The sequence below is a fragment of the Diceros bicornis genome, chromosome 14, assembly GCF_020826845.1.
Source record: "Diceros bicornis minor isolate mBicDic1 chromosome 14, mDicBic1.mat.cur, whole genome shotgun sequence".
Lineage (NCBI taxonomy): Eukaryota > Metazoa > Chordata > Mammalia > Perissodactyla > Rhinocerotidae > Diceros > Diceros bicornis.
The window spans coordinates 36,963,933-37,014,787 of NC_080753.1; the positions used below are offsets into that span (position 1 = coordinate 36,963,933).

The following is a 50,855-nucleotide window of genomic DNA, read 5'->3' on the forward strand; positions in this document are numbered from 1 at the left end:
TCTGTGTTTCTGATTGTCATAAGCCCAGGCTGAGAGATTCTGGAGGGAAAAAATGGTAAACACTGCCAATTTGGTGGTTCTTTGAATTCTAGTACTCTCCATTAATCCACCTGCTAATATTTACTTTTCAGAGTGTTCCAATAGCTTCTCCTTGCATTCTGTTCAGGTTTTATTGCTGCACTTATTGGGAGAGATAGAGTGAGTGTATTTATGGTATCATACTGGCAACTAGAACTTATATTTTGAAATTTGGTTAAATTAAGTGAAACAAAATAACCTAGGGGAAGAAAAACTATTCTTCTACCCTCTAGGTTCTTCTGGCTAGTCTAACAATTAGATTGATGTGAGACAGAATAACAGGAGAAAATCAAACAAGGTTTATTTACATGTATACGTGGGAGAAACCCAGGAAAACTGAGTAACTGTCCAAAATAACCAAAGCCACCACCTTAAATACCATCTTCAGCAAAGGACAAAAAAGGACGTTGGGGGTAGTGATTTGGGACTTCAAAGGGGAGGAAGGCAATTCATACGGAAATAGAAAAGCAAATATTTGGTAAACAAATGTTTGCCATACCTTGCAAAAGCAATGGGACATGGGGAGGACTTTGATTAAATGGGCCTTGCTAGGTTCCTCTCTGTCTACCACACCTAGTTTTTATTATACTATAGTTATCTATTGCCATAGCTCCTTCCTAGAACAGGACTTCTATTTTAAATTCTTTTAGGCATGTAGGGGGAAGGGCAAAGTTTCTTTCTGAGTCTTGTGTTGTTAAAAATAATCAAGCCAAAGAGACACATTTTGGGGTGGCAAATTCTGATCGCCCACAATAGTCAGTGCTTATTTCTTCCAGATGCAGTTTTCTATCTTGCTTTCTACCCTGTCAGTACTGGAAAGAACTGACTATAACAGCAATTGTAGGTAGGTGTAGAAAAGGCTGGGAAGTGGTAGAAGCACCACCAGATTTGCAATCAGAAACCTGAGTTTGAAGTTGTGTCACGGCACAGGTCAGATGGGTGCAGTGAGGTTCCAGGTTCTTGGTCCACAGACACAAAATTTGAGAGCAGACACATAGCGGAAGTTGTAACAGAGGAGGATTTATTAGCAAAGTGAAAGTACACCCCAAGGGGAGGGGTGGGCAGGCTTGAGGGGAGCAACTGCACTAAAGTCGTGGTGGTCGCTGGCTAAGGAACGTCGGTCCCTGGGAAGGGGAGGGTCTTGGAACGTATGCCAATCAGGGCATTGTCTCCACCCCCACGTCAGGAAAGGGAGATTTTTTTCCTTACATAGGCAGAGCTGAAACTGTCATGGCTATGATGCCCCCGCGAGGTGGGGGGTGTGGGGGAGTCAAAACCGCAATGCAAATGAGGGTATAATGAGGCTTGGGGCTACTCTCGGACAAGGTTCAGGGAAGTGCTGCAGTCCGAAGACCTGCTGCCGGGTAATTAGGTTGCTACACCTGGTGGAGGGACCTTGCTCCCAGCTCATATCTAGCTTCCTGCCTATCTCAATCAGACATTACTGTTGAATACCAGTGCAATCTTAGTTAAGTCCATTATGGTTTCCTTAATTTCAATTTTCTTTTCTGTAAAATGAACATGATTTCTAAGAACATAAATGCAAAAGTAATTCTTAAAATAAGTAACTGTAAAAAACAAGACATTGTTATTTGGGCGGTAGAATGATGAGACCTAACATTTTTTGTGTGCTTACTATGTGTGACACCATTTAATATGATTAGTATATATTAACATATTTGATATTCACAACAGCCACACGAGAGAGGTTCTATTACTATTTTTTTTTTTACAGATAAACAATTGAGCCACTGAATTGCTAACTAGCTTTCCTAAGGTCACATATCTAACAATTGGTGGACCTTTGTTCGTACTCAAACTATCTGATTCTAAGAACTGTATTCTTAACTGCTGCATATACTACATTGAGAATTAGCAGCATGATTTATTGCTTTCATGGAAGAGTTAAAAAGAATGAGGGATTGAATCAGTCTATTTGGAGTGAGGGAGATCAAGATTTGGCCTCCCTGAAATCTATCTCTTTACCTTGATTGTTTTCTCTGAAGGACATTTGACCTCCCCCACTAACTGCCTAAAGAATTTGACATAGTAACTCCTTCCTGGATCAGATCTTCCATCTGATAGCTGTAATATAATGTAAAATTGATGTTACAATAAGAAAGGCACCAACAAGCCCATCTTATCGCAAGTTCTGTCTCTCTGGCCACATTCTCTGGATGGCCCTGCAAGGAGCTGCCAGACAAACATTTACATTTATAAGGGAAATCTCCATTTGTAAAGGTATCTCCCTCTCTGTATTAGAAAGAGGGGGGATGGCCTCATTTCTAGAGACTTATCAACGTGGAAGCTGAGGCCTTAAAACTGCATAATAACCTTACTCTTGTTTACTGTGCTTTAGTGGTAATCTCCCGCAGCTGGCTCCCCCCCAACATCCTCCTTTGTCTTCAGCTGACCATGGTATTTATGACGAGAATTTCTGCTATTGTGTTGAGAAACGCAGTGTCCCTGCTTTCTCCCATGTATACATGTTATTAAACTTGGTATTATTTTCTCCTGCTAACATGTCTTGTTAATTATTTGGCCATCCGTAAGAACCTTAAGAGAAGGGACAGAGGGGGCTTCTCCCTCTTCCCCCACAGGAGCATTTCATTAGATTATTTCAGCTCATTTAACCACAAAATAAAGAATTTGAAATCTTGGAGTTGGAGAGAGTAGGTAACTAAAATAACTTTGGAGGCCCCTATAGAATTTACTTTCACTCCGAGACTCCAGATTATGGCAATCTTTAATCTGTACTAAAGACATGTGCTCATGTAGACCTGTACCAGGAAACAGTTCATTCATTTTACACAGAGCAAGCAGCAGCTGCTTAGAGTCATCATTTTGCAGTTTCCAGGCAATTAAGAATGGTCTCCTTGGAAATTGTTAAGTAAGGTCTTATTCTACCAGTAGGTCACTTGAGCACTCATTAGATAGCTTACAGATAATTGTATTATTAAAACATTATAAATGTTTTCACAAAGTCAGTAAGTACATAATTGTTTAAGTGCCTGAAAACTGTTGTCTCTGAGGAGCAAGATGATTCATCAGGGCACACATGCTAAATACTTTCACGGTTGTCTCCAGAGATGCCAGCTTTATTAGGCCGTCACTGGTGCTTCTGTCTCAATTTGACTCATGGTTTTAACAATTTCACAATTTAACTCCTAGAAGAGGCCTCTGGGGCAGGCCACTTAACAAATAACATGGAGATAAACTTTCTTCAAAGGTTAAGGCTTCCTCAGGGAAAAAGAGATAGGTAAATACACACAGAACACCACTCAACTGTAAAGTAGAGTCATTATATTGAAAAAAGAAAACACTTTAAGAAACCTCAAGAGTGTTTACTTTTTCTCTAAGAGCTGAGAACTGGATCCTTGTTAATATCAACTGTCTACATATTCATGCAACTATTCATTCGCTTGTTCACTTATTTCATTCAGTTAATTATTCTGATATATTGGATCATTGTTATAATGGCCTTCCATATTCAAAGTTCTAATTAAACCACAAATTGAATAATAATTTAGGTAACATATAAATGTTAAAAATGTGTGTCATCTTGTAACATGGAAGCTTTTTTCCACTTGATATTTATATTGCAGCATTTTAAATAGTTTTGTTCAGTTTTATAATGTAACCTCATGCTTTTCTACAGTTTACTGCTATTCATGAATCATGGTATAGATTTTTCATATCTGAATACAATTTACTATTGGGTATACAGTCTTAGGTCTGATATTTTTTACTAGATTGTCCATAAATTCTTTTCATCTAGCTTTGAAAGCTATATGCATATTATATAGCTAGATTATATATTATATGCATATATATATATAGAATGCTATACATAGATTACAAACATATATACATATAGACACATTTAATAAAATTGTGTATTTGGAATACTTCATTAGATTATTCCAGCTCATGTAATATGTACATTTAAGAACCGATAAAAAGTGAGATTCTGAGCTAGAGAAGACTAGTTTAAGATAAGAACAGGACAGTGATAATCATCTGTGAGAAATCATGTTCTACCTCTACAGCTGCATGTTTTCATTCTAAACTCGTAATTAAGTTGACTTGCTCTAGAATTTCTTCTATGATTACATTTGGAATAGTTAAATTAACCAACATTATTCCCTACCCCCTCATCCTCTGTTTTTTGTATACCAAGAAACTAATAACAATGTTTATTTGGAAGAAATGAATGGATGGGGTAAAGGGATAAGAGGAAGATATTTCATTGTATATCTTTCATATATTTCATTTTCTAAAATATGTGAAAGTATCATTTATTCATTGATACTAAACTACATCTGTAATTAAACGAATGATTGTGATACTGAACCTCTTAATCTCAAGTTCGTGAGCCCAATGCACAATAAGCCAATCACTGAGACATCTGGTGCTGGGAGACGGAGAATGCTTTATTCGAAATGGCCAAAATGAGAAGGCAAGAAGATAGATTCTCTCACATCCACCCTAACAAGAAAAGAAAGCAGGGGGTTTTGTAGAGCTAAAGGGCTTGGCAGGAGGAGTTTTGGAGAAACAAAGGGGTAATCAGGGCTTCTTTCACTTCAGAAAAGCCCTTGGACAGTCTGACTTTTGGGCGTCAACAGCAGCTGGGGCTGGTTATCTAGTGATGGTAACTTCCTTGAAGGCATTCTTTTTCTTCTGTAAAACAAGCTCACAAATCCTTGTGATCCTTGAGTCACCCCTCAGCTTAAATAAGAAAACAGCAAATTCACAGGATAAACTTCTTTTCATAACAAGTGGTATTAAAATCATTCATTTAATTCAAACTGAAATTATGTTTTCTTAATTTTTATATGGTTTAATTTAAAAACTCATAAATCAAATTCTTTATTATCTAACTCACCATTGCCTTTCCCCATTAGTCTCCTGGGGTGTACGTCAAGATATAAATAAATTTAGTATTAGTTGAAACAAAGCAGTAAAGTAGATATCTTACTGATTTTTATTAGTTTATTTGAGTAAGTTTTTATATACAAACACAAAAATGATATGACCAGAGTTAAATCCTGTTTTAAGTCTAATTGGGAAACTGATTTTTTAGGGTAAAGAAAAAGTTTTCTTTAGACTCACATCTCAGAAACATTCCTACGATCATCCCATTCCAGCCTTTCTCAAATGCAACTACAAATTCATAACAGATGAGAATCCATATCAGATAAAAACATAGGATCATGAGTACGGTGACCATGATCCTGGATCCATGTATCTTATGCATTTGCAAACAACATCTAGGGTGTAATATTACAATTTTTAGTTTGAAAATATGATCAAATGAAATCTGAGACATTCAAAATACCAGTTCATGCAGCCATAATGTTTCTTTCTTATCTGCGCAAAGGTTGCCTCTTCCAGAAAACCTCAGAGTAACTCTCATTTTGGAATAATTATATTAATATGCAATATAAGTTCTAGGACCTAAGTTAATTTGATCCTACCAGAAATCATCCCACGGTACTTCTGATGTGAAAGTTATTTTTATGATTACATCAAACATTTTACAATTTTTCCTTTTTATTATCTGCAGGAAGCACCTAACACAAACATGTTTTCCTTTTTCATCTTATGAAATGATTTACAAAGGAGTTGTTTTAAATAAATAATATTACTGTAGTGTTTGGTAACCATAACTTGGCATATAAGTAATTTATACAATGCTTTCCAAAGGCTATTATGTAAACCAAGGTGAAATTTTATGTTTCTCTTGCTTACCAAAATAATTATGAAATTTGTCATGTCTTTTCAGTCACTTACCTTCATGAATAAATAGTAATTTTTACATATTAAACCCAAAAGATTAATGCACTTTTGAAAAAATATTCTTCTCTCTTTTCTAAGGCCAAAATGTAAATATTTGGATGGCAAGCAAGTGTTTTCTTTTGTGAAAGTTCTATATGGAGAAAAATAAAAACAGGCAACATAAAATATTTTTATTCACCTTCAGGCATCTCACCTTTCCTAGGCAACACTATTCTTGTTATTTTGCTTTGAGATGCTTTCCTTTGAATCATTTCTTCACTAATACAATTCCTCAGAACCCTAGTAATATTATGAAAAACTTCTCTATTACCACTACCTTTTTATGATGATTTTTATGTGCATTAATGGACAATTTTTATCCCAAATATTGTTTCCCTTATCACTCTTCAATTCAAAGCTGCTCCTCCTTTCACAGTTTGGGTGGGTGGGAGGGGTGATGTCAAGGTATGCATTCTCCAATTTCCTTATTTTTCTTCCAGACTGTTATTTCTTCCCTATCATATAAAATTATCTTGCCCTTTGAAGCCTACATCCTTTTGTAGCAAAGTTGTCTACATCTTCTTGTTTTCCTCATCTACTTATTTTCCAGGCATGTTCCTACTCTCACTGAGTACATCAGGATATCTATGTGCATAATCTAGCCTTTACAATGGCCATCGTGCTGGAACAATCAATATCCAGGTGGATGATCCAGCCTCTGCATTAACCTCAGACCTCCTGGACCTCATTTATTTATGATTCCCTTCAAAATTACTGTTGATCACCAACTTGGTATGAGGGATTGTAGTATCTGCTGGAAATCATAAAATACAAATGTGTATGAGGTCAAGTCTTAATTCTTCACCGTCAAATAATTCACTATATAAAGAGGGAAAGAGATACATCTACCATATAATTAGAATACAATGTAGTAAGTGCAACAGTTGATATGAAAAGGTGTCACAAAAACAATAAAAGTGTTCTGGAAAGATTTTCCTGTTTCAACCAACCAACCAAAATTGATTAATATTTACTAAGTACATATGATGTGCTGTGTGCTTGAGACAAATGTAGGAGGACTACCATTACCTGTGATTACTTGCTCCTTATGCCTTGATATGTATTCTGAAATGCTCATTTTTTAACGGAAAACAGGAAATGCTTTTAAACATTTATTTGCAATTAACGAAGGTATAGAAGAAAAATTTTTCTCAAACAAAATAGATTTAAACCATTGAGAGGAGACAGTATGAACTTTGGCCTCAAAATAAATATGTGTTTAAAGGTTGGCTTCATTCATCACTAGGTTTGTGACTATTTGGATGTTACCTGATCTCTCAGAGTATCAGTTTCCTATTTCAAAAAATGGGAAGTGAATGTTACTTGTAAAGTATGTCAAGAACTTGAAAGAGATTAGATCTTAAATGTTCTCACAACAAAAAAGAAATGATAATTATGTGACCTGATAGAAGTGGTAGCTAATATTACAGTGGTAATCATATTGCAATATATAAATGTATCAAATCAACAGGTTGTGCACCTTAAATTCACGCAGTGTTATATGTCAATTATAGCTCAATATACATAGAACTTGATACATAATAATAAGAAACCTTTCATTTTTACTGTGTTTGATGTGTGATAGGCACTGTTATAAGTGCTTTATACATATTTATATATATGAAAGATGGTAAGTGCTTTATATATATATGAAAGATGATATATATATATAAAACCTCACAATATTTGAGGTAGATATTAGTGTTATCCCACTTTACATATGATGAAACTGAGCCACGGAGAGATTAAAGAACTTGTGCTAACCTCTGGCAACCCCTGGTCACCCATTACTAAGTGGTGGGATGGTGATTTAAACCCATGACTTTTTATGTGTACAGTAAATACAAACAGCAGTTGTTATGAATCCTCCTCCTTATCCTCCTATGACCATTACTGTAGTTGGAATCCTTTCACTGTAAAAAATTTACTCCAAATGTCTGGCCAGAATAAGCCTCTGGGATGACACATGATTAAATAAGAGTGTGGCAGAGATTAGAGTCAGAGTGCAGCATGAGGTTGTGATGAGGGAGGACAGGCTCTCCTCTCCGTCACCCAACCTCACACACCGCTTATGTAACTGGTAACAGCTCAGCACATAATGCATATCATTTTACAAAATATAAGTGATTAATATGAGCGAAATAGTTACAAGGAACTTCCTATTTCTCAGCATAGGAATAGCTTTTGTTTCTCACTTGTCTAGAATACATTTTATTAAAGTCATTTCTATGTTGCAAGGAATACTGACTTCTTTCTTTAAACTATAAAAGATCTTATCCTATATGTTTTATATTAAAAAAGACTATCATTGTTGACAGTTTCATATGGAAACAACATAACGGAGCTGGTGAAATATTTGACTAAGAGGGGAAAAGAATTGCAACTTTCCACACCAGTAAGAGAGTGAAAATACAAGAACGAAAGGCTGAGAACTATTCCCATAGCTGTGCGTGTGTGTGTGTGTGTGTATGTGTGCTTGTATGTGTGTGATCATCTTAAAATGCTGTAAATAATCATGTCTTACATTGAAGAGCAGTTTACATATATATATATAAAATCTCTCATATTATATCATCTCATCTAACTATTTATATGAATCATCTCATCTAATTATTTATATGAATCATCTCATTTAATCCTTATGGCAACTGCCTATTTAGGCTATGATAGCTTCATGAAAAACTACTGGATTTGGAATTGGAATACTTAAGTTTAGGGTAGACTCTGCACCTAGCAGTTATGTGACATTACTCAACTAATTTACCCACAAGCAAAAAGGAAATAAAGCTGTTTTCCCAGAGAACTTTTGGTCTTCCATTTCAACTTCCTGGAGAAATGAATACAAAAATCAATTCCTAGTCCAATTCATGGACTAGAAATTATCTTTTATTTTGTTAGGTTTGATACATGACATTTTCAAAATCAATTGCTCACATACTCTCCTTGCTCTTATCTTCCCTGTATCCCAAGAATCAGTGACAGTCTCTTTGTCTTGGGCCCTTATTAAATCAGAAACTGACTATTTTGCTGGGTAGTCACTTGTCATCCAGCCAGGAATGTATCATTCTTTGTACCAATTAAAAACAAGACAGAGTTTATTTCATTCCACACTGTGTAAAATGAAATAATCAAAACTTTCCTCGATGTTCACTAGAAGAGTGAAATCAACATTTTAATATTGTTTTAATATAATCCTCTGGATTGGATGAGTCATTCTGATTTACAGCATTGTGTAAAACCAGAGGCAGACGTAGGCTGGTTGAGCAAGGAAATTATCAGTGATAGAAAGCATTGAGATATATAATGAGACCATAATTACATCTCCATTGGATCTGTGTTAAAAATAAACAAGTTATCTTGAATGAGCAGATTCCCTGGTAATCATACACAGGAGGACAGAGTGTGGGAGTATAAACGCAGGATAACTTTAATACACTTCAGCTGTTAGGTGACCACTGGAGTAACTTTTAGGCCATATTTTAGGAAAAACAGGAGAAAGAGAAGGGGAAAGTGGGAAGAAAGAATATAGCTACTACGAATGACCATCTATTGAGTGTCAATTGCGGGTAGGGTCTCTTAACAGGCACTGTGCCAAGAATTTTACACATATTACTTCTAATTCTTACAACAGCATTGCACATGTATTATATGAGAGAAGACTGGGCATCAGAGTTAAAGTAATTACAAGAGCCAGTAAGGAAAGAAAATTAGGAGAGATTGAAAGAAAAAGCCATTGGACCTTGTTGTTGTTATTATATTGGAACAAAGAAGGATAAATAAATTTGAAAAAAAGGAATATATCCAATATTTCATGGAATCTACATTTAAAATGGAATTATATACATAGCTCATTATACACATGTTAAAGATCTGCATTTTTATGTAAATAAACTTATAAATCAGAAAAAAAAATCTCAGAACAAGCATCTTGAGTACACGAAACAGGTCACAGGTTTTCAGCTTTCCCCTACCGAGTGTAGGACAAAATAACACAGTTTGCTAGCATCTTGTCTTGAACTCCATCATGGAGATGCCAATAAAGGATCAGAGAGTAGATGTGAGAAAGTTAAAAGACAGATTTCTTGCGGAGACAGAAAATGATTGGTTTCTAGTCTGTGTAGAGTGGCAGTTTGGGGAGGGAGAGGGTGAGGTAGTGTTCCAGAAAATAGTCTAAGCATTGTATCCGAGTCTCCTCCTGATTGGAGGAGAGCTTTCAGTTATGCTTTTTTGAAAATTTTTTTCACTAAATTGATGATCTTTTTTTCCAACTGTAAGCAAGAGCAGATGGAGGTTCAGTTTTGGTCAGCTTGGTGGGATAAAATCAGGGCAGCACCTAAGCCTGTCGACGACAGTTGATAGCAGTTGCTGGGTGCAGATATCTGCCCTGGGCTTTTTATTTCTCCTTTTATAAACCCTGAGGTCTGGATGATGAAAACTAAGGGAGGCAGCTCTGAAAAAAGAGCAACGGGTGGTAAGAGGTCCCAAGATTCCTGGAGACTTAGAAGCAACTGGTAGGAGGGGTAAATGGAGTTCAGTTACGTTCATGTTTTAGTGGCAGGAACTCTTGCCCTAAGTTGTGCAAACCTAAACTCGGCAGGAGGTAGACAAAATGAGATATAGCTTTTAGTTCCTCTCTCAAACATATGACCAGTCAAGATAACATCCCTTCAGATGGATGAGTTCACTGAAACAAATAATAAGATATCTGAGAAATGAAACCATTAACAAGAAAGACAAGTTGAGTGATTTACAGCAGATGAGGCAGAATTAATGGGCCAGAAAATAAAATAATTTAGAATAGCATGATAAATATGTTCAATGTGGTGAAAATATTACTCATGTGAAGCAAAAGCAAACATTTATGAATAAGAACTTTTAAAGTAACTTGTCTGGAAAGTATAGCTGTTTAAGAAAGTTTTCAATAGATGAATTCAGCCAAATGAACAAATTACTGAGCTGGAATATAAGTGCAAGACATTCTCCCAGAAGATATTAGGAAACAAATAGGTGAAAAATATACATTTCTCCATGCTGCTGCCACCACCCTTTCCCCTGTGCAGATATTCTCACCCTACTCAGGCTCAACATCCTGCTTTGAGCTGCTACAAATTTTACTTATTAAAAAAACACATTGAGGGGTCAGCCCCATGGCATAGTGGTTAAGTTAAGCGCATTCTGCTTTGGCAGCCAGGATTCACAGGATCAGATCCCGGGTGTGGACCTATACCATTTGTCAGCCATGCTGTGGCAGCAACCTGCATATAAAGTGGAGGAAGATTGGCACAGATGTTAGCTCAGGGCTAATCTTCCTCAAGTGAAAAAAAGAGGAAGACTGGCAACAGATGTTAGCTGAGGGCTAATCTTCCTCAGGAAAAAAAAAAATACACATACATTGAAATATCATTACCACATTCAACAGGATTTTCCCCAAATCTATAAAGATCTGTCAATTCCAAGTGTTGAAAAGAGTGGGGACTATTATAAGCAAGCATATACTTTTGGTGGGAATGTAAATTGGTATTATTGCTTTGGAGGAATTTGTCGTTATCTATAATCTGAGAATGTGCATTGCTCATGACCCAGCAATTTCATTCCTGCACGTGTCCAAGAGTATTCAAAGCAGGATGTTTTACAATACCTTCAAATAGGAAAGAACATAAGTGTCCTTCAACTATATAATGGGTAAAACTGTTTTCACATATTTGTATAAAGGAATGCTATACAATAGTGATAGTAAATAAATCATAGCTATAAGCAACAAATTCAACAAAAATGCACAAACATAATATTGTGAGAAAGAGGCAGACATAGAATAGAATGCATAAAATTTGCTTTTATTTATATAAACTTCAAAATGGGATAACACTAAACTACATAGTAAAGAGATGTATACCAGTATATGAAAACTTTCAAGAAGAGTGAAGGAAGTAAAATCACAAATGTCAGATTAGTGATGATGTCTTAGGAAGAAATTAAGAGGATTGTAATTGGGGAGGGGCATTCGGAAGTTCTGGGAAGGTCTATGCTCTAATTCTTGGCATGGCTATTGGCGATTCTCTTTGGTTCTATTTTTTGATTGAGGTAGAATGCTCAAATCATAAATGTAAAATTTGAATAAGTTTTGACAAATTCATTTACCAATGCAACACATATCCATCACAATATAGTGCATTTCCATCTACCCAGAATGTTTCTTGTGTCCCTTTCTAGCTAATTTCCTCCCCATCCTCAACTCCCATAGAGCAATCCCCATATACATTTTTCCACAATTGATTGGTTTTGTCTATCCTTGAATTTATGTAAATGGAACTGTGAAATATTTACTATTTTGTGATAGCTCATTTCACTCAGCATAATACCTATGAGATTCATGTGTTGTGTGTATTAGAAGTTTTAATCCTTTTTATTGCTAAGTTGTATTCCATTTGTTGGATATATCTTATTTTATCTACATTGATGGATATCTGGGTTGATGGATATCAGTTTGGGGTTATTATTTAAAAACTTGCTCTGTTCTTGATTCAATGATTTCTAATAATCTATATGCAAGTTTACTGATGTTCTTAAATGAGTTAAGCCTATCTAGTGAATTTTTCATTTTTAATAATGTACTTTCTAGCTCTAGAACTTCCATTTGAATCTTTTTTATGATTCCCATTTCTTTGCTGGTATTTCTCATGTGTTTATTTATCATGACCATATTTTTCTTTCAATAATTGAATATATTTATAAAAGTGGTTTTAAAGTACTTCTCTGCTACTTCCAATATTTAGGTCATCTCTGAATTGGTATTCACTAAGTTTCTCCCTGGGTATTAGTCACTACTCCTACTTCTTTCCATATCTAGTAGAGTTTGATTTTATGCTTAATATTTTAGATGCTACATTGGTGAGCGTCTAGATTTTATTGCCTTATTTTAGAGAGCATTAAGTTTTGTTCCACAGGCAATTGATTTACTGATGGATCAGCTTTTTTCTTTTGAGACTTGATTTAAAATTTTGTTAAGATTTTTCCAGTGCAGACTTTATTCTGGGGATAGAATTGCCCTACTCATAAGACATGGCTCTTCTGGGGTGGCAATGGAGTACACAGAGTATTCATTGAAGTATCTCTGCTCTATTTTGTCAGATCTCCTAAACATCCTAGTACTGTTCAACTTCTGGAACCACCTTCATCCCACAGCTTACCAGCAGGTGTTTTCTACCAAGCCTCACAGTATCTCACCCAGTGGATGCATAGCTTTATATTTGGCCAAAAACTAAAGGAACGTTATTTATTTTTCAGGACTCCTTGTTTGCATAGCTCCCTTTCCTTGGCTACCTTTCACTGAGAACTCCAGCTATCCCAGGAACCTCAAAATCTGATTTCTGCTTCCTCAGCTACAAGTGACTTTGTGGTCAGCTTTGGGTCTACTTTTCTGAACCATTTTCTAGGAACTGCCTCCTGGCAGAAAACCAGGGTTATCATGAGGCTCACTGTGATGGTTAACTTTATGTGTCAACTTGGCTAGACTTTGGTGACTAGTTGTTTGGTCAAACACCAGTCTAGATTTTGCTGTAAAGGCATTTTTTTTTAGATGTGATTAAGATTTACAATAAGTTGACTTTAAGTAAAGCAGATTACTCTTCATAATGTGGGTGGGCCTCATCCAAGCAGTTGAAGACCTTAAGAGTAAAGACTGAGGTTTCCTGAGAAAGAAGGAATTCTGCCTTCAGACTAGTACATAGAAATTCTACCTATGTTTCCAGCCTTTCGTCTCAAGACGCAACATCAACTGTTACATACCTCCAGCCTGCCAGTTTGCCGTACAGGTTTTAGACTTGTCATCTCTCACAATCACATGAGCCAATCCTTAAAATAATTATCTCTTTTTCTCTCCTATCTATCTATCTATCTATCTATCTATCTATCTATCTATCTATCATCTATCTATCTATCTATCTATCTATCTATCTATCAATTACTGATATATGAATGATCTATCTATCTATCAGTTACATATGTAACAATTGTCTATCTATCTATCTATCATCTATCTATTTGTATCTCCTATTGGTTCTATTTCTCTGGTGAACCTTGACTAATACACTCACCTTGTGTGCTTTTTCTCTTTCCAGAATTACTGTCCTGTGCTGCCTGTTGCCTAAATCTGAAAACAGTGACTTCATTTATTTTTCCAGTTTTATATTTATTTACAACAGGAAGGTCAGTCTGGTTACTCTGCCATGGCTTTATTTACTTTGAATCTTTACTGCATAGTTTCATGGTATTTGTATCTCCTTTTATATTTTTTGAAATATACTCTGTATCTTTTCTAATTTTTACTTAATTAATTTTTGCATAGGTTTTTAATAGGAATGGCAAAGACTGAGATCTCTGATATTTACATATAACTTTATTTTATCACATTCTTGTCATTCTACAAAATTCCTAGTAGGAAATACTCTCTACACCCTCTCCATATGCCCACAACACTTACCATTTCCATGCACATAGAATTTTTATTTCCAACATGTGTGTCTTTGCCTGTGAGTTTCCTCTCCCTGTTGGAACCTGCTCTGTTTGCCTGCAGGCTAGGTCCAAGGTGCTGGGAAATTAAAGCTACCTCCACCCTCCCATCAGTAGCACAACCATTAACTCACAGTGGCTGATGGATAAATACTCATATTTCTAACCCCTTGGGCGTAGTTACTCCAAGGCATATATTTCACTCTGTCTCTCAACGTTTCTGCAGTATACACACTCACTATTCTAAACATTTTTGGCTTCTTTCTTTTACTTTTACTTAGGCTCAGTATACGCACTCATTATTCTAAACATTTTTGGCTTCTTTCTTTTACTTGTATCACTTCCCCACACACCTACTAATTTTTTCCTGGGATTACCTTCCTAATCAACTACCTACTCTCAATGCTTCATTTCAGAATCCGCTTCTGGGAGAAACCAAACTTAGTTACACCTCTAAAATAATGAGTTTTTTTTGAAAGATAGACAGAGTTCCTAATATCAATACCCCAAATTTAGATAGATGATAGAGGATAGGTTCTAATGTAGAACTGTGGCAAGACATTGAATCAAACGAGGGCTGTGGAATAAGTCTGTCTACCTAAGAAACTAAAAACCTTAAGAGAATGGAAACAATATTTGATCCTTGCTTTCCTTAATTCCAACCTAAGAAAGATTAGCCTGAATCAGCTGAAATATAAGATTTAAAAAACTGAATTTATGACACTCTATTTGGAACCCAAACATGTTCCCAGCTTCTCCTTAGCCATTAGTGGCATGACTAAACCCTAGAATTACAGGGTTTAAAATTAATTCTACTTTTAGTGTCCTTTTCTTCATATCTGCATCAGATTTGGAGATCTCCAATTAGAAGCCTTTTTTTTTCCCTTCTCGTCTCTGAATTCTTTGAAATTCATTGCCTCTACCACATTAATTCATTATAATATAGATTCTGTAAAAAATATCTATTGAAAGAGTTTAACTAGGCAACTAGTAACGAAGAGGGATGAGTTCTGAGTTAAGAACTGGGAAAATTGAACTGAGCAGCAGAGATGTTTGTCTTATCCTTTACTTTCTCCTCTCTGGGACCTTATTTTTAAGAAGCAAGAATTAGGAAGTAGGGCAAATCATGAAATCCAGGTTGAACACATGGTTGTTGGGTGATCAGTATAAAGAAATATGGTGGCTCAGGAAGACTAGTCTTATAGTGACTGACTTTTATATAGACTTGCATTCAGAAGTGAGTTCATATTCCCAAAGTAGCTCGTTGGTATTAGTATATTACATAAGATTTCTAGTAGAAAAAGATAATGGGGCAGAAAACTATAAAGTAAAAGGTCATAAAGTAGATTGTGCCCCAGAAGTAACCAATATATGTACAGTAAAATTTAACTTCAAAGCTTGGACAAATTAGAAATACACGATATTATTGTCTATAGTTAATTTTATCTTTCTTTTGACCCCTCAGCAGAAATACTAATTAAATAAATGTCAAATCTAGTTTAATCTTAGTCCAAATTGATCATTCAAACAGTCATTTCAGTAAATATTTAGTCTTACCTTTGGATAAAATTATTTAGTCTCTCAGAGAGCCTCCTGTTTCCCTTCTTAAGATGGGGGAGTATATAAAGGAGGGAAAGTCATGTATACTGCTGGGTGAGGGAGAAAGTCTCATTTTGGAAGTAGTGTCTTTCTTCTTTGACTTTAAAATAATGCTGTTTGAAAACCTGGTTGCTACTTGATCTGCTGATATTGGCAAATGATGCTACTGGAATAATTCATTTGTTTGCCGCATTTGGCTTGATCAGACCACAGTGATGCTTATTGGGTGACTAAGCCTCACTTTTGCATCTCCTGGCTGCAGAACTCTGTGTCTCTCATATCTCTATCCAGCCTACTTTCTCAGTGGTCCAATTCCACACACTGCTGTGAGGTCGCAATCGTCCATCTCCAAATTTTCCTTCCCATGGCAGACATCATTGTGGGTCCAACAGAGAAGCAGTTTCCCTTGGGGGTTTGAGGGCAGCTTAGGGGACTAAACCTTAGAGACTCCTGGACCTACCCACACAACGCAGCCTAATTTACATTGATGTGCCTCTTCCTCTGACTGGATATGCCAAGTTTTGCTTTCAAGATGACTCCCAAATCATCAGACACTTACTATCTGAGATTATCCCAAAAAGGGGATATCAGAAAAATGCATATGATCCCTTTACTCTATCCACTTCCCTTCTTCAGTTCGTAATGTCCTGGACTAGAAGATGTGGAGGGCATTTCTTTAACTTTCCCTGTTACATTTTCTCCTTCCCGGATTCAGCTAAACCTTAATGGTAGACAATGATCTATGTGTACATAAGAGACAGAACCTCATGAATTGAATACTTCCAGCTTGATAGTTGATTTTCCAAAGGAGAGATCAAAGAATACTCATGTCAATAAACTGATTTATAAAGCTTTTATTCTGCTTCATGACTCAATTTTTTATTTTTTCTATTATAAATTCTTATCACCACTACAATCATATGGATGTATACAATAGATTGAGAATGAGAATAACCCCAATTTATTTAGTTCTTACTATATGTCAAGTTCTATTTCTAAGTGTGCTATGTTTGTCAGTGTATCCACGAATGTGTATGTGTCTGTATTTCTATATGTATTGGGAGGGAAAGGGAAGTAGAAGTATAAATTGTTATTTTCTCTTAATTTAAAAGAATGAAAGAATAGTTTCAATTACTAAAACCGTGAAGAAATCAGGTAAAGTTTCCATAATGACAATGGTTATTTTCCAAGATAAATATATAGAGAAAGATGTTGATTTCCTCAACATTACATATGGAAGGAATTCCAATTACTAAAAAAGTTTCTTGTGTATCATATTGGACAACCATCAACAACAGGACAAAAATGTTTTTTTTCCTGGTGAATTCACTACCCAACAGTAATTTTCTTAAAGCTCCCTTCATGGCCTCATTCTTCAAGCTGTAGCTAATGAGGTTGAGTTTTGGGGGTATTACTATATAAAAAGTAGATACTATAAGGTCAAAAGCAATTGGTATATCTGAAGTTGGTTTTAGAAACTCAAAAATGGTGGGGAGAGAGAAAATTACAGAAAAAAAAGGTGGGGCAGGCATGTAGAGAAGACCTTGGAGCTGCCCTCGGCAGAGGGTATTCTTAGAACTGCGGAAAAGATGTGGATATAGGAGAGGACAATGGAGATGAAGCAGACAAATGCCATCACAGACATGAAAGCAGCCCCTCCAATCACTCCAAGGTAATCATTGAAGCAGGAGAGCTTTAGCAACTGAGGGATATCACAAAAGAATAGGTGGATTATTTTGGCCCTACAGAATGTGATAATGTGGCAGCAGTGTACAAGATTCCAGAGATTCCTTCACTTAGCCATACAGCTATCACAGCACATTTACAGGTTCTGGGATTCATGATGACCTTGTGGTGCAGTGGAAGGCAAATGGCTGCATAGAGGTCATGAGACATCACTGTGAGAATGGTCACCTCAGCCCAGGCCAAAACGTGAAGACGAAAACCTAAAGCATGCACTGATCATGGAAAATATAGCAATTGCCCAACAGTGAATTGTCAATGGACTGTTGCAGAAATAGAAGAGAGGTCCAGAAGGGAAAGGTGTTTCAAGAAGTAATGCTTTGGGGATTGGACATGTTAGTCCAGCATCGTGATAGTAATAATGATGAGATTACCTGCAAAGGCCAACTGGTATATCACTAAGAAAAACAAAGCATGTAAGGTCTGCAGCTAACAAGTGTCAGAAAACCCCATGAGGAGGAATTCACTCATTGTGGTTATGTTTGCCATAACCATTTTGAAGATACAAATTGTATTGGCAGCTGGAAAATAAAGAGGATATGAGAAACACAGTAGAGAGATATTAAAATAATAAATAAATTCATTTATTCATCATTGCTTCTTTCAACAATTAATTTTTAAATACCTTGCATTTATCAGCTGTGCCCTGGATTTGGGGATCCAAAGGTGAAGATATATATTTCTTCTATTTATGGAGCTTATAGTCAATACTAGTAAACCAGCAGTTATAGCTGAATGCAAATGTAGTCAGAATCACTGGTCCTGTCACAGAAAATTGGTCGCTTTTGCACCATCAAAAAACACTACTCTATTTCCACAATTGAGACTCACTGCTTTGTTTTAAGTTAACAACAGAAAAGCAGTAATCAGTTCTTGATTAGAGGTTTCTGACAATCGGATAGTTTTCATTTGTGTATAGTATAATGCTCTATTGTAGCAGATGGAATGGCCCTTTAGAGAAAATATGGTATTGGGAATTTAAACATGGGCTAGCTGTTTGGATGGGGAGATACCTAGTGTTCTTTCCTGGCAGGCAATTCTATTATAGGGTGAGCCCTGTAATTGTGGAGCCAAGGGCCAAGGGCCAAATTATGTAGTGTTATTGCCCTTCCAATTCACATTTTATTTAATGAACGTCTCATTGAAATCAAGAGAAAAAAAACCACAAAAGCAATATTTATATTTCACTCTCACGTTTAGTGTTTAATCTCATTGTATGAAGCTTCTGATATCTAACAGCCTTCTCTTTGAATCTTCATTTTATTTAACTTCTCTTCATATTGTCTTCAGTTATAGTCGTTAAATATTCATTGACCATTTACTACTTGCAAAGGCATTTGCAAAGAAGAGGAAGATACAGTGATTGCTCTATGGAGGTTGTAATTATGGAAGGAAAACATTCAAATACCCAATATACAACTTCAGAAAGAGAAACTGAAGAAGTATAAAGTGATCTACATTTCAGAGAAGAGATAAATCAAGTTTTAGTTCATTGTCCAGTATTTTTGGCTTTGTGGGGTGGAAATAACTAAGAGTTCTCCCCTCATTAAGATACACCTCAGTATATGAGAGCCAATGAGTCACTTAGTAATGAGTCTCTCATCTTCCTGCATTTTTCCCTCCATCTGTGAGCTCTAGGCAGCAACTGGAAAAACTGCTGTATGAGACGGTCTCTTTGGGCTTTAAGCTAAACCATGTGAAATTTCAACAGTTATTTTTTTTGTATCTCATTAATGCATGTTCTTAGAAATGATATCTGGGAGAATCCTAAATCTTTAGATCAACACCCCCTCATCAGTCTGAGAGGCTTTTGTTAATAAATTCAATAGCCTCTCTCATTCACGTTATTTTTCTGCTCTCTAACGTCAATCTCTTCTGTTGACAGTTCAGACATACTCTGCCTCCCTCATGTCTCTTCCAAGAAGAATGAACTTGGCATTTGGGCACCTCCTTTCTACATCCTACTGTCTGGCAGGAGTCAGTAGTTTTAGATTTACAACAAAAATTTATATTAAATTTAAAATTTTAAACTTTGTGTTGGCCACCAAATTTGAAAGCCTTTTTCTCTTACTCTGTGAATATGAATCACAAGATTAATCTCTCTAGAATAGCCCTGACTTTATCCATTTCTGTCAGAACCTCACACCGCATAATAGAAAGCAGGAAGAATTAAGAGTAAGCATATGCTTCCACATAATTTCTCTCTTTCCATGTCTTGTTGTTTTGTCCCCTTTTTCCTTGAACTGATAAAGTGATAAACCACATTATTGTCCATGCTTAATTTTGATTTTGGAACATTAAATATTTTAATCTACCAAATTTATACAAGTAATCATCAACAAACTGAGAAGTCAAAAAACGGAATAATTTTGAACATTTATTTTCATGCGACAAACACAATGCTAGAGTCTGTCGTAAAATATATCTCATCTAACCAACACAGTCATTTTCATCTTCTATAAGCTCAGCATTTTAATCTCTATTTTTGTAAGAAAAAAATAAGGCTCAGAATACTTAAGGAACAAAAATGAGTTTGAGTACCAAACTCTGTTCTTTGCAATTCATACCACTGCATTATATCTAAAATCTGTAAGTATTAATGAACAACATAAAGGAACACTGGGAAAAAGCCAAAATTACACTGAACGTTTATCTGTCCAAGGCTTTGTCTTTTACAGTGATATCAGAGATTATCTGAAGAAGCATGTTACAGTACAATTACTTTACTGAAGATTTATATAAACACATAAAATATTTACCTTTCTCATTTTACTGGTTTCCTTAACTTGTTCGTTATTGTAATACATTTATACACATATACACGAATATTAAATATATAGTCTTTATTAATCTTCTCATTTTCAGGGAAGTAAACATCCTTTCTTGTTACAGTTAACAGTCTTGCTTTTCAAATTCAATTTGAAGACCATAAAGTTCTTTCAGAGTTTCCATAAACCATTTTCTTCTTTCCTCATCCAAGACTGGAGAACTTGCCACAGCTGTTTTTGGTGTGTGGGTAGTTATCAGAGCTGATCACCAAATTTTGATCTTTCTCATCTATAATAAGACAGATCTTTTTAAACATGTTGGTTCCCTCGAGAACCCAGTGTTTTTTGTTGTTGTTTTTGGTTTTTGTTTTTTGGGAGTCTTTTTGTAATGGAAACCTGAACTGAATGATAAAAAATATTTCATTTTCTCCACCTCTCTGTCACCTGGGACTTGGAGCCTTTGAAATTTTCACACAGAGTGGGAGTGGCTTGGTAAACCGTGGGATTTTGTTGTCCCCCGTTCAAGTTCCTTGTTAAAACACAGGTACCTAAACCCCACACTCAGTAATTCTGATTTAGAAGCTCTGAGGTGACTCCCATGAATGTGAATGCCTGACAAAGTCCCAGGTGCTGCTGCTGTTGCTGCCACTGCTGGTCTAAGTGCCACACGTGGAGAACCACTGTGCTGGCTAAATCAGTCTTTCAGAAAGGCAACCAGGATTTTAAACATTAAAAAAATAAAGAAATTATCTTTAACATCAGACCTCCTAGAAAACTAAAAGTCAGCATTTATGGTTATTTTTATGTTAGAAATTGAGGCCTATGAATTGAATCTCAGATTTCGAACAGCTGTTTTGGTCATCTATGATGTCCTCTAGCAATCATAAAACCATCTACTAAAAGATTCTGAAGCAAATCTAGCAACAGTATCTGAGAATCTCATAAAGAGGCCCAGTCCATTAAAATTTATTTAAATCTTTGCAACAACTTTTTAAGTACTTAGAAGTAAAGGTAAGCCCACAAAATTGTTTGGAATTTCTGAGTTCTCTAACCATCTTTTATACACATTACTAATATTTTTCAATAATAATCCTATGACTACAAATTTATTAAATTTATATTGCAAAGATTTCTCTGAAGTTATGTGGAAACATATTTACTATATTTGAAAGACTACATGGCATTCTGTTCAAATTACATTTCATGATTTGGAGAAAATTATTGTTCATTTATTCAGCAAATATTTATTAAGTGTCTGCTGTGAACCATGCACTTTTCCAGTTTGTTGTTATTATAAATAGCATTGGTCAGTGGTTTCTATAGTGTATTTATTATCACATTATTCTAAATAGGTGCAAAACTCAATATTTTTCTTAATTACGAGTAATGTAACAACAAAGCGTTAGCATGATTATTCCAATAAACATTGCATTTTTTGCAGTTGATTTTTTTCCTTAAAATAAAATTAAAGGAGATGGAATTATTGAGTTTAAGGTTATAAAAAGGATTGTATGAGTTTCAATATTGCCAAATTCCTTTCTAAGATTATTGTGAAATGTTATATTGTTCCCAGTATTGTTTGCCCACGGTGTTGCCAACACAAGGAATTTATCACTTGTCATTTTTTGTGCTAAATAATAGAAGGCCTATTGTATCATATGTAAGCATGTAGCCACTAGAGTCATATTGCCCAAGTTTGAACTCTAGTTCTACCATTTACTCTTTCTCAGGTAACTTTGAATAGTTACTTTATCTTTTTGTACCTTTGATTTCTCATCTGAAAAATGAGTGTATTGATTAAACAATTTGTATAAAGTGCTCAGCAGAATGTGTCAAAAATAATTAAGTACTTAATGATGTTGTGTTATGATCACTGATATTTTATTCAAAACTTTGTGACACAAAATATTCCAGAAAATAGAAGAGAGAAAACACTTCCAAATTTGTTTTATGAGCCCAGTATAAACTTGAAAACAAAATTAGACAAATATATTACACACATACAAAAGAGATTAATAACTTTGACTATCCCAATAGATACAGAAAAAAACATTTTATACAATTCAATATTCACTCATGATAAAACCACTGAATTACTGAGTACATTCAGATGAAAAGGGAACTTTTGATCTGATGAAAAGGATTTACATAAATGTTACAGTATATATCATACTTAATGATGAAATATTTAATATTTCCCCTGTGAGTTGAGAAAAAAGACAATAATGACCACTATCAATACTTCTACCGAACAAGTCAATACAGCCAGAAAAAAGACAGAGAAGATATAAAATTTGGAAATAGAAGACATGGTTGTCTTCATAAAAATTTGAAAAGAAAATACACTTTAACTATTAGAATTAATTAGTACTTCTAACAAATTAGGTAGTAAAATTATAAAAACCATAGAAGTTTCAATAGCTTCAAAAAGCTACTAACATTTAAGAATAAATCTAATTAAATATTTGCAAAGCCTCTATGTTGAAAACTACAAAACATTGCTGATAAAAATTAAAGTAGCCAAATAAATTAGAAGTTACTGTATGTTCATAAACTGGAAGTTTCAATGTTGTTAAGATGTCAGTTTTCCTCAATTTGATCTGTAAATCCACTGATTCCCATTAAAATTCAAGAGGGTTTTAGTTTTGTGGAAATTGACAAGATGATTCTATAACTAATATGAAAATATATAGGACCAAAAGCTATAATGACCTAAAGAAGAACAAGAACTTCCACCATTGGATAGCAAAACTTATTACAAAACTATGGTAATTAAATAATACAATGGTACAGAATAAAGTATCCAGAATCAGACATATCCATCCAGAATGAACCATTCTTCTTAATATTCATGTGCAATGACTCTAGGCTTGGCCATGTGACAAGTTTGGCCAAAGTGACAGATGCAAGTAGAGGCTTGAAAAGTGCTTGCACATCTGGCTTGTTTTCTTGGGGCATTCATTCTGATGTTCCTAAGAACCTAGCCACCATACTGTGAGAAGCCCAACCTAGCCATGCAGAATAACCATATGGAGGAGAACTGAGTATCTGCCAACAGCTTCAGCTGAACTCCTAGCCAAAAGCTAACACTAGCTTGTTTGGAGTAGAGACAAGCTCTCTCTACCTAGTTCTGCTAAAATAAATGAATTGAATAGTTGTTATTTTAAGTCACTGAGTTTTTGGATGGCTCATTATGCAACAATAGACTAGTGAACAGCTGTCTACCTAAAACCTAGAGCAAAACATGTAGTCAATGAGAACAAGACAGAACTGCCACCTGTTTATTACTTCTATTCAACATTGTATTGGTGGTCTAAGCCAGTGCACATAGACAAGGAAAATAAAGAAAATTTATAGGGATTTGAATGGAAGAAAAAACTTTTTCTTAACCATAGAAGATACATTTGCCTACACAGAAAATCTCTAGGAACCTACAGACAAAACAATAGAAAAATAAGATAATTGAGCAAATTTCTTGGCCCAATACCAAACTTATTTCTACACACCAGTAATGAAGAATGAAAATGTAATTTAGAAAATATAATTATCAGTAATTACCAAAATAATAACGTCCAGATATATATCTAATAAAACACAGAAACAACATTGCAAAATTATTATGAAACTTTAATGAGAGACACTAAAGAAGACCTAAGTAGATATGGATATTTACTTTGCTAGGGTGATGATTCTTCAGTAAGTTGACTTTTCCTTTGTTAGTATGTAGACTCAAAGAAATTCTAGTTTTTTAAGAAACTTTTTTAAAGGAATTTGATGTTCTGATTCTAAAATTTTACAGAAGTAGAAGAGTGTAAGATAACCAAGAAACATTTGAAGGATAACTAAATAGAGGGATTTATCCCAATCAATAGCGAGTCCAACAATATAACAATTAACACGGTGTTGTATTAGCACAGGAATCAATAGGTGGATAGATGGAAAAGAATAGAGGAGCCAGAAGAGATGCTCACGTATACAAGCATTGCACATCAGTAAATGGCACTGGGACAATTTGTTATTCATATTAAAAAAAGAAAAATAGATTGAAATCTCCCTGACTTCATATCCAAGCATCAGTCGCAGGTAGATCAAAGAATTACATGTTAAAGTCAAAATTTCAAAACTTTGTAAAGTACCTATAAGAGATTATCTTTATGTCCTTGGGAGTAGGAAAAGATTTCTTAATAAAAAAATAAAAATCTTTATCATAAAAGAAGAGACTTATTTAAGTAAATTCCACAATCTAAAATTAAAACATCTAAACATAAAGCAAGTGAAAAATCAAGCTGTAGAATGGGAGAGGTAATTTGCCACTCCTGTAAGCGACAAAGTTCAATATTCTAAAGATACAAATAATTCTTATAAATAGATGAGAAAAAGAAAATGACTCAAAATGAAAATGATCAAAAGTCCAAAAACAAGCCAAAATGGCCACTAAACAAAGAAATAAATAAACATTTTTAATAAAATGGATAAAGTAAATTAAAACTGCAATGTGGTTGTGATTAGTGGTGGCCAGAGGTGGGGGTTGGGGGGTGGGTAAATAGGTGAAGGGAGTCAAAAGGTTCAAACTTTCAGTTATAAAATAAATAAATAAATCCCCCATTACATGGGGATATAGTATATAGCATGGTGACTGTAGTTAATAATTTCTGTATTGCATATTTGAAAGTAACTAAGAAATAAATCTTAAAAGTCCTCATGACATGAAAAACAGCTTTTTTGTAACTATATATGGTGACAGATATTAACTAGATTTATTGTGGTGATCATTTTGCAATATACACAAATATCGAATCATTATGTTGTACATCTGAAACTAATAAAATGTTATATGTCAATTATACTTCAATTTAAAAAAGCAGCAATGTGCTATCAATTTTACATCTATGAATATTGTAGAACAATGTCAAGGTAGGTAAGTATACAAAGCTGTGAGAACGCTTATGCAAAATTGGTGAGAGTGTAAATTGCTGAAATTACTTTGGGTAACAATTTCACATTACATAGGGAAATTTTAGATGTGAAAGGGAAAAACACGGCCTTTTGGAGTAATTTATAGTGGGTAATTTTGGGGAACAGGGAAGGAGGAAAAGGAGCCTGGGAAGATAAATAAAGGAAAATAAACTTTGCTCATGACTTTCATCTTTAAAAATTATTGGAATCAATCATAAACTATTAATAGTTATTGTTACAAGAATTTGGAGTGTGAATTTCAATTGCACTGTTTTTTGTAATTTTCCTCTTCAGAGCAGAAGTAAAATAAAAATGGTTACAGAAGTAGGGAATCTGCTTATAACATTATAGCTTTTTGGTCTTGAATTCCCTCATGCTTCTAGAATTTCTTTTCCTTCTCTTTTTTTCTTTTCCTTTCATTTAATTTCTTTTTTTTTCTTTCTTTCCTCTTCCTTTCATATCTTTTCTTTATTTTTTCCTGTGACCTTTGCTATAAAGTATTCTGATGAAGCTGAAAAGAAAAAGCCTCTGAACCTGGGCACATTGAAGCCAATTCTACGATGCTTTCACTGAAGGCCAAGAAGGATCGACAAACGTGCAGTTAGATTAACTCAGAAAAAAAGAGAAAAAACTCAAGTATATAAAATGAAAAATGAAAAAGGAGCCATTACAACTAATACCACAGATACTAAGCATCATAAGAAACTACTAAGAACAATTATACATCAACAAATTACATAATCTATGGATAAATTTCTAGAAATATACAGCCTACCAAGTGTGAATCATGAAGAAATAGAAAATCAGAGCAGTCCAATTACTAGTAAGGAAATTGAATCAGTAACCTAAAACCTCCCAGCAAAGAAAAGTCAACGACCAGATTATTTTAATGGCGAATTCTACTAAACGTTTAAAGAATTTATATGAACTTTTCTCAAACTTTGCCAAAAAGTAGACGAGGAAGGAACACTTACAAACTTATTTTATGAGTCCAGCTTTACCCAGATACCAAAGCCAGACAAGGACACCACAAGAAAAGTAAATTATAGACCAATATCTCTGACAAATATAGATGCAAATTCCTCAACAAAATACTAGAAACTGAATTCAACAGCACATTAAAAGGATCATATAGGATGACCAAGTGGTATTTATCCCTGGGATGCTTGGATCATTCGATATATGCAAATAAATAAATGTGATACACCACGTATACAGAAGGACAGAAAAAATCATATGATCTCGATAGATGCAGAAAATCATTTGATGAAATTAACACCCTTTCATGATCAACTCTTGATATTTTAGGTATAGAGGAATGTATTTCAACAAAATAAATGTCATATATGACAAGCCAGGCTAATATCACACCCAATTGTGAAAAGCTGAGTGCTTTCCCTCTAAGATCAGGAAAAAGACAAGAGTGCTCATTCTCACCGCTTCTTTTATAATTTTATTTATTTATTTATTTTTCCCCCAAAACCCCAGTAGATAGTTGTATGTCACAGCTGCACATCCTTCCAGTTGCTGCACGTGGGACGCAGCCCCAGCATGGCCAGAGAAGTGGCGCATCGGTGCGCGCCCGGGATCCGAACCCAGGCCGCCAGCAGCGGAGCGCGCGCACCCAACTGCTAAGCCACGGGGCCGGCCCCTCACCGCTTCTTTTAAAATAGTGCTGTTTACTGCAAAACTATTCCCAATAGCCAAGACATGTAAACAAGCTAAGTGTTCACTGATAGATGAGTGGATAAAGAAGTTTTATAGATGACTATATAAAGAAGCATACATACCACAACTATACACACACACACACACACACACACATGCCTACAATGGAATATTATTCAGCCGTTAAAAATGAGGAAATCCTACCATTTACAACAACATGGACTGACCTTGAAGGCATTATGCTAAGTGAAGTGGACCTTGAAAGCATTATGCTAAGTGAAGTAAGTCAGAGAAAGACGAATACTATATGATCTCACTTATAGGTGGAATCTAAAACAAAACAAAACAAAATAAAACTCAGAAAAAGAGATCAGACTTGTGGTTACCAGAGGTGGAGGGTGGGGAAGGGGGAATTGGAGGAAGGTGGTCAAAAAAGTTACAGCCTTCCAGTACCGGGGATGTAATGTACAACATGATGACTAGAGTTAAGACTGCTCAATGATACATAGAAAAGCTGTGTTGATGCAAATGATAAATATATAAATCAAAATTGGGTTGAGTGTATCATGAGCCCATTTGAGGACTATAGCCTGGGAGAACTTTTCCATAAAGGAAGGAAGTTCTCCAAAGAAGTGGAGTGTACATAGTGGTTATATACTGTCTTGGAACAAAGAGCATCCATCACATATGACAGGCATATCTTTTTGACTACTGTTATGAGATGCTTTGCTAGCATAGCAGGTCTGTGGTCACAAGATGAGTTTAAAGCAGGTCCATAATTAATCCTTAGTTTCTGGGAAAAAGTGTTGGTCCTTCAAGAAATGCTGATATGGGGGAGGCAACATCCCTATCTTTAAGGACATCATTCTTGGCTTTGGGACACTGAAAATGTTTAAAACAGATGTACAATGTGTGCTCAGCAGGCTACATCAGGCTTTTCTGGAACAAAAGGTAAGGACAAATTAATTTTAAACCAAATGGCTTCCTCACATACTCCAATATATCCTATTGTTTTTCATTTATTCATCAGTTGCTGAAAGAGTAAATCCAAAATTCTCATAGCAAGGAGAATTTTTTTTTCTCTTTTCTTTCCTTATTTCATTTTTTTGTTGTTGTTGTATCTATATGAGATGATTGATGTTAGCTAATCCTATTGTGGTAATCATTTCACACTATATGTAAATCAAACCCTCATGCTGTACACCTTAAAATTATACAATGGTATATGTCAATTATTTCTTAATAAAACTGGAAAAAATTTCAAAATACAAATAAAAACAGGGCTTTTATCCATGAGACCCACAAGGCTATAGTGAACTAAGACATGGCTCTTAAGGCCTTGCACACTCAAACTCACTTGCTTCAGGGACCAGCGCAGGAGGCAACTGATTGAGAGGCACCTAGAAGTTCTGTGTAAGAGGCTTATTTGCTTATCTTAAAGGGTTGGTCTGAGGTGCAGGCATCTAATTTAAAACACATCTGGGGGTCTGCGGGGATACCCTCCAGGGATGCAGGCTGGCAGGCACTTTCTTTGTGCTCTTTCTCTGCCTTACTCCAGTTTTCCCATATCACTCAGAAAGAAGCTTGTGCCCTCCTCTGGCACCCCAGTTTTTGTGTCTGCTACTCGACAGTTCTAGATCACTTAGGTCTTGTGCAGTCTAAGTCTCACAGGACTGCAACCACTGGAGAAAAGTTCTCAACCAGATACTACACACAGGGCACAGCAAGAGGCAACAGTCTGAGGAGCCCAGTTTTTCTGTAAAAGGGCCTATTAGCTTATCTTCCTAGCAGTGGCCTGAAGGGAATTCTTCTAATTAAAAATACATCTAGGGGCCAGCCTGGAGGTGTAGTGGTTAAGCGCTTGGGCTCCGCTGCTGGTGACCTGGGTTTGGATCCTGGGCGCACACCGACGCTTCGCTTGTTAAGCCATGCTGTGGTGGCATCCTATATAAAGTGGAGGAAGATGGGCATGGATGTTAGCCCAGGGCCAGTCTTCCTCAGCAAAAAAAAAAAAAAAAAAGAGGAGGACTGGCAGATGTTAGCTCAGGGCTGATCTTCCTCACACACACACACAAAAAATAATACATCTAAGGGCCAACTGTAATCCTTTCCAGAGACCTCAGAGGGCTGGCACTATCTTAGCTCTCTCCCATTGCTCTACTCCAGAGTGCCAGTATCTTCTGGTGGGGAGTTTTTATATGTGTCCGGTGCCCGGGTTTTGATATTTAGTGTCCTGGTTTTTGAAGATGCTGCTCAGGGGATGCCCATTGATTGCCCAGCTCTGGTGACCAAGTGGGCTTGCATTTCTGCATCCCACATGACTGTAACAATAGGAGAGACAGTTCTTGGCCAGCTACCACCCTCAGGGCACTGCACAGACATCAGAATGAAACATATCCCCAGTCTGTATGTGAAAGATGGCTATTTGCTTATCCTGGAGCTTCAGCCTGAGGGGCAGGCATCAGGGTTGGCACAGAACTAGAGGCTTACTGAGGCTATCTCAGGGGGTGGAAGCCAGTGGACATCATCTTTGTGCTCTTCTCCCTCTTCCTTGCTTCAGCTCACTGGCTCCTCCCCGAAAAGAGCTTGTACCCTCCTTTGGCACCCTGATTCTTATAGCTGCCATCAGAGGACACCTCTAGGTTGCCTGGCTTTGGTGGCCAGTGGGACTTACTCTTGCATCTCACAAGACTTTAAAAGCTGCTGCCTGAGAGTTTAACTTCCAATCAGCCTGAATCTAGATCCTCACCGTTGGGACACTGACAGGTCTTGGCACACCCTCAACTACTGGGATCCGCTAAAAATAAAATAAACTGCCTGGACAATTACAAAAGTTTGAAAGATAACCAAGAGCTAGGGCAGGGTTGAGCAATAAGATTGATCTCCTACATGAGGCCACTCCTTCAAGACTGGGAGTGGCCAAGAAAAGAACAAGAGAAAACCTCAGAAAAAGTCCTTAATTAAACAAAGATAAGTGATTTATCTGATAGAGTAAAATAAATGGTCATAAAGATGTTCACTGAACTCAAGAGAAGAATAGAAGAACACAGTGAGAACTTCAACTAAGAGCTAGAAAATATAAGAAAATACCAAATAAAGTCACAGAGAAAGAAATATAATAATTGAACTGAAAAAACCACTAGAGAGGTTCAGCAGCAGACTAGATAAAGCAGGAGAAAGGAACAATGAATTCAAACACAGAGCAGTGAAACACCCAATCAGAGAAGCAAAAAGTAAAAAGAGTGAAAAAAGGTGAAGATAGCTTGAGGGACTAATAGGACAACATCAATCAGACCAACATTCACCTTATAGGGGTCCCAGAAGGAAAAGAGAGATAGAAAAAGGCAGAAAATTTATCTGAAGAAATAACGGCCAAAAACTTCCCTAACCTAGAGAAAGAAACAGACATCCAGATTAAAGAAGCCCAGAGAGTTCCAAAAAAGATGAACCAAAAGAGATCCACACTAAGACACATTATAAGTAAAGTTTCAAACGTTACATATGAAGAGACAATCTGAAAAGCAGCAAGAGAAAAACAACTTGTTATGTACAAGGGAATCCTCATAAAACTATCAGCAGAAAATATACAGGGCAGAAGGGAGTGTCAAGATATATTCATATTGCTGAAAGTAAAAAAACCTCCAACCAAGTATACTCTACTTGGCAAAATTATCATTCAGAATTGAAGGAGAGAGAGTTTTCCAGACAAGCAAAAGCCAAAGAAGTTCATCACCACTAAACCAACCTTACAAGAAATGTTAAAGGAATTTCTTTAAGCTGAAAAGAAAGGGCACTAATTAGTAAAAGAAAACATATGAAAGTATAAAGCTCACTGATAAAAGTAAATATGTAGAAAAATTTAGAATAATCTAATGTTGTAAAGGTGATGGATTAACTACATAAAGCTAACCTGAAGGCTAAAAGACAAAGGTAGTAAAAATAACTATAACTACAATAATTAGTTAAGAGATACACAAGAGAAGAAGACATAAAATGTGACATCAAAAACGTAAAACATGAGGGGGAGAGTAAAAATGTAGAGTTTTAGAATGCATTCAAACTTAGTTAATTAACTTAAAATCAACTGTTATGAATATAAGTCCTATACGTAAGCCTCATGGTAACCCCATAGACCAATAGAACAGAGAGCCAAGAAATAAATCCATTCATGTATGGTCAACTAATCTTTGACCAGGGCACCAAGGATACACAATGAGGAAAGGACTGTCTCTTCAATAAATGGTGTTGGGGAAATTGGATTTCCACACGCAAAAACAAGAAACTGAACCCCTGTCTTACACAACTCGCAAAAATTAACTTGAAATGGATTAAAGACTTAAATACAGGAAAGGAAACCTAAAACTCCTAGAAGAAAACATAGAAAAAAATCTCCTTGACATTGGTCTTAGCAATGATTTTTTGGATGTGACACCAAAAGCATAAGCAATAAAAGCGAAAATAAACAAGTGGGACTACATCAAACTAAAAAGCTTCTGCACAACAAAGGAAACCATCAACAAAATGAAAAGATAATCTCTGGAATGGGAGAAAATATTTGCAGACCACTTATCCAATAAGTAGTTAACATCCAAAATATATAAGGAACTCATACAACTCAATAGCAAAAACCCCCAAAAAATTCTATTAAAAAGTGAGCAAAGGACCTGAATAGACATTTTTCTAAAGAAGACATACGGATGGCCAACAGATACATGAAAAGATGCTCAACATCACTAATCATCAGATAAATGCAAATCAAAACCACAATGAGATATCACCTTGTGCCTGTGAGAATGGCTATTAACAAGAAGATAAGAGATAACAAAGATTGGCAAAAATTTGGAGGAAGGGAACACTTGTATGCTCTTGGGAAGAAGGTAAACTGTTATTATGGAAAACAGTATGGATGTTTCTCAAGAATTTAAAAATAGGACTCCCATATGATCTAGCAATCCCACTTCTGGGTATATATCCAAAACGTAATGAAATCACTATCTCAAAGAGATATCTATGCTCCCATGTCATTTGCAGCATTATTCACAATAGCAAGATATGGAAACAGTGTAAGCACTTGTGATGAATGAATGGATAAAGGAAACATGGTATATGTATACAATGAAATATTATTCAGTCTTAAAACAAGAGGGAAATCCTGCCATTTGCAACAACATTGATAAACATGGAAGTTATTATACTAAGTGAAATAAGCCAGACAGAGAAAGACAAATGGTATCACTTATATGTGGAGTCTTAAAAAAAATGTCAAACTCATAGGAACAGAGAGCAGAATAATTGTTGCCAGGAGTTGGGGGGTGGGACAAGTGGAGAGAGGTTGGTAAAAGTGTACAAAATTTCAGTTATAAAATGAATAAGTTCTGAGGATCTAATGTATAACACAGTGACTATAGTTGATAATACTCTATTGTAAAATTGAAATTTGCCAAGAGATTAGATCTTAAGCATTCTCACACACACACACAAACATAACCATATGAGGTGATGAATGTGTTATTTAACTTGGTTGGGGAATTCTTTCACAATGTATATGTATGTCAAATCATCATGTTGTACACTTTAAATATATTAAAATTTTATGTGTCAATTTTACCTCAAAAATCTGTGGGAAAAAAAGGAAAAACAAAATGAATGGGCTCACAAGAAGGAATGCAATCACATTGGACTATTCTCATAGTATTTTACTCACATATTCCTCTCAATTTATACATCAAAATGGAATTGTCTGATCACTAATAGACTATCTTTATTAAAGATCTTCAAGAACATCATCGAAAGGTATTGATATATGGCAATTTAAACACGTGCTTTATTGTGATAATATATCTCACAGAATGTGAATCCAAGGATATGGAATTTATTGATCTTGCACAACTGAAACTTTATACCCATTGGACAATAATTTCCTATTTCCTTCATACCTCAGACCCTGAAAACTACCATTCTATTCTCTGTTTTTATGAGTTGACTGTTTTAGATACCTCATATAAATGGAATTATGCAGTATTTGTCACTCTGTAACTGGCTTATTTCACTACCTAGAATTAATGATATGGTATGGTGCACTTTAAAATATGTTAAGAGGATAGATCTCTTACCACACAGAAGAAAAATCACGCAAAAGAATACTAGGAAATTTTTGAAAAGAGTGAAGATGTTCAGTACCTTGATTGTGGTGACAGTATCAAAGGTGTTTGCATATGTCCAAATTCATTGGGATGTATACATTAAGTGTGTGCAATTTGTTGTATATCAATTATGCCTCAACAAATTTTTAAAAAATGATGTGGCATGTGACGTGATGTGTGTGTATAGAAGATCTGTGATTCATGTATTCATAGTTTTGAGTTTTTCCTGTTTCACTCATCTTGGTTCTGTTTCATGGACGCAGGAGGCATCTCCTGCCTAATTCTGTAAAAAGCAGCTTGTCAAACTCTTCTACAGATCAGAAGAGGAAATGAATTAATACAAACATCTCCAATAATGGGAAAGCAGATGCCTGATGGCTATCTCATTAGTGAATATAGTAGTATATGCTTATTTTTACAGATGATACACATATATATACACAGACGTATTGAGAAACAAAGCATTTGCAATGGTTAGATACAAATAAATAAGCTTTGAGTCAGACAAATATTAGTTTGAATTACATCTTTACTAGTTTTTATTTGAGAAATCTCAAGAAAATTGATCCGTCCTAAGTTTAGTGTCCTAATTGATAGAATGAGGACACCGTGGCATAGCTAGAAGTTAAAAGAAAAATGTGTATAATGCACCTGACATTTATTAGGGACTGAAAAAATTGTGGGAAAAGCTATTATAATAGATAATAGAAGGGGAAAATTAATATGGGTACTTAATATAGATAAGAAACTTGGAGAAATCACATACATATACCATTAACATATTATCTTATAATCATAGCAGTCTGGAATCTATTTGTTAAAAGTCAACTTTAAATTATGCTGGCCAGGTCCAAAACTAACCGCCTTTTATCTTTTACTTCAGAAAAATTCCTAAAAGATACCTTAAAATAAAAATTGAATTAGAGGAAGAAAGGCCAATATTCTTAGAAGCATAACATCTTAAATATTGAATGGCCGGCCCGGTGGCTTAGCGGTTAAGTGCGCGCTCCGCTACTGGCGGCCTGGGTTTGGATCCCGGGCGTGCACTGTCGCACCGCTTCTCTGGCCATGCTGAGGCCGCGTCCCACATACAGCAACTAGAAGGATGTTCATCTATGACGAACAACTATCTACTGGGGCTTTGGGGAAAAAAAAAAAGGAGGAGGATTGGTAATAGATGTTAGCTCAGAGCTGGTCCTCCTCAGCAAAAAGAGGAGGATTAGCACGGATGTTAGCTCAGGGATGATATTCCTCACACAAAAACTAAATAAGTAAATAAAAAATAAAATAAATATTGAAGAATTCTATTTTGAGAAGACTATAAAGAATGGAAAATTTGGAAAGGAGTTCTGGGAAGAAATCATATTTACCCTTCTAACAATCTGAAACATAATAGCAATGCCTTTTATTTGTGTGGTTCTTTAGAGTTTAAAAATGGCTTTTAAATACATCTTTCTCTGAGCAAATTCTTCTTTTGACAGTACTTTCCTCAGAGCTGCCCTCATGGCTTCATTTCGTAAACTATAGATAACTGGATTGAGTGTTGGAGGTATCACAGTATAGAATATGGAGAACATGAGGTCCATACCTGATTGAGCATCTGAAGGGGGCCTTAGAAACTCAAAGCCTGCAGCTGAGAGGAAGAAGGTAACTACAAATAGGTGTGGTAGGCAGGTAGAGAAGACTTTGGTCCGGCCCTGAGCTGATGGGATTCTCAGCACTGTAGAGAAGATGCGAACATAGGAAAACACAATGTAGATCAAACAGATAAATGCTGTTGAGGTTGTGAATGCAGCCACTGCAATCTCATTAATGAATTCAGAAGAACAGGCTAGTTTCAGCAACTGAGGAATGTCACAGAAGAATTGGTGAGTGACTCGCTCCCCACAGAGAGAAATGGAGAAGTTAACTGCTGTGTGCATGAGCCCAGAGAGGCCCCCAGCAATCCACACAGCTATCACTGCAAGCCTACAAGTACATGGATTCATAATGGTCTCATATTGCAGTGGTTGACAGATGGCTACATACCGGTCATAAGACATTACAGTGAGGATGGCCACTTCTGATGAGGCCAGAGCTATGAAGAAGAAAACCTGAAGAATGCACTGCCCAAGGGAAATGTAACCCTTACTCATAAGTGAATTTGCAATGGACTGGGGGACTGTGACAGAGATGAAGCAGAGGTCCAGAAGAGAAAGTTGCTTCAAGAAGTAATACATTGGCAAATGGAGGTGATAATCCAAGGTAGTTATGGTGATAATGAGGAGGTTACCTGTCAAGGCCAGCAGGTATGTCACCAAAAACAGCAGGGCATGTAAAATCTGAAGCTTACGGTCATCAAAAAACCCCATGAGGAGGAATCCACTCATTGAGGTCGAGTTGGCCATGGTCACTCTGAGGATAGAAAGTATGATTCTGTTTAGAAAATCAAGGAACAGTAGCAAAAGAATGCGTGATATTTAATAGATCTATATGTCAAGTAACTTAGTGTACTCAGCATATAGATACTGAAATCAAGATCAATTTATCTCCATACCTCCATAGGTAACATTTAATTCAGAAAAATCTTTAACCATTATTTAGAAATAGAACTCCTAAATGTGATCAACAGCTTCACATAGGTTGAAAAAATTTATGAGAAATTTCTGGAGCAGAGTTTGGATTTTCAAAGGTGAGAAATTGATAGAGATGATAAAGTCTTTCCCCACAACAAAGTCGGTGAAAATGGTACTTATATACTAGTATAACTACGTCTTATATGTGGTATCTTAGTGTTACAAAGATGCATTAAAACTTCCTTTGTTAACCATCTAAAATATAACTGTTGTTATTACCTTGTAAATGGATCTAGAAACAGACAAGAGTCAAACTTAGGGGAGATGTTAGCTCCAAGGACAGTCATATTCCTTGCCTCAGAAAGGCTCCTAACATTTTTTTAAATATAAAATTTAGTTAGAATGAACTTCCCAGAGCAAGCTTGAATAGTAAAATAAGTCTTAAAATTGTAGCATGCAGATGCCACTGATACTAAGCATTGAATCCTGAGGTGTGGAACTTGATAGATCTTGCAACTGATTGATGATACCTTGTCCATTTAATTGTTATAATCCTTAGAATGACTTGGACTTGGACATTTTCAATCAAATTCATTTAAACAAGCAATTAAATTTTCTAAAAAGTATTTCTTTTTTAAAAATTTTTTTTTGTGTGTGTGTGAGGAAGATCAGCCCTGAGCTAATATCCATGCTAATCCTCCTCTTTTTGCTGAGGAATACCAGCTCTGAGCTAACATCTATTGCCAATCTTCCTCCTTTTTTTTTTTGCTCCCCAAAGCCCCAGTAGACAGTTGTATGTCATAGTTGCTGTATGTGGGACGCGGCCTCAGCATGGCTGGAGAAGCGGTGCATCGGTGCGCGCCGGGGATCCGAATCTGGGCCGCCAGTAGCGGAGCACACGCATTTAACCACTAAGCCACGGGGCCGGCCCTATTTAATTCTTATAATATGATAGGCAGAATGCTAGGTGGTGAAGTATATGCCTTTTCACTATTATATCTCATTGTGACTTCTCCAATAAGAATAAGCAATACTTTATTCTTTTTCTCTAGGACTTGAAATATATTAGATAGTGAGTGCCCATTTCTTAAAATAATTAACCAACTAACCAAAAAAGCCTTAATACCAGATGTAACATAATCGTTAGGGAAGTTGGCTGGTGTACCTTTTATGTTAAATGTGTTATTGTAAAGTCATAAAATCGCTCTGTATATCAGAACCACCCTGCTAACTGATTTTTAGTTCTTTTTTAAAAATCTGTGGATTTGTTGAAAAGTCAATCCATTTTCACTGAGTTTCTTAACCCCAAGGCAATTCCTTGACCATCTCTGATCATTTCTCTACCTTTGACAATGGTATCTCACACATAAGCACTAAATAAATATTTATTTGACTTAGTATATATATGATTAATTTCACTTTTATATAGACAAATGTTATCAAGTTACTTGAGTTACTCCATCTGATATTATTTTTTATTCCATTTATTAATCCCTAAGCAATGGAAAGAGGTTGAAAATTACTTGAGCTGGTACCTTTCTGTTTTGCTGTAATTTATTTTGAGAACTCACTGAAACTAATTTTTAGGAAACATCCTGGCAACAGCATGGAAGTTGGGAGGAAGGCCATAAAACTAAAGAATAAAATATTGCCAGAGATGGTGAAGGTTTGAACTATAAGTGTGACAAGAAGAGGTAGTAATTACAAGAGATAATGAGCAGATAAAACCTTGATAGTTGATGGTTGTGCAGATGAAAGAGAAGTTGTACTATTCTTTGAAATAGATAACAGTGACAGAGAGATGGTTGGGAAAAGAGATGAGTTCCGATGGGAAAAGCGCAGTTTGAGGTCATTGTGTGCCAAACAACGTTGGATATGAGGATCTGAAATTCAGAAGACCTATCGTAGTGCTGGAAACACCACCAGTTCAGTAAGAATGTGCAAATCATGTAGAAAAGCAGTTAACCTTGCTCCTTTAAATGGCACTTACAAGAATATTTTTGAGTAAAGAAAGGACAGAAAAGAGGTCTGAAGACAGACTTTTAGATACCATCAAATTTCAATAGATGTGCAGAAGAAGACCCAGTCAAAGAGACTAAGAAAGAATATTCACAGAGGAAGGAGAAAACCAGCAGTGAGTGACATCACAGAGCCAATTGAAGACAGATGTTTTAGAAGGAAAAAAAAAAAATTAACAGTAGTGTCATATAGTTAAGAAAGGAAATTTAAAATAACAATAAAAGCACATTGAATTTGCCATTGTAAAGGTCATTTATGAATTTGCTAGAGCCATTTGGGAGGACTCATAGGTACAGAAGAATGATAAACATGGTTCAAAAAACAAACGATATGTGAGAGGAAACAGAAATTATGGAACACAGCTATAAATTTCATAAAATAAGAAGTTTCACTCACCAAGTTAATCTTATTCAGTAGAAACAAATATCATTTAATCCTAAGGTTGAGCATCTTTATTCTAGAATTGAGCTGGTGGCTCAGTCTTTGCAATTTTCATGTAAAGAGAGTACCGAGATACTTTCATACAAGACTGAACACGGAGCATAGCTTCAATGACATTTTAGCTTCCCACTAAGCCCATGACACCTGAAATGAAGCCAGTATTGCCCAGGCACTAGGGAACAAATCTGTTCAGTGTAGTTGGTGTTTCAGGTAAACACAATGAGTTCAAAGCTTGGGACGTCATGGAGCTCTCCCGCAAGGAATTGCCTCAGTGGAAAGTAGTTAATTATCATCCTGGTTTAACTGAATGTTGTAGTCTGCATACCAGGGGAGAAAAAAATGTATATTGTATATAACACTTTCTATAGCATAAGTTCAGACTTAGGTCTCCCTAGTAAGAAGCATTTTTGTATCTATTAACAATTTCAACTTTACTGATCACCAATAAAATTGTATGTGCTTGTAGGGGCCTCAGGTAAAAAAGGGAAAGTCTAGTAGTTACGTTTTTATATAAACGCATACATAATTACAGAATCATAAAATCTTAGAGTTAGTACTTAGAGGTCTTTGAGTCTAAGTTTCATCCACTGTCTTTTCTAAAATAACTCTGAACCTAATAAGCCAGTCCCCATTTTAACAATACCGTAGATGAGCAATTTTCATCCAAAGATGCATGTATTCAATTTTCAAATACCTATGATTTTGGAAAAGGCTTTTTTTTTATATCGTATTGTGAACACTTAACATAAGATCTACCTTCTTAACAATGAAGAAAAAAAAAAAAACATTTAAATCTTCCAGCTACTCCTAACTATCAAAAATTCAATGTAAATTATATTCTATGGGCCTGGTTTTGAGTCCCAGTGACTAAAATAGTACTGCATAAATATCACAGTAAGTATCTCAATAAGTATGACACTTCTTTTTATAACGCTATTATGAACAATAAAGAAAACAGCTAATAAGAGATCAAAATAAGATACTCTGAGCTTCAATCTTGAGAGAATTTTCTATTTTAACATAGGTTTCTGTTGTAATCTAATGGATATTTTCATTAAAGCTTTGGATAGAGATAGAGGGAATTATCAAAAGAAGTTGGAATTAATATTATACATGCTGGTTAGTAGAGAATCCAAAGATTTCAACACATTAAGATAGTGAGATAATTCAAAGAAAATTGTGGCATAGTTCAAATAGGATAAAATAATGAAATATATTATATAAATAAAATTACATAATAATTGGAGAGGTGTGTGGGTGTTTTTTCTTTCTTTGAAAAAATAGATAAATCCAATCAATACATGTTAAAAGCCTCTAATGACTACCAAAATAAACACTCAAAAACACTCAAAATAATATCGCTGTCCTCATCAGACCAAAGCTGAATTAATCATTTCAAATTGCATACTTTAAGAAGATTGTAGACAAATGGGTATGTTTGCCAACAAAAGTTATTTAGATATCATTCACCCAAATTACGAGGAAGGTCAGAAAGCACTTATATTTTCAAATATTAAAAATGATTACCAGTGAAATAAGTCAGATAGAGAAAGGCAAATGCTGTATGATCTCATTTAGATGTGGAATCTAAAAAAAAAAAAAAAAAAAAAAGAATTCAGAAATACAAAGAAGACTAGTGATTTTCAGAGGTGAGGCAGTGGTGGGTGAAATGGATGAAGGTGGTCGAAAGGTGCAAAATTCCAGGTATAAGATAAATAAGTTCTGGGGATGTAATGTACAACATGGTGACTAAAGTTTACCATACTACATTGTATATTTGAAAGTCACTAAGAGAGTAGATCTTAAATGTTCTCATCAGAAGAAAAAAAAAATTGTAACTATGTGAGGTGATGAATGTTAACTAAACTTATTGTAGTAATTATTTTGCAATATATATGCATATCAAATCAAGTTGTACACCTAAAACTAATACTATGTTATATATCAATTATATCTCAATAAAACTGGAAAAAAATACCAGAAAGATAACTGCAAAATCCCAAAATACATGGAGTAAACAGCACGCTTCTAAATAATAAAAGAGTCGAAGAAGAAATCTCAAGAGAAATTAAAAAATATATTTTAAAAATGGTTATCTTTTATGAATCAATTTAAATTTATGATGCATGTCTCTGGGATCAAACTAGGAATAATGGATATTAGTTATATTCAGATAGAAGTTGAATCAAAATAAACAGTAATTTTCATACTTTGTTTCTAGAGATACAAGAAATACACTAGAATAAGGAAACATTTTTTTTTGAAGCAAGATTCTAGATTTTGTACAAAAATTTCATGTAACCCTTTTTGAAATCAGCCAAAAATTTAACTGCAATGTTATTGTAAAATTATACTATTTTTTTTTCCATCTATACTTAAATTTCTAACTCATGCATCTAGAACGTTAAGATTCCAGCTCTTAATCTGTACCATGAAGATGTTCTTTCACAACTGCCCTAGACTGGCAGAAAGTCTGGAACTTCTTTTTATTAATAATCTAATTGATAACATTAGATGGTCTGAAATCTCTTATATAGCTCAGATGGAAAGAATTTTCCATTAAAAATTTAATTTTCTTATAATCTTTTGTATTTCTGAGGTGTCTGTTGTAATTTTTCCTCTTTCATTTCTGATTTCACTTATTTGAGCCGTCTCTCTTTCTTTCTTGGTGAGTGTAGCTAAGGGTTTGTCAATTTTGTTTATCTGTTCAAAGAACTAGCTCTTGGTTTTATTAATTTTTTCTATTGTTTTTTTAGTCTCTATTTCATTTATTTCTGCTCTGATTTTTATTATTTCCCTCCTTCTATGGATTTTGGGCTTTGTTTGTTCTTCTTTTTCCAGTTCCTTTAGGTGCATTGTTAGATTGTTTATTTGAGATTTTTCTTGTTTGTTGAGATAGGTCTGTATTGCTATAAACTTCCCTCTTAGAACCAATTTTGCTGTATCTCATAAATTCTGGCATGTTGTATTTTCATTTTCATTTGTCTCCGGGTATTTTTTGAATTCTCCTTTGATTTCTGCATTGACCCAATCGTTGTTCAGTAAATTTTGTTTAATCTCCACGTATATGCGGCTTTTCTGATTTTCTTCCTATAGTTGATTTCTAGTTTCATACCGTTGTGGTCAGAAAAGATGCTTGGTATTATTTCAATCTTCTTAAATTTATGTAGAATTGTTTTGTGGCCTAATATGTGATCAATTTTGGAGAATGTTCCATGTGCATTTGAAAAGAATGTGTATTTTTTGGTTTTTAGGGGGAATGTTCTGTATATATCTACTAGGTCCATCTGTTCTAGTGTGTCATTTAAGGCCAATATTTCCTAATGGATCTTCTGTTTGGATGATCTATCTGTTGGTGTAAGTGGAGTGTTAAAGTGAAAAGCTATATGCCAAGAAATTCGACAATCTGGAAGAAATGGATAAATTCTTAGAATCATACAACCTTCCAAAACTGGATCAAGGAGAAGTAGAGAATTTGAATAGACCAATGACCAGTCAGGAGATCAAAACAGTAATCAAAAACCTCCCCAGAAATAAAAGTCCAAGACCAGATGGCTTCCCTGGTGAATTCTACCAAATATTCAAAGATGACTTAATACTTATCCTTCTCAAACCCTTCCAAAAGAATTGAGGAGGAAGGGGAAGCTCCCTAACTCATTCTACGAAACCAACATTACCCTGATACCAAAACCAGACAAGGACAACACAAAAAAGAAAATTATAGGCCAATATCACTGATGAACATCGATGCAAAAATCTTCAACAAAATACTAGCAAATCACATACAACAATATATTAAAAAGATTATACACCATGATCAAGTGGGATTTATTCCAGGTATGCAGGGAGGGTTCAATATTTGCAAATCAACCAACGGAATGCACTACATTAATAAAATGAAGAATAAAAATCACATGATCATCGCAATAGATGCAGAGAAAGCATTTGACAAGATACATCATCCATTTATGATAAAAACTCTGAATAAAATGGGTATAGAAGGAAAGTACCTCAACAGAATAAAGGCCATATATGACAAAACCACAGCTAATATCATCCTCAATGGTGAAAAACTGAAAGCTATCCCTCTAAAAACAGGAACCAGACAAGGGTGCCCACTGTCAGCACTCCTATTTAACATAGTACTGGAAGACCTAGCCAGAGCAATCAGGCAAGAAAAAGAAATAAAAGGGATTCAAACTGGAAAGGAAGAAGTAAAACTCTCACTATTTGCAGATGAAATTATCTTATGTATAGAAAACCCTAAAGAATCCACCAAAAAGAATTTAGAAGTAATAAACGAATACAGTAAAGTTGCAGGATACAAAGTCAACATACAAAAATCAGTTGCATTTCTATACACTAACAACAAAGTAACAGAAAGAGAAATTAAGAATACAATCCCATTTACAATTGCAACAAAAAGAATAAAATACCTAGGAATAAACTTAACCAAAGAGGTGAAAGATCTGTACACCGAAAACTATAAAACATTGCTGAAAGAAACTGAAGAAGACACAAAGAAATGTAAAGATATTCTGTGCTCTTGGATTGGAAGAATTAACATAGTTAAGATGTCCATACTTCCTAAAGCAATCTATACATTCAATGCAATCCCTATCAAAGTTCCAACAACATTTTTCACAGAAATAGAACAAAGAATCCTAAAATTTATATGGAACAACAAAAGACCCCGAATAGCTAAAGGAATCCTGAGAAAAAAGAACAGAACTGGAAATATCACACTCCCTGATTTCAAAATATACTACAAAGCTATAGTAACCAAAACAGCGTGGTACTGGCACAAAAACAGACACACAGATCAATGGAATAGAATTGGAAGCCCAGAAATAAACCCACACATCTATGGACAGCTAATCTTCAACAAAGAATCCAAGAACATACAATGGAGAAAAGAATATCTCTTCAACAAATGATGTTGGGAAAACTGGATAGCCACATGCAAAAAAATGAAAGCAGACCCTTACCTTACACAATACAGAAAAATTAACTCAAAATGGATTAAAGACTTCAATGTAAGACCTGAAACTATGAAACTTCTAGAATTAAAAATAGGCAGTACACTCTTCAACATTGGTCTTAGCAACATATTTTCAAGCACCATGTCTGACCGGGCAAGAGAAAAAATAGTTAAAATAAACAAATGGAAAAAAAAAAACAAAAACAAATGGGACTACATCAAACTAAAAAGCTTCTGCACAGCAAAGGAAACCATCAACAAAACAAAAAGACAACTTAACAATTGGGAGAAGATGTTTGCAAACCATACATCTGATAAGGGGTTAATCTCCAAAATCTATAAAGAAATCATGCATCTCAACAAAAAAAAAACTAACCCAATTAAAAAATGGGCAAAAGACCTGAACCGACATTTCTCCAAAGAAGATATACAGATGGCCAACAGTCACATGAAAAGATGTTCAACATCATTACCTATCAGGGAAATGCAAATCAAAACTACAGTGAGATATCACCTCATGCCTGTGAGAATGGCTATAATTACCAAGATAGGAAACAACAAGTGTTGGAGAGGATATGGAGACATGGGAACTCTGATACACTGCTGGTGGGAGTGCAAACTGGTGCAGCCACTATGAAAAACAGTACGGAGATTCCTCAAAAAAATTAAGGATAGAACTACCATATGATCCAGCTATTCCACTACTGGTTATTTAACCAAAGCACTTGAAAACACCAATGTGTAAAGATACATGCACCCTTGTGTTCATTGCAGCATTATTCACAATAGCCAAGACTTGGAAGCAATTTAAGTGCCCATCTAGGGACGAATGGATAAGGAAGCTGTGGTATATATACACAATGGAATACTGCTCAGCCATAAGAAACGATGAAATCCAGCCATTTGTGACAACATGGATGGACATTGAGGGTATTATGCAAAGTGAAATAAGTCTGAGAGAGAAGGTCAAATACCGTATGATCTCACTCATTAAGTAGTAGATAGTAACAACAACAAACAAACACATAGAAACAGAGATTGGATTGGTGGTTACCAGAAGGGAAGTGGGGAGAGGAGGGCGAAAGGGATAATTAGGCACGTGTGTGTGGTGATGGGTTGTATTAAGTATTTGGGTGGTGAACATGATGTAATTTATGCAGAAATAGAAGTATAATGATGTACACCTGAAATTTATGCAATGTTATCAATGTTACTGCAATAAACAAAAAATTTTAAAAAAAATTTAATTTTCACTTTACTTTTATTTTTTTGTGAGGAAGATCAGCCCTGAGCTAACATCTGCCAGACCTCCTCTTTTTGCTGTAGAAGATTGGCCCTGGGCTAACATCCGTGCCCATCTTCCTCTACTTTATATGAGACACTGCCACAGCATGGCTTGACAAGCAGTGCATCTGTGTGTGCCCAGGATCTGAACTGGCGGACCCCGGGCCCCTGCAGTGGAGCGTGGGCTCTTAATTACTTGCGCCACGGGGCTGGCACCTATTTTCCACTTTACCTTTGATGTCTCTCTGTTGTCCATGAAGATGAATGATAAAATAGGAGTAACTGAGTCATCTCTGCTTTTCCCCTTGTTATCAACAAAGTTTTTGTTTTCATCTGGAAAATAGTGAACTATTAAATTATCAGATTGTTGAAAATTTAGCTAAGCTACTCCAAAGTATTGGTGCCTTGACATCCATTTTGTTTGGTCAAGTGGCCTACGGGGTAAACTGATGCCTACCTCCCCAGGTGAGTATATGCTCTAGATAACAGCCTTCAGAGTCACAAGGAACTATAAGTTCCTGATACGAATTCTCTGACAGTCTTTGTGATCAACAGTCTCTCCTCTGCTTCCCAGGGCCTTCCCCTTGTGTGCCCCTTACCTAAGAATCCCATGGAGCTTACCAAAACCCCACTCTTTTGGTTTGAATTGACCAATCTGGCCTTAGCCTGGGAAGCCCAAAGCACTCCACTCATGGACTTTAATAAAGGAATGTGCCCCAGATGCTATCATTCTCTCTGTCTGCACTCTACTTTGACTTCCCTGTGTGGCCTGTCAAGGCATGCTGTGTACTTCCTCCAGGACCTGTAAGTAATGAACTTCTCTGTTTTAATTTCTCTTGTGGTCTATTGTTGAACTTTGACTCACCATCTGCCACCCTGTGCTCTACTTAACAAACGTTAATTTGACAAAGTCGTAACGAAGAAGCTAACTTGTCCATATTAAATTTAAGGGGCATCCTCCCAGATACTCATGAAGATTTATTTTTTTAATTAGCATACAGTAAAAGTGACTTTTTGGTGTACATTTCTACTAACTTTAGTGCATATATAGTTTTCCATAACAGCCACCACAATCAAGATACAGGAGAGTTTCATCAACTCCCAAATCTTTTCTTTACTATCTTTTTGTAGCCATACCCTCCCCCATTTGTATATAATTCATGCCAACCACTGATCTATTGTCCATCACTGTATTCTTTTCTTTTCAAGAATGTCATAAATATAAAATCACATAGTATGTAACCTTTTGAGTCTAGCTACTCTGAATTAACATAATGTCTTTAAGATTCATGCACGTTGCCCCCTGTATCAAAAATGTGTTTCTTTTTGTGGCTGACTACTACTCCATTATAAAGATGTACCACTGTTTGCTTTTTCAATCACCTACTGAAGGCTGTTTTGATTGTTTCCAGTTTTTGGCAGTTATGAAAAGAGCTGCTATAAACATTTGCGTATAAATGTTTGTGTGAATATAAGCTTTCTCTTCTCTAAGGTAAATACTTAGGAGTAGAATTGATGGATCATACCATAAGTGAATGCTTAATCTTACAAAAAACTGACAAACTGTACCACATCACTGCATAACTTTGCATTCTCATCAATACTGCATGACAGTTCCGCTTGCTTTGCATCCTCACGCTAAGTATGGTCAGTCTTTTCAATTTTAGGTATTTTAGGAAGTGTGTAGTAATATACTGTTATGAGTTTAATTTATATTTTCCTTATGACTAATCATGTTGAGCACTTTTTCATATACTTATTTGGCTTCCTTATGTCCCCTTTGGTAAAGCGTCTGTGAAAATCTTTTGCCCATTTTTAAATTGGAATGTTTGTTTTCTTACCACTGAATTTTTTTTTTTTTTTTATGAGGAGATCAGCCCTGAGCTAACATCTGCCAATCTTCCTCTTTTTTTTTTTTTTTTTTTCCGCTGAGGAAGACGGCCCTGCGCTAACATCGGTGCCCATCTTCCTCCACTTTATATGGGACGCCGCCACAGCATGGCTCACCAAGCAGTGCGTCCGTGCGCACCCGGGGCCGCCGCAGCGGAGCGCACGCACTCAACCGCTTGCGCCACCGGGCCGGCCCCTCTTACCACTGAATTTTAAGAGATATTTATATATTCTGGAAATAAGACTTTTGTGGGACTGGTGATTTCAAATACTTTCTCTTTCTGTTGTCTTACTTTTCACTTTATTAACAGTCTTTCACAGAGCAGACATTTTTAATTTTGATGAAGTTCAACTTACCAAATTTCTTCTTTAAGGATCATGCTTTTGCTGTCATGTGTGAGAATTCTTTGGCAAACTTCTAGTCACAAAGATTTCCTGCTATATTTTCTTTTAAAGGATTTCTAGTCTTACACTTTACACTTTGATATATTATGAGTTTTATGATAAATTTTATACATGAATGTACAATTATTCCAACACCAATTGTGAAAAGACTGTCATTTCTCCATTGAATTGTCTGTACACCTTTTTAAAAAAATCAATTGCCCGTATTTGTGTGGGTCCATTTCTGGACTCTCAATTTTATCACATTGATATATGTTTATCACTTCAGATATACCACACTCATTTGATTACTGTAGCTTTTTATTTGATCTTAAAATCAGATAATAAAATTTCTCCAACTGTATTTTTATTTTTTAAAATTATTTTGAGTATTCTAGTTCCTTTTGCCTTTTCACATAAATTTTAGAATCAGATTATGTGTACCTTCAAAAAGTTCTGATGAGATTTTGATTGGAGTTACAATAAATTAAAATAACAATTTGGGAAAAACTGACATAATTATCAGGTTGAGTCTTCCCACCCATGAACACAGTATGTCTCTCCATTTGTTTATTTCTTCTTTTATTTCTTTCATCGACATTTTATAGATGTTAGTATATAGTTCCTGTACTTGTTTTGTTAGATTTATACTTAATATTTCATTTTGGACCTGCTGTATGCCATTTTGTCTCTAATTTTGACTTCTAATCCTTCATTGCTTGCATATAAAAATAAAATTAATTTTTGTGTTTTGATCTTATATCTTGTGACTTTGCCAAACTCACTTATTAGTTCTAATTTTTTTGAGATTCATTGGGATTTTCTATGTAGGCAATCATGATGTCTAAGAATAGGGACAGTTTTCTTTCTTTCTTTCTATTCTGCGTGGCTTTTATTTCCTTTTCTTGCCTTATTGTGATAGTTAGGACCTCCACTACAATCTTGAATAGGAATGATGAGAGTGGACATCCTTGTCTTGTACTTAACTTTAGGGGCAACACAGTTAGTCTTTCACCATTATGTATGATGTTATCTGTCAGTTTTAAAATATACACACTTTATCAAGTTAAGGAAATTTCTTTCTACTCGTAAGTTGCTGAGAAATTTTATTAGTTTGTATGAGAGTTAATAGCAGAAGAGATGTTAAAATTTTTTCAAAAATGTTTTCTACATCAATAGATATAATTGTGTCTTTCTCTTTTATAGACTATTAATATACGGTTGTTGTTGTTAGTGCCGTTGAGTTGATTCTGACTCCTAGCGACCCAGTGTACAGTAGAGCTAAACCCTGCCCAATCTTCTTGGGCCATCCTCACCTTCCCATGTTGTATCAGACAATGCTCCATTGCTATTCATAAGGTTTCCGTGGCCAATTTTTTTGGAAGTGGTTCACCAGATCCTTCTTCCTATTCTGTCTTAGTCTAGAAGCTCTGCTGAAACCTGTCCATTATAGGTGACCCTGCTGCTATTTGAAATACTGGTGACATAGCTTTCAGCATCACGACACGCAGCTGTCACAGTATGACAACTGGCAGATGAATAGTGTGGTTTCCTGACTGGGAAATGAACCCAGGCCCCTGTGGTAAGAGTGCTGAATCTTATCCACTAGCCAGCCAGGGCTGGCTGTTATGGTAGGGTACATTAATTGATTTTGAATATTGAACCAGGCTTGTATTCTTGGGATTCACACCACATGGTTGTAGTGAATTATTCTTTTTATATATTTCTGGTTTCAATTTGATAAATTTTTGTTGAGAATTTTGGCATATATGTTCATGAAGGATATCAGTGTGTAATTTTCTGGCACTGTCTTCACCTGAGTTTGGAATTAAGGTAATGCTGCGCTCATAAGTTGAGTTGGGAAATGTTCCCCTCTCTTCTATTTTCTAGAAGAAATTGTGTAGAACTTCTGTTATTTCTTCCTTAAATGTTTGGTAGAATTTGCCATCTGGGCTTGGAGATTTTTTTCAAAAGGTTTCCAGCTACACATTTAATTGTTTCAACAGTTATAAGACTATTCAGTTTATCTATTTTATGAAAAATGAGATATTTTAGTTTTTGGTTTTTAAAGTTTATTGATTTTATTAAAGTTGAATATATTTTCATACAGTTTTCATGGTATTCTCTTATTGTCCTTTTAAACTTCAGAGTTAGTATTTTGGTGGTGAACATGATGTAATCTATGCAGAAATAGAAGTACAATGATGTACACCTGAAATTTTTACAATGTTATAAACCAATGTTACTGCAATAAACAAAAAATTAAAAAAAAAATAAATAACCATATGGCCAAAAAAAAAAAACTTCAGAGTCTCTATTCATAGCCCCCTTTTAATCCCTGATATTGATAACTTGAGTATTCTCTCTTGTTTTCTTTGTTAGTCACACTGGAATTTTAGAAATTTTATTGATCTGTTACAAGAACCAACTTTTGGTTTAAATTATTTTTCCAGGTTATTTCCTATTTTAAGTTTCATTCATATCTACTCTTTTCTTTATTATTTGCTGGCTTCTATTAGACTTGGGTTTATTTTGCTCTTCCTTTTTTAGTTTTTTTTTTTTTTAAGGAAAAGTTTAGATTATTGATTTGGGATCTCCATTCTTTTCGAGTATTTAATAATATGCATTGCCCTTTAAGCACTGCTTTAGCTGCATCCCACAAATTTTGATTCATGGCATTTTCATTTACTTCAAAATATTATCTAATTTTCTTTGTGATTTTCTCTTTGATCCATGGATTACTTAAAGGAATATTATTTAATTTTCAAATGCTTGGATATTATCCTGTTATCTTTCTGGTGCTATTTCTAGTTTAATTTTATTTATGATCTGAGAATGCATGTTCTATAATTTCAATTTGTCTGAAAACAAAAGGTATATCTTGGTGAATGTTTCAAGTGCATTTGAAAAGAATATATAGTCTGCTCTTGTTGAATCAACTCTTCTATAAATGTCAATTAAATCTATTGTTTAGTTTTTCTATAGTCTTGCTGATTTTCTGCCTACTAGAGACTGAGAGAAGAGTACTGAAGTTTCCAATTCTAATTTTTGATTTGTCTATTTTTTCACTTCTCTTCTACTAATTTTTCCTCCATGTATTCTGAAGCTCTGTTGTTTGGTGATATGCATTTAGGATTGTTATATATTCTTGTTGAATTATCTTATTATATAATGCTCTCTTTATCCATTGTAATTTTCTTTGCTCTAAAGTCTACTTTATCTGACATTAATATACCCAGTCCACTTTTCTTTTAATTAGAGTTTGTATAGTAGACTTTTTTCTATTCTTTTATTTTTAACCTACTTACATCATTATATTTGAGGTGAGTTTGTTGTAGACAGCATGTAGTTGGATCATATTTTTGGTTTTTAACCAACTAACAACCTCTGTTTTTAAATTGATGTGTTTAAACTATTTGCATTTAATGTTATTATTATTTTTTATTATTCATTTCCTGTTTGTTCATTTTGTACTTTTTACACTATTTTCCTTTTCCTGCCTTGTTTGGGGTAATTTGAACATCTTTTTGTACTCAATTTCAATTCACATATTGTGTGTTTTATCATATCTCTTTGCAAAGATTTTGTGTATGTATGGTTGCTCTAGGAATTACAGTCTATACTTAAATTTGTACAATTTATTGAGTCAATATTTTGCCACTTGAAATGTGGAAAATTTAACATTACATAGGTTCCTTTATGTAGTCATCCTCTATATTATAATTGCATACAGTTAAAACTAAGTGGGTAAATTTTGCTTTTAACTGTCCAATATATCTCTAAAAAACTCAAAAAAGAAAAATAGACTATTACATTTACCAAGACTCTTACCATTTCTGTTGTTCTTCCTTTATTCCTCATATTCCAAGTTCCCTCCTAGCATCCTTTAGCAATTCTTTTAAAGCTGATCTGCTGACAACAGATTTTCTTATATTTTCATCTGAGAATTTCTTTATTTCACTTACATCTTGAATAGCATTTTTCATGGGTATTAAATTCT

At 35.2% G+C, this 50,855-nt stretch overlaps 1 protein-coding gene and 1 pseudogene across 1 annotated transcript; both read right to left on the reverse strand.

Moving 5' to 3' along the window:
• Window positions 1–17,174: 17,174 nt before the first annotated feature.
• LOC131413319 (olfactory receptor 14J1-like) lies at window positions 17,175–18,261 on the reverse strand (annotated as a pseudogene).
• A 16,461-nt stretch (window positions 18,262–34,722) lies between these two features.
• LOC131413946 (olfactory receptor 14J1-like) lies at window positions 34,723–35,688 on the reverse strand. Its single transcript, XM_058554952.1, has one exon. The coding sequence runs from the start codon at window positions 35,686–35,688 to the stop codon at window positions 34,723–34,725; it is 966 nt and encodes a 321-aa protein (XP_058410935.1).
• Between the last annotated feature and the right edge of the window lie 15,167 nt (window positions 35,689–50,855).

What these genes read in the sequence shown, in the direction of transcription:
- LOC131413946 (XM_058554952.1), bottom strand. Translation starts at nt 35,688, where the DNA reads ATGGCCAACTCGACCTCAATGAGTGGATTCCTCCTCATGGGGTTTTTT.